This window comes from Bidens hawaiensis, unplaced genomic scaffold, assembly GCF_021521415.1.
Source record: "Bidens hawaiensis isolate Kalapana, Puna unplaced genomic scaffold, B.hawaiensis_p1.1 tig00006386_1, whole genome shotgun sequence".
In the NCBI taxonomy this organism is placed as follows: Eukaryota; Viridiplantae; Streptophyta; class Magnoliopsida; order Asterales; family Asteraceae; genus Bidens; species Bidens hawaiensis.
This window is the reverse complement of record NW_027491428.1, coordinates 378,283-450,371: the sequence shown is the minus strand read 5'-3', so window position 1 is coordinate 450,371 and position 72,089 is coordinate 378,283. Positions and strand designations below refer to the sequence as shown.

The 72,089-nt window shown below is 34.2% G+C and overlaps 4 protein-coding genes and 1 pseudogene across 5 annotated transcripts; 2 read left to right on the top strand and 3 right to left on the bottom strand.

The window, feature by feature from the left end:
* Positions 1-4,506: 4,506 nt before the first annotated feature.
* LOC143632214 (CAAX prenyl protease 1 homolog) lies at positions 4,507-9,458 on the bottom strand. Its single transcript, XM_077100784.1, has 14 exons — positions 9,428-9,458; positions 8,025-8,172; positions 7,867-7,951; positions 7,669-7,764; positions 6,654-6,719; positions 6,463-6,561; positions 6,275-6,388; positions 6,069-6,179; positions 5,920-5,982; positions 5,676-5,768; positions 5,475-5,588; positions 5,160-5,231; positions 4,981-5,046; positions 4,507-4,811 (listed from the first exon to the last, which is right to left on the bottom strand). The coding sequence occupies exons 1-14, from the start codon at positions 9,456-9,458 to the stop codon at positions 4,695-4,697; spliced, it is 1,275 nt and encodes a 424-aa protein (XP_076956899.1). The 3' UTR covers positions 4,507-4,694.
* Positions 9,459-17,769: 8,311 nt separating this feature from the next.
* On the top strand, positions 17,770-37,805 carry LOC143632229 (uncharacterized). Its single transcript, XM_077100795.1, has 18 exons — positions 17,770-18,029; positions 18,096-18,165; positions 18,258-18,323; positions 18,369-18,429; positions 30,689-30,769; positions 31,913-31,971; positions 32,454-32,562; positions 32,781-32,887; positions 33,128-33,196; positions 33,415-33,972; positions 34,777-35,330; positions 35,408-35,472; positions 35,646-35,725; positions 35,943-36,047; positions 36,124-36,263; positions 36,392-36,520; positions 37,304-37,456; positions 37,553-37,805. The coding sequence occupies exons 1-18, from the start codon at positions 17,770-17,772 to the stop codon at positions 37,659-37,661; spliced, it is 2,775 nt and encodes a 924-aa protein (XP_076956910.1). The 3' UTR covers positions 37,662-37,805.
* Positions 37,806-38,206: 401 nt separating this feature from the next.
* Positions 38,207-42,165, bottom strand: LOC143632246 (calmodulin-binding receptor-like cytoplasmic kinase 2). The gene is made up of 6 exons (XM_077100811.1): positions 41,878-42,165; positions 40,787-41,025; positions 39,161-39,329; positions 38,962-39,051; positions 38,574-38,875; positions 38,207-38,447 (listed from the first exon to the last, which is right to left on the bottom strand). The coding sequence occupies exons 1-6, from the start codon at positions 42,137-42,139 to the stop codon at positions 38,241-38,243; spliced, it is 1,269 nt and encodes a 422-aa protein (XP_076956926.1). The 5' UTR covers positions 42,140-42,165; the 3' UTR covers positions 38,207-38,240.
* A 17,132-nt stretch (positions 42,166-59,297) lies between these two features.
* Positions 59,298-62,405, bottom strand: LOC143632213 (cinnamyl alcohol dehydrogenase 2-like; annotated as a pseudogene).
* A 1,398-nt stretch (positions 62,406-63,803) lies between these two features.
* LOC143632212 (uncharacterized) lies at positions 63,804-64,908 on the top strand. Of its 2 annotated transcripts, XM_077100783.1 has the most exons (3): positions 63,804-64,158; positions 64,228-64,788; positions 64,857-64,908. In XM_077100783.1, the coding sequence occupies exons 1-2, from the start codon at positions 63,811-63,813 to the stop codon at positions 64,771-64,773; spliced, it is 894 nt and encodes a 297-aa protein (XP_076956898.1). In that variant the 5' UTR covers positions 63,804-63,810; the 3' UTR covers positions 64,774-64,788; positions 64,857-64,908. The 2 variants fall into 2 exon arrangements, with proteins under 2 accessions (XP_076956898.1, XP_076956897.1); XM_077100782.1 differs by lacking the exon at positions 64,857-64,908 and having other exon boundaries at positions 64,228-64,838.
* The last annotated feature ends 7,181 nt before the right edge of the window (positions 64,909-72,089 follow it).

Genomic DNA, 72,089 nt, shown 5'->3' with positions numbered 1-72,089 from the left:
AATCGGAGATTTAAATGTAAGAGTTTATCAAACACAAAAGAACCATCATACCACATGTCAATGTCCTCAAGTGTTGGTCTTCTTCATAGTGAGACATAAGCATCCAATGTCTACATCAACTCTGCAATATATTAGATCAAAAATGAAGTTATAAAGCACACATTTTACTTTAAAAGTTGTGGTTATTTCTCAGTTAAATCTCAAAGAAAACAAAAATGTAATAACTTGAATATTCTTTTTTATTTTATTTATATATTTAATGGCTTTATGTTTAATATATAAAATAATTTGTATCTATAATTTTGCAAACCAATTTTGTTGGACAATATAGTATGATTTAATACGTAAAGACGTGAATGTTCATAAAAAGTTTTGAGAATTTTTGTGCAAAACATATAACAAAAACTGACTAAATAATAATTTAGTTATGTATTATGACATCTTTATAATTTTGAAGTAGATTTTTCTGTATAATAATTTAACATTATATAAATTTGACACTTAATTTTAAAATTAAACTACTTTTTAAGCATGCATAAGCTAAAAACACCTAAAACATGACCAATTATCTGCCACACTTGATAGATATTTTCCGCATATCATATGGGTCGTATAACCTTATAAAATAAAAGGTATTATACGAGTCCTTATAACATGTTACAACGTGTTATATGGCTCACATGAGCCTGATATGAGGGGCCAGCATCTTTTCATACTCGGTAAATTCCACCAATAGCAAAGCTATGGTAGGGTCTAAAGAGGGTAAGAAGCAGGCAGCCTTACCTCTATCCCGGAATAGAGAGGCTGCTTCCGATGAGACCCCCGGCTCAAAGTAGTTTTGCATCAAGCCTTGGACATACGGCACATAGCACTCAAGCATCGGGACACGGGCCAATTGGTGCATGTACCCTTGTCTTTCGGCCCACCACATGATGATTGATAAACCTTCCACCACTTTTAACGTTATTTTCACAAAATTAGTAATGTCAAAATTAGTGCGATTTCACTTTTGACACAGAGCCCACACATATATGCACACCATAAGCAGGGCGTACTTTACAAGAAAGGATAAAGCAGTTAAATGATTTTTGACTAATTCCTATCAAACAGATTTGACAACCTAAAAGGAACAGTGATAGGGCAACAATCATTGGAATGAAGGCCAGATTGTCTAAGGAGGGCGGTTTAGCCCACCATGAGAAAGTTACGGTTATTAGTTTTCTTGTTTACCAAGTTTGGGTTACCTTATATATAAGTCATTACCAAGTAGGGCTGTCCAAATCGCTTGCTTGAAAAATGCTCGTTGGATTTCGGTTCGGTTTGTAAACGAGCCAAGCCCGAGCAAAGATACCCCCAATTTGGCTCAACTGGCTTGAATTAATTAATTGATTACACACACATGTAAATATAAAATTTTTTAAACCTTTCTAAATTTTCTCTTATTTTGTAAGTTTCATAGTTTAATTTGTTTGCAAGTTTTCTGGTTATTAGAAGTTTGTTTGTTTACATGCATGTTATATCCAACTTCAAACTTGTTTTTTATCAAATTTACAAAGCCGATAGCCTCGTTTACAAACCAACCCAAAATCGAACTATTTCTTTTTTTACCTTGTAATTTTCAATAAGAAACAAATTTGAAGTTGGAAATAATGTATCTGGAAATAAATTAGTAGCTTTTAAACAAACAAACGTACCGATAAAATTAAGTTGAAGAAGGAATTGTGGTGATGGTGGGCATCCATGTTAAGTTAAGTTAAGATGTATTGAAATAAAATTAAATAAATTACCTGATAAAAGAAATAAATTCCTTCTGGTGCGAGATAGATAGATAGATAGATAGATAGATAGATAGATAGATAGTTTCCCCAAAATTTTATCCGCAAATAGATGTACTGAAAGATGATCGCCGCGTTCTGTTCCTGTAAGTCTGGTGGTGAACATGGAAACTACGAAGCTTCCTGTAAGTCATCGCCGCGTTCTGTTCAAACTTGAAGAGAAGGTAGTAGGATAACAAAACAAGCATTTGGCATTTTGCCACACGTTATGTTAGTTTCAAAATTTAACGTTAGTTTCAAAATTTAATGTCTTATTTTGCGCGCCGTTGCTAGGGTCGTATATGAATTGAACGTTTTGCAAGCATTTCATGATTGTTTGGCTGGACGTTTGTTTATGTTTATTCATTTAATAAATGAGCAAACACAAACAAGAGGTTCCGTTCGTTAAGTTAAACAAACAAACATGAACAGAGACCACGTTTGTCCATTTATGTGTCAACGTTTGGTAATATATTCATTCACGTTAGTTCATTTAAAGGTTTATATATTTTGTTGGTATAACTTTTAAAGCATACTTTATACGCCTCCGTCAACATTCCCCGTTTGACCATTTCAATTTCAGTTTGTGTTAAAACTTGACAAACTTTTAATTTTTGTGTTCGTTATGTTTATGATAGCCATGTCAAGTATGCTTGGATAATATTTGTTTTTGGTGCATCCGTGTTATTATTGTGATGAAAAATGTGGACTTTATTCTAAAATGAATTTACGATCATTTGTATTCATGAGCGTTCGTTTGCGATCATATATGTTCATGAGCATGTTCATTTTCTTAATGAACAAGCACAAACGTGCATGATCTTGTTCATGTTTCGTCTGATTCGTTTGTAGCCCTAACCATCGCACTATTGGCATCGCCAGCGCATATTGTAATCTCCATCATCACAATACCTACTGTTGTTGTCAACGACATAACCACCGCCTATTGCCGCCATCATTATTATCATTGTCGTGTAGTATTGAATTCACCACATAAACAATCATTTGAACCGAACTCGAGAACTGCATCACACCATAATTACTATTGTAAACGTTTAAAACTTCATAAATACAAATATTAAACTAATTTGAAACTAAAAATAAAATAAATATAAAGCATACTTGATGTACAAGATGGTAATTCAACCACTTTAAGACGCACTTAAACGAGAGACGTAAAAATGTAATTCATGACATCTTACAATTCATCTTAGGCGATAACTTACAATTCATCTCCGGTTAACATTCAATTGCAATCAATGTGAAATCAATTGAATTGAACAGTTATGCAATTAATTGAATTTTATTATGCAATCATTATACTTGATTGATGAATTGAACTATTCTCATTATACTTGATTGATGAATTGAACTAATTTGTTATCTAATCAATCTCATCCAATGCTGCTTAATTTCAATCAAGCACGATGACAGAGAGAGATTGAGCGATGATGGTGGAGTGAGGTTACCACTGTGACGTAGAGCCAAAAATGATGATGCGTAGGTTAAAACCATGATAACAATTTGCTATTTGGTTTAGATTGATACCATTCCCCTTGCTTTATTTTCTATTATGTATATCCTATACACTACTGCATAGAGATGTGCAAAAAACCCGAACCAAAAACCAGACCCGAAAAAAACCTGGAACCGATTTTTTTATACCGGGTTTTTTATTATCCGAACCCGTAGGGTACGGATAAGGTATGTGATATGTACTGAATTAGGAAATGTAGAGTTGATTGAAATCAAATATGTAAAGTATCTTATTATAATGAAGAAAATGATCTCAATGATCTACAATGGATAACTAGCCACCGAAGTGGTCCCGGGCTATGCCCTTCTCATGCTAATGCAATGAGCCTAAAAAATTACCTAATATCTCTCACCTTTCCTAAATGACTATTAATCCTTATTTATGAAAACAGAAATTACACTTACCCCCTCTCACAATTACAAACGACTATTAAGTATTAAGTAATTAACTAGAGTAAGATCTCTATCAGAGTATGCATTTCAGTACCACCGGTACTTGAACCGGGCCCAAACTGGGTTTTCGAATACCCGAAATCGGGTTTTTCAAATACCCGATCTATACCCGAAAAATACCCCTAAAAAGTGCAACCCCTTAGAAAATATCCAATCTATACCCCGAAAAAGAAAACCCAAAAAACCCGAAAATAGGGTTTTTTCAATACCCGGAAATAGAGTATTTAAATACCCGATTTTAGAATAGGCTCTATATCCAACACGAACCCAATGCATAAGGTATGGTTTCTAGAGACAATATCCGAACTCGAACCCGACCCAGGTATTGCCAATACCCGATCATACCCGAACCCAGTTCCATACCGAGAACCGGGTATTTAAAAAACCCGATTTGTGCACCTCTACTCATGCCAGCGCCTTGCTAGCTTTTTTTTGTTCTAATGTAAGCTCGCTTACAAGAGTCCTACCTTAAAGAAAGTTGAGCATACAACCACGAATGTTCTAAAGATGAACATGGCCTGAACCTGAGTGCATAAATGGCTCAGACCTTGCCTTCGGGTGTGTTCTTGAATCTTGATCTTAGGCAAGTTGCGTGGCTCCTCGAGTTTACATACAACATTTCAACAATCATGTTGATGTCCCAATGGACCACCCTCGAATTTTAAAACAAAGCTTAATCCTCAGGCCAGACCAAGTAAAAAACACGATACAACTGAAATGTTGATTGTTGAATCACAATCTACATAGACATTTCTTACCTTTCACCACTTGCTCAAAATAATTTCCAGGTCCAAAACCGAACAATGTAAAGTTTCTAAAGGGTAAAAAAAGGTAACATTGTGGTCTAGAAAACTGATTTAGCATCTATTGAAACTACATCGTATGGTCTTGTTAATCTGCCTTCTTATCAGCTTCATCTATGGCAGCTAACCTTTCAACAAGCGGAGGGTGAGAGTAGTGATAAGCAGAGTACCACGGATCCGTGTTCATAGCCGACAAGTTCTCCTCCTGCAAATGCATAATTCCATTATACAAAATAATTAACCACTATATAATTATTTATCAAACTATATATTCAGTCAAATGATTGCATTTCCTTTTTTGAACAGATTGAGCAGAGATATAAATAAAAAGCCAACATCGTAAAAACAGAAAAGATAAAAGAGAAAATTAATACCTGTAGTTTTACTAGTCCATCTCGAAGCGGTTTAGAATAGCCAAGCTTCTTTGCAAAAGTGTCGGCCTAGATTCAAAAAAAGAAAAAAGAACACAATAACCAGAGTATCAGAAGAAACATACAAAGGGAGCATGAGGATTAAACATAATTTGGCAATTAATGTAATAATAATAAGTTACCTGAAACTCAAAAGCACGGCTTACAAGGTTGAGGCCAAAACTTACAAGATGCTGGATAGGAATTATAATGTGCTGCAATTGGAAAATATATTATAGTTATAATAGAGTAACATTAACAGAACATCAACAGACCACAATAGGTGTGGCAATTCGAACAATATCGAGACGCATCTTAAAATAATTGATATATATTATATAAGAGCATATTTCTGAACAACGACTCAGGATAAATCAAGTAGATTTATGGAATCTGAAAACAGACTTCATACCCATCTATGCTGAATTCATAACTTTTTAGTTCAAGTATCAGTGTACCTGAAATAATATGAGCCCAATGAGGACTGGTTGAGTATCAAATCCAAAACTCAAAAATAGATCTTTCGAGTTCTTTACAAGTGTATAACCTCCAAATTGCAAAAGTGTAAGAACCTGCAAAGTAAGCAAGTTGTCAACACCAATGCATTAATTAATTTATTTTTAAGCGCGTCATACCGAAAAAATATATATATAACACACCTGAACAGCAACGAAGGAGTACATCGTGTGATTCAGTTTCCAATGACCAAGTTCATGTGCAATCACAGCAACAACTTCTTCCACGTTCTTGCACTGCATATGTCATACCGTGTTAACCAAATAAACATTATAACCCTCGTAAGCAGATATAAATGAGGTGTACTGTTGGTTAGGTACTTAGATCATATAATATGTTCATAGTCCATAACCAATTCTATAGAAGGATAAAACATAGAAAAAGTACCTGCTGTATCAAAGTATCATAAAGAACAATACGCTTGTTTTTAAAGAATCCATACATGTATGCCTGCAAAACAACAAAAAATCACATCAATACAAAACCATGAGTTGCAACAAACAGAACAATAATGGCAATTACATAACAATACTCACATTGCTATGGCTCGACCTTGTAGATCCATCCACAACAAACAGCTTCTTCAAAGGAAAATTAAGGGAAGAAGCAAGAGCCTCAATTTTTGTCCTGAGCTCACCATCTGGCAGCTATTTTTGGTAGCAGGACGAATAATAATGTTAAAAAAAGAATATATTGAACTATTTAAGCAAACAAATAAAAGATTTAGAGTCAGAATCATTACCGGTGTAAACTTGTTAAAAAGGGGTGCAATTAATACTGGATAAATTGTCATCATCACAAGAGACAAAACAAACATAAACCCCCACAGATAGATAGCCAGATAAGGACCACCTTTCTGCAAACACAGTCAGTTATAAAAAATAAGTTACAAAAAAAATTGCATTTAGAAGAGAAACTAACAGTCAATACCTGTACTATTAGAATTATAGCAGCCACAATGGGTGGTCCTATCACTACAGCCAAGACCAGACCCTTTATCATGTCTCGAATGAACAGCCAAATTGTTTGCTGTAAGTTGTAACCATAAATATCAGTAATCACAAACATTATATCTAACATAAAACAAAGATATAAATATAACTAGTCATGTTTTGTATTACCTTGTTAAAACCATGTCGCTCCTCAATTACAAATGTTGAGTAGAGAGAAAATGGCAAGTCTGTTATCTGTATAAAGTAAATCAAATAAAAATGTAACACGAGCAGTAAAACACAAGAACTAGACCTGTGAACGAACCGAATCAAGTTTACTTTAACCAAACAAAATATCAAACGTTAACTAAACAAACAGGGCTTCTTGTTTGTGTTTGTTAGTTAAGAAAATGAGCGTGTTTGTGTCTGTTTACATTTGCTTGTTAACATAAACGAACGGTTCACAAACTTAGAATAAATATAACTGAACATAGATGAACAAGCATAACTAAGTTAAAAACAATTAAAAGTAAATGTGAAGAACAATGTGTTGTGCCTAAAAAGTTATCAAAACTAAACCAAGTTGTAATGAGCCTAAAACTTATTTAATAAATGTATTAACAAACATAAACAAGCTAACTTAAACAAACACAAAGTAGCAAATATAAATTCATGCGAACAAACCTTAACACATTTAAATAACCAAACCTTCATGAATGTAACTTTCATGAATGTAAATGAATGAACATGAACAAACAAGACGTGTGTTCATGCTTGTTCGTTTAACACTTTAACTAAATGAAAAAACCTTGTGTTCATGTGCATTCGTTTATTAAATAAACTTGTGTTCGAATTGTTTACAGGCCTAACTAAACGACAGTCATAAAAGAAAGTCTGAAAGATACATTAGTGAGAATAATTAAAAGAGAGAGAGAGAGAGAACATATATACACCAGTTATAACTATGCAGTAATTAAAGTTCTAACAAATAAAAAATTCTAATGCATAAATGTGGCAATCAGTAATGTTTTTGTTTGCATAATGACCTTCTAGTATAAAAGCAACTATGCAACCGTTTATATTTATATGATAATAAATCTTTTGGCATATAGTGATATACATGATGTTTCTTTGCATTTCATATATGAATCGATATAGTATCATCATGTGATATAGTCTTATGAATTGAAAAGAACTTATGTACCTGAGACCAAATCATAACACCAGCAAGAAACACAAGTGTATGATATATTTCATTTTCTGCATCAAGGCCAGTGGATTCTAAAATACCACCTGATTTCTGTGACAATTTGAGAAATACAATTCAAAGTTGTTAACAAAGCTACAAACCTGTTATAAAAAAGAAAATATTAATAAGAAGCTAAAATACTAAACTACCCACCTTCCAAAACCAAGGCAAAACACCATAGAGCAAAATAGCAGAGTCCATAGCTATTGTTACAAACTGACTAATGAAGTGAAAGTTACTGTGAAACAAGAAAAAAAACCATTAAATATAAATTCTACAAGCTTTAGTCAATAAATACTCATTTAAATTACCTTTTGTCAAGACTATAAGCTCTAGACTTTTCAAACTTCTCTTGGCTAATAACCCCTTCCAAAGTTTTGGGAAGATTTGGCAACTTGAGAGCAGCATGTTGTCTCAAATCTAGATATGTCTCAAAGATGTACATCAGTATCATGAATCCTGTGAATTAATAGCAATTGCCATCATAAGAATTTGAATCATTTATATAAAGAAGTTTGCAGTTACATACAAAAACATTGCATTGCAGATAAGATATAAAGTGACAAACAACAATCATACTTCCATATAAACTAATACATCATATCATGAACATTGCCCAAAGGCTAAAACCAGAATACAAAAAACCCTAGCAGAGATTTGTAATACTAATAATCAAGATACGAGCCACAGAAACCAGAATACTTAAGCTGCATTGAGTTAATCAACAAAGACACATCACACGCAGTTAGGGTTGAAAATGAACCAAACGTTCGGCGGGAAGGTGGTTTATGTTTGTTTGTTTAATAAATGAACAAACATGAACAGGGAATTTCATTCAACTAACTAAATGAACAAACATGAACAAGGAATTTCATTCAATTAACTATAAGAACGAACACGAGCATAGGCCACGCCCGTTCAGTTGTGTCCGTGAACGTTCAATAATGTGTCCGTTTATGTTCATTAATGTTTGTTTGTTTATGTTTGTTCATTAAAAGGTTTCTAATATTCTTTAATGGCTTTGCTAATCTTATCATATCAATTTAAGCAAAATAATCAACTATAAAACAAAAATATATGTGTATTATGTGATTACACTATATGTAAATTAATAACACATAAATATGTATGAATAAAAAAAACTATAGAAACTTGGTAGCCAGACCAAACCGTTGACACCGACCATTCTCGGTTAGCCAAATCAGATAAAAAACAGTTGGTTCACTAACAAGGATAAGGCCTAGTTAAGTTTGGTTTGGTTCGGTTCATTAAGCCACAATGGGCAGGTATACAACAAGCAACATTATTGAAACTTGGAAAGCTAATTCACTAAGATTTAGGGTTTTTAGAGTAGGCTTAAAATAAATACTAGTAAAATTCACTGGTATGAATAATAATAATAATAATAATAATAATAATAATAATAATAAGTAATTAGTAGTAGTAGTAGTACACATTTAGAATTAGATTTGAAGTAAACTTTATGGCTAATCTTCTATCAATCTCCAATGTCTACTTTACAATGAAAGTTGGATCTGTGAAACGCACGAAGCATAACAGTTCGATAAACGCAATGATTACATACATAACCCCTAGCAAGGAATAATCGAACCAATACCAGTATAAATTAACAACAGATATCGTATAAAACACTGGTACTGAAATGAATCCGCAGGTAAATGAAGAAATTGAAAGTGAAAGAGAAAATAGATACCGACTACAGCTTCCATGTAAGGAAACGCCATGACACAGAGATTGATTTTGGTGAATATGGGAAACAATCAACAAATGGAACCCTAATTTTGATATTATTATTTTATTTATATGGCAGGCTGTTTTTAAATTCATATCTTGGATAAACAAAAAGGCGTAACAACCCAAGCCGACCCATTTCATAAACATGATGATTGGTTGGTGTTTTGTTTGAGAAAAAATATATATTTTTTGTGTTTTTTTGGAGCATTTACTTATATTCATTTACTAAAATTATTTATTACATGCTAACTTTTAACCTGTGTATTACACTTGATTTGTTAATGTGTAAATTAATACAATGAATTATTTGAAACAAATAAGTTTTTTAATTTCTTAAGGTAAACCAAAGAACATGATTATGTTAAAAATGCATAACAAATAGTTCTTTGTATAAGAACATTTGACATAGTATGAATAACTTTGATTAGAGGCTGCTCGCCATTCTGTCTAAGCAAATTTTGACTCAAACCGTTTTGGCCTAAACCAAAAAGTTGCCTGTTTCAACCTAAACCCATTTTGACGATAACCAAATTCATTTTTTTTAAGTTAATCCGATTTTACCAAATTCATTGACTCATTCAGTAGAAAATACACCGGAAGCTTATTCCTTTTATGCTATACAAACATCCAAAATCCATTGCCTAACATAATATGCAAACCTTATGCCATAATATCCCATATAATGTCACAGAATCTCATTAAACATGAAAAATCATAATTGCAACATGTTAGATAAAGACTCTATCTCTATAATTGTTTTGTGGTAACAAACTCATTGCACCACCTCTAATGATTTATACACAAAAAGTGATACATTTGATTCAAACATAACGCAGATTACCCCTTCAAGATATATTATAAATTAAACATTTAAACCCACAAAACATGTATCAATTACTTAATCATTGATAACCATAATAAACTCAAATCTCAATGTTTTACTCAAAATTTCATAATCATCCAAAAATATCTTATCATCCCTTGACAGCATTCAAAATTGATTTAATAGTAATGTTATAAAGTCTATGATAATAGATGTCCGCGGATCTGTCACACCCCGACTAGCACAATGCGGAAGCGTAAAACGGGAATGTAACAGACACCTCTGATATCAACACATTGTTTATAAAGAAACATTATAAATTAATTTACAATATATTACATTTCTTTGTTCTATTATTGTTTTACAGTCTAGGTGATACAAACAAAACTAGTTCATTAACTATACATTCTTACTACTAACATCCTTGCCTCTATTTACATAGCATCAACCACACACTTCAGGTAAGTAACAGATCACCAAATTACTCCGATTTAGGTACACCTGAAAAGCAGTTTAAAACGGGTCAACTACTAGAGTTGGTGAGTTTCACGAGTTTCAAGAAATCAGTAGTGAGTATTCACAAGTCAACACTAGTAATCATGACATAAGTATGTATGTATGTAAATGATGTATGTGATGTAGTCATGCTAAGCTACAGTGAAGCCTGGACTGTTCGTGCTGCGTGCCTCCATTTCCCACTCTCAATCAACCACTGTGGCCCCTTTCCGCCCACAACATGCTCCGGTAGCTATGTCTAACACTACATAGCCTGTTTGTATAAATATGGTCATGTGTAAACGGCGCTATGTGACATGGCAACCAGGCAGATTCCGTTTGGGTTTGTCAAACCAATAGTACTATTTACAAGCCACCGGCTCGAAGTTAATCACAGTGATCGTGGGGACTTTCGTGTGTTAGCACTTAGAAAATTCACATCAGTACATGTTTCAGGTATGTATATGTAATCAAACATGCTTTTCACCCCAAAAGTTCGTAAAACTGTTTAAAAGTGGGGTCATGAAACTCACGGTTTAGTAGATATTCAGTACTGTATCAGCTCGTGGTTTGTTCGGTCCGCTATTAGTAGTTCCTATAATCAATATTATAATAATATTAATATTTTAATATTATTATAATCTCAATACTAAACTGGGCTGTATAACTAATCTGGGCGTAGCTGGAACGCCCAGAAAGTGGCAATAGGCTTAGGTTGTGATATTGTTCAATGTCTAATACTTAAAACCGAACTTGGCTCAGACTCCCGTTTTCCCAGCTGGGCCAAGTTGCTCGTTTACGCATTCAGAAAGCAGTTATGGGAAAATAAGCTTGGGTAAATGTAATGGTTAATAAAATGATTAAGTTATAAAGAATGATCACCTATTAGGGTCCCGGATTAGCCACGGGGCCCGTTTCCGTTTATACAGTTTGATTTGAGAAGAAACGCGCACAATCCACCCGGATTGTCCAGGTTTCTCATAGAAAAGTTCATTTTTACTTAATTAGTCCAAAAATATGATTTTTGATCACTCTTGGTGTTTTGATATTCCCGCAAATTCACTAGTCGCGAACTTGCCGGTTATTATAAAAACTGAATTTGTTTAATATTCAGATTAGCATAATTAATTAACCGTTAATCATTAAATTATGAAAATTTAACCACTTATCAATTAAAATATGTAAATTTTTATAAAAATATTTCTGGAATTTATTTACTGATTTATTAATTTATAAAATTTCATTTTATCAGCTATATTTCGCCTGAAAATCGTCCGTTTACCCCAAAAAATTTCCAAAAATTCACCAAAAATTCCTGAATACTCAAATCATGTCCCAAAACAACCTGTATCAATTCCAGAATGTAAAAAGCTCGTGCAATATTCTTTTCAGCCCAAATTCGGCTGTAAAAATTCACACAAACGCAAATAAACAAAACACCTTTAAACTTCTCCAAATGATACCAAAATTCATATGTGATAAAAATACATCAAATATGAGTTCCCAGAAAAATTTCATAATTTTTGAAGTATTTTAGCTATTTTTCCCAAATAAACATCCCAATTTGGTAATAAATTCGCCAAATATTCTCGGATGGTCGAAAAATTACCAAATTTGAACAGGGACTCATTGACATGGTCCCTGATGTCCCTGAAAAATTTCAAGTCTTAAAAATATGCACATCACAACCTTAACCTAAATAGCCCGTAAGCGAGTGTTTCGGCATTACCTTAGCGAGTTTGGCTCGTTTCCGACCTTTTAATCAAGTTTTCAGGTTCTTGTGCTTCTAAGAAAGCTAGTTAAGTCCTATATCACAAACCAAGCAATATTTCATCAACATAACAGCCCTTAACTTAGGGTTTCGGCTAGTGCACAAAAACGAACTTTTGAACCGTAGAAACGCCGTTTCAACCCTTTAATCCGTGTTTATGGCCAAAAAAAACTATCAAAACAGGTTCCTTACCATGTGTATGATCAAAACATGTTTATGGACCATTTTTAGGATTTTTACACGGTTATGAATGATTTTTAGTAACCAAGACATTTTTTTATGGTATTAAACAAGTTTAAACAAGTAAAAAAAGCTACTTATTTAAGCCCCTTACCTTAGGGTTTGAAGGTTTTCTGGCTGGAGCAGAGTTTGTATCCAGAGTTTTCAAGAAATAATGTTGGATATGTCTTGGATCTAGTTTAAATGTGAAAGAATTAAAAAGGGGGGGTGGCGGCTGCGGCCGAAAGAAAGATTGGGCCCAAGATGGGCTGTTTTGGCCCAATAATCTGGTTTCTCAAGCCCAAATACGAAAATCCCGGTCCAAATTTAGTTCGGGTTCAGTTTTTGGCGCGAAAAACTTATTGGGTGCGACAAACAGCGCGAAAACAAGTGTTTTTCGGCTAGTTTTGTGTAAAATTATGAAAACATACTATATGTTTGTAAAAATCAAAAATATTTTCACGGATCGCTTAAAACATTTCAAATAAGTGTTTGGTAAGTCTTTTTCGGCTTATCGGATGATACAATGCTTGGTTTGTAACTATCTTTCGCGTTTAAATCTATAGCGGGTGGTTAAACGAACATGTTTTCGTTTAACTTGTTTGCTATCAAACTAAGACCATATTTCTAATATTTTAGCTTGTATAGATCGTATATCACTTATAAATGGCCCCCCGAGATATCTGGGTCATAACCCGACCCGTTCGGTTAATCGTTCGATTGTTACGCAAAAGGCGTTTATTTGCTTAATCGGTAAATACGTACTGAGGTGTACCTTGTTTTGGCTCAAATGTCACAGGATCATTAACTGACAACATTGATACGTTTAACAAAATTGTTATGTTTATGAATGATCATGTAATCCCAAACAGTGTTGTTTGCAAACTATGAAATATAAACTATGAGTAGGCTCTTTTCCAACCAAACAATCGTGTAACCTCAAATAGTGTTTTACAAATTGTAAAACTTAAAATATTGTATTTATTCAACGAAATTTGAAGTACGCGCATAATTAAATATCTATTTAAACATAGGTCACTGACTATTATATGATAATGGTTTGTAAATTATTATTTAACTAATTTAATAATTCAATAATTCAATATTTGATTATATTTAATAGTTTATATGTTTTTTAAAAAATCATGGTGAAACTTTCTATATCTAATAGTAAAATTAGATGCAACAGGTTAAGTAAAAGTTAGCGTGACTTAAATTACATTAAAGGGGTGTTTGTTTTTTCACAAAAGATTTTCCTGACCTTTTTTGTATGCACCACGCAGACCACGTATAGACGTTTGGGTTTGCAGACTGTTTGTTTTCTGAAAGACATTTCATTAAAATGGAACCCTAATTTTGATTTTGATATATATATATATATGTATGGAGAGGATCAAGAGAGAACTCTTCTTAAAGAGAGAACTAGAAAACTAATAAAGAAATATTTTTAATTTAACTAAAAAAATATTTTGAAATTTTCGTTTTTACCATTATTCTTATATTATGTTACCATTTACTCGAAAAATATATATATATAAAAAAAACTCGTTGTAGTGCACATATGCAATACATCAACTTTTTTTTATTGCATATGTGCACTAGTGTGTATTTTGATATGTGCAATAATGTTGAATATCATATATGCAATTTTTTGTATTGTATTAGTGCAATAGTGTTATATTATATACAAAAATACCAAAAAAATAATATAGTGCATATGTGCATTAGTGTTGTATTACGTATATGCGATAGTTTGTTTCGAGTACAATTATTAGTGTTTGTATTTACATATATTCAATAGTGTGTATTGTATAATGCAATTGTGTTGTATTGTATGCAATAAAACACTATCGTATATATGCAATACACATTAGCGCACATATGCACTACATCGTCAGTTTTTTTTAGGAACAATATCATCTTATTAGAAGGAGGAAAGAAAAAAAATCACAAAATATTTTTTTAAAAAAAGTTAAAAATAGTTTTTATTAGTTATCTAGTTCTCTCTTTAAGCGGAGTTATAATAAGAAGTGATATATATATATATATATATATATATATATATAAGAAGTGAGTTCTCTTTAGATCCAACCCCTATATATATATATAGGGTGGAGTTATAATAAGAAGTGAGATATGTCTAAAAAGTGTAGGAAGGGATTTGGTCCGTCGGATGGAGTAATCTAGTGGCTGAGATTCGAGGTGTGTTTAATTTTAATTTTGTAATGTAAGTGTGTCAGGGGTACTAAAGTCTTTTCAGGGAGGCCATACATGCAAACCGTCAACTAGTTTTGTTTTAGAAACTCCTATTTTTATGCCTATGATTTGATTGAAGGTAGCAACTAGTTCTCTCTCTAATATCTTCTAAAATTTTCAATTATATTATGATGAGAATCAACATAGTCAATTGTTTCCTGATTTTGCACCGCAGACGACGACAATGGATCCCCAATCACCAATTAAGGTCGCCACCGGTTCTAGTAAAGTTCAAGGTCAGTGTGTTAGTAAGATTATTGAATGTGTTTTCGTTCGTGGTAAAATCCCCAAATTCTAGGTTTTAATTGTTTGCGATTTGTGTTGGTGTGTTGTAGTTCTCTGTTATGATGGTGTGTTCTATGTTTAGTGTGTCGTTGGTGTGTTTATTTTTGTTGTTTAGGATTTCGATGTCGATTAGTGTGTTTGTTATTACTCTGTTCAGAATGTGTTTGTAGGTGTGTTTAGTTTTTGGTGAGGATTTTGATTTCCATGTGTTAAAAATCTGTTCAGAATGTGTATTGTGTTAACGATTTGGGTTGGTGTGTTTAGGTTGGTGACTGTTTCGATTTCGGATAGTGTGTTTATGTTGTTGACGATTTTGATTTTGGGTTGTTGTGTTGGTTAGTTTGTCTGGGTGTGTTTTTTTGTGGTAAAGAAAGATGATGTATTTCCGGAAAGTGTGTTTAAGTTGTTTGATATTACGTATGGTAGTTAGTTGTTGATGCTCATTTTTGTGGTTGCTATATGGATTTAATTGTAGTTGTTTAGTTTGGATATGATGTGTTAATGATCTGTTTAGTTTAGGTTAATGAAAGGCTGATTTGTTTGTGGTTAATGCTCTGTTTATCCTAGTTTAGATATGTTATGTTTGTGTTAATAATATGTTTGTTAGTTACTTAGTTACGGATAATTGTTTGGGATAATGTAAAGGATTATGTGTTTGTGGTTGTTGTCTCAGTTCGGAGAAGCCTGAGATTGGGAAAAAACACAAGTGCGGGAGTTTCGGTGCCAAACAAAGAAGTTAACAACGGTACGAAAATAAAAGGTAACACTTTGGAAGTTATGGTAGATGTGTAGTGACTGATTAATGTTTTGTTGTAGATAAAGTAGTTGGTTCGAAAACAAAGATAAGTGGATCAGGATGTTCGGTGAAACGGCACGTACCTGTCGTCGTTCCTTTTTTATAAAGGTAAGTGGTTTTGTTTAGTTTATTGTAATACCATGTTAGAAATTTGGAGATTGATTTAGTGTTTTTAAAATACGATATTAGCAGGCTCAAGAAGTGATTCGGATGATGATTTTGCAAATCCACCTATGAAATTGTGTCAAAAAGTAAAGGAAAATTGGACAAAAATAGAGTCTTTCACAACTATACTGGGGAAAATATGAGACCAAGGGTTAAAGCAAGCTTGTTCCATGAATACATTAACAAGTTGTCAATTGAACAAAGGAAAAAGGTAATGCAAATGGGTTTTGGTAGTATTCTGGATATAAATGTAGCAAACATACCAATGGGGTTGGGTTACTGGCTAGTTCAAAACTACAACTCCAACAGTTGTGTGCTAAATTTGGGAGATAAAGAGGTGAAAATAACTCCTCAACTAGTGGAACGGTTGTTAGGAATACCTAGGGGAAAGGTCGAGATAGTTGAGACAAATAAGCCAAGGAAGTTAACGTCCAGTCGGCAGATAGGAAAACGGTTGACGGAACACCAATAAGTAAGGGAAAGGAAGTAGTCCATGTTGAAAGTCATGACACATCAGGTATTGAATTACAGTTACAAGATCAAAGGCTGAGACGACATAGGTTCCTATCAGAAGCGTTTTGCTCGCCTTTTGCTAAACGTTCGGTGAATTTGGGAGCTGCAATCTCTAAGGCAGAAAGTAGCATGGCAGCTTATATTTTCACCGCGTACGGGGATCAAGGGTAAGTGTTAACAGTTAGTTATTATTTTATGGTGTTAAGTTATAAATATATTGTTCGGTGATGAAATTTGTAATTCGATTTTTTGTGTAAATAGGGATGTTCTGTTTAGCATGGACGAAGGTCTTTGCGTTAGGCGTGTTTTTATGGAGAATTTGCGCCCGAATGTATGGGTGCATGTATCAATGATGTCTGCATGGGCAAGCGTGCTGAATTATGAAGAATCGATACGAGCGAAACACAACTCGGTGCATAGGCTATTTTGTTCAGTAGTAATGTTGGTAAGTGACACTACATGTGATATAATTATAATTAGTTGTGTTATATAGTAATTTTTAATTTATGTGACCAGCTACCGGATCATTACGAGAACGACGTGTCGACGAGAATCAAATATTTCGCTGAGGCGATGGAGAAAATGCTTCAAGATCAAAAGTTGAAAAGCATTCAAGGGGTGGAGTTGGTGTTAATACTGATAATATGCATTAAACACTTTTATCTGATGACTTTCAACTTGAAGACGTGCCAGATTTATATGATTGATAACATGGGAACAAGGGAGTCTTTTAAAAGCAGATACCGAGGGTGGCTCGCAAAGATGGTATGTTATTCTTATGTTCTTATATAGAAATATTTTTTGTAAAAAAAATTCGGTTGGAATAATTGTTTTTCAGCGAGAGACAATGGCTGGGTATTTGGCTTTAGTAGACCAGCAGGGAGCGTCAAAATTAAAACCGCGAAGATAACGCAGGTCGATGTACCGTGGAGGACGACATACAACTATGTGGATTGCGGGGTGTTTGTGATGAGACACATGGAGACGTTTAAAGGTGGGAATACTAAACAGTGGGCTGCTGATTGTGGTCTTGCTGAAGAACTTGACAAACGTGGACGGGTGTTAGGGAAACAAAAGGAACAGCTTGAAGTAAGAAGGAAATACGTGGCTAAGATTCTATTTAGCGATGTTAACGTTATGAGAGAAATGTTATTAGAAGATATGTTGGAATATCATCGTTTGTCTGCGACCGAGAAAGAGAATCTGGACAAGACAGCTCCTAAAAGAATCATGGACAGGTTAAATCTCGAATGAGTGAGGAAGGTTATGACTGTTTCTTTTAGTATTTAACGGTTTTTTGACAGTTTTTATTATGGCTTGTTTACATATTTGTTGAAGTTGATGATGGTTGTAGTATGTTTCGAATACGGTTTGGTCTGATGATATGGATGGTAGACTGTTTATGTTATGGAATATGGCTTGGTTTGTGTGTGTTGATGTTATAGGTTTTTATGTTATGGATGTAGAATGTTTATGTTATGGAATATGGTTTGGTTTGTGTTGGTTGTGCTTATGTTATGGAATATGGTTTGGTTTGTGTGTGTTGATATTATAGGTTTTTATGTTATGGATGGTAGACTGTTTATGTTATGGAATATGGTTTGGTTTGTGTTGGTTGTGTTTATGTTATGGAATATGGTTGGTTTGTGTGTGTTTATGTTATAGATGTTTAGTTGGCTGTATGAAAATATTTTGGGTATTTGTGTTGTTTAAAACACATCTAGTTTTTAACCTTTAGTGTCATGTGTTTTGTAATTATACTCAAGCAATGCATCAATGTATTATAAATTAGATGATGTAAAAAACCCATCAGTTTAATAAAATTAATGGTCAGGTGTTATGCTATTTATTTGAGTACACGCCATTAAGTGGGTAAACAAAGTCAACATCTTTGAAAATTATTGGACACCATTTAGTAAATTTTGAAAACCATTTGATCAAGTCTAAATGAAGTATATAGATTCATCATCCATCAGGTGTTGATAACTAAAAGGCAGCAAAAAACGATTCATAATCCATAAGGTGTGGTTACCAAAAAAACATCGCGTGGTAGTGAACATCAAACCTTAAAAACACAATAAATAAGTTGTCGGTGTTTGTAATAAGCAAATCAAAAACCCGTCAACAAACAAGAATAAAGTCTAAGTTTAAATAAGATTAAAGTTGAAATTTAAAAACACATTTAAAAGAAAATTAATCTAAAGTATTATAGCATCTTAACATTATATAAATTTAAAAACACATTAAATGAAACACAAACGCAATTACGTTAGATTGAGATGAAGTACATACGCACATACTTTATATTACTTACAATTACACAAAAAAAAATATAACAGATGAGAACAAATGAATTTTAAAAAACACACTGATGAAACACACACGCACATACTTTAAAACTCTACGTATGTTTAACCGAAGTGTTATTATTTAAAACACATTAACTAAAACACACACGCACATACTTTATATTACTTAAAATTACACAAAAAAAATATAACATATGAGAACAAATGAATTTTTAAAAAACACACAGATGAACAACGTGGTAATGAATGAAACAAAAACCTTCTTTACACCATTAATGGCGGCTATAACAAGATGTAGATCTAATGATTGGGATGCCTAAATAGGGTATAAAAAGAAGAATAAATATGCTGATTATATAACAACATGAAAAAATTATATAACAAGTCTACCTAATTCATCAACATCCTTGAAATTACTCATGTTTGAGTGTTGAAGATAAAGAATGATGTAGATGATAGACGTATGATTGTTGTAGATGATCGGTGATTGTATGATGAGAAAAAAAGGATCATAGACGTATGATTTTGTTAACTATTTTAAAAAAATATTATGCCTAAAATAATTTAAAAATTGTAACTGATTAACATTAATATATAGAAATTAATATAATTAAAAAGAGTTGGTTGATTACAATCTTGTCCTTGACCGGATATTTTGATCTAATGGTCCAAAACCCTTCTTACACTTCCTAGGATAAAACAACTTCTTATTTTAACCTTCCTCTATATATATATATATATATATATATATATATATATCGGCAGACTGTTTTAAATTCATATCTTGGATAAACAAAAATGATCTTTTTTCTATAAATTAAATGGGGCGTAACAACCCAAGCAGACCCGTTTCATAAGCATGATGATAGGTTTGTGTTTTGTTTGAAAAAAAATATATTTATTGTGTTTTCTTTGTGGGAATTTGTATATCTTACTTTACTAAAATCATTTATTACATACTAGCTTTTAACCCGTGTGTTACACGGGATTTGTCAATGTGTAAATTAATACAATGAATTATTTGAAACAAATAATTTCTTTAACATTTTTTAAGATAAACCAAAGTACATGATTATGTTAAAAATGCATTACAAATAGTTCTTTGTATAAAACATTTGACATAGTATGAATAACTTCTATTAGAGGCTGCTCGCCACTCTGTCTAAGCAAATTTTGACTCAAACCGTTTTGGCCAAAACCAAAAAGTTGCTCGTTTCAACCTAAACCTATTTTGACGATAACCAAATTCATTTTTTTTAAGTTGGTCCGATTTTACTGAACTCATTGACTCATTCAGTAGAAAATACACTGGAAGTTCATTCCTTTTATGTTATATGAACATCCAAAATCCCTTACCTAACATAATATGCAAACCTTATGCCATAATATCCCATATAATGTCAGAGAACCTCATTAAACATGGAAAAAGAACTGCAACATGTTAGGTAAAGACTCTCATCTCTATAATTGTTTTGTAGTAACAAACTCATTGCACCACCTCTAATGATTTATACACAAAAAGTGATACATTTGATTCAAACATAACGTAGATTACCCCTTCAAGATAGATTATAAATTAAACGTTTAAACCCACAAAACATGTATCAATTACTTAATATCTCTATGTTGTTAAAAGCTCAAAACAACATTCACAAATTAATCATTGACGGCCATAATAAACTCAAATCTCAATGTTTTACTCAAAATTTCATAATCATCCAAAAATATCTTATCATCCCTTGACAGCATTGATACATGTAACAAAATTGATTTAATAGTAAAGTCTATGATAATAGATGTCCGCGGATTATCGACTGACAACATTGATACGTATAACAAAATTGTTATGTTTATGAATGATCATGTAATCCCAAACAGTGTTGTTTGCAAACTATGAAATATAAACTATAAGTAGGCTCTTTTCCAACCAAACAATTGTGTAACCTCAAATAATGTTTTACAAATTGTAAAAATTAAAATATTGTATTTATTCAACGAAATTTGAAGTACGCACATAATTAAATATCTATTTAAACATAGGTTACTAACTATTATAATGGTTTGTAAATCATTATTTAACTAATTTAATAATTCAATATTGATTATATTCAATAGTTTATATGTTTTTTAAAAAATCATGGTGAAACTTTCTATATATAATAGTAAAATTAGATCCAACAGGATAAGTAAAAGTTAGCATGACTTAAATTACATTAAAGGGGTGTTTGTTTTTTCACAAAAGATTTTTCTGACCTCTTTTGTCTACGCCACGCAGACCACGTGTAGACATTTGGGTTTGCAGACTGTTTATTTTCTAAAAGACATTTCATTAAAAAATGTATGCGTGTCCTCTTATCCTAGGAGACAAAGACCATGGTCTTCCAACCTCTTCTCTCCTTTTTTTTCTATCAGACTTGAAAACATCCCTCACCTCCAACCCTAACCTACAGCTCCTCTCTTTCACCCCAGCCACTGCCGCTAGCCGTCTCTTCCGCCTCAACCGCCGATCGTCTCCTCCACCTCAACCGCTGGCCGTTTCCTCCACCCCAACCACCGCCACGCCGCCGCCTCTCTCCAGCCAAACCACCGCAGCCTTCTTTGATTATTCAGGTTTGTTTTTTGTTATTTGATTAGCCCTTTTTGATTGTTCAAGCTTGATTTACGAACAGATTTGAAACTATTACATTTAAATCACACACACTTTGATTTAGGGCCAACTTTTTTACAATCTTTGTTCTTTTTTTCTTTAGATTAATTATAAAATACTTGATTAATGTTCTGTATCTAATTTCGTGAGGATGACTCAAGTCATAAGTGGTGTATTAAAGTGAAACCTTTGAGGATGGATTCCTAATTTTTGACCTGTTTCGTTTTGTTTCCCTCTTTTATCCATTTTGTTTATGTTTTGGTTTGATTTGTGTATTGAAAAATTGTTTATATTTAGGTTTTAGTTGTGCATTTGAAAAATTGTTTATGTTTAGGTTTGTTTGTTGATTGTTGAAAATTTTAGCAGTCTGCAGACGTTAAAAAATAAACAGTTTTCTTTTTGCAGACTGCATAGGTTTGGTCAACTTCTTCTTATAAAGATGTTTGCAGATGTGGTTCGCAGACTGCGGACATTTTACCTCTGAAAAAACAAAAAGCACCTAAGTACATTTTTTTATATGAGTTACAACTAATGGGTCATGCCAATTAAATTTTTGACACATGGATGGCATGGATTCCGAAGAGTAGAGATAAGAAGATAGAAGAAACATTAAACCTAGGATTGAATGTGGTTATGACACATCATCCTTATTATTATTATTATTATTATTTATTAGTATAGGTAGATAGGCAGATTTCTCTAACTCTTAAAAGTCAATTGTATGTTTCCCCTTCTTAAACTATATATTGCATATTTACTAATTTTATCAAAATTAGCTTATTAAATGACTATTCAACCCTTCTTTTTATTTAACGCTTTTCCAAAAATTTTCTTATTTAAAGCTTTTCACAAATTTTCTCTTCCTAAAGGGCATTCATGTTAGGCTTTCCATCCCTATACCTTAACTAAAATTGATTTCTAAAATGTTATTTTTGGGTCAATCAAGTAAGGTATTTCAGGTTAATTAGTTAAACATGCATGCTCATCAAACCCCTCTTGATCTTGGATTCTGTTTGATGATCAGCATTATACATCTAAAAGTATAAACCATAACCAGCATATCATGTCTACTTTCCATCGGCTTATACGTCTAAAAACATTTTTATAACACTAAGTTCACCAAGCCCTGATAGCCATTTCTCTATAGTACTAAAAGCATTACAAAATCTGAAAAAAAAATAGTGAACTTTCAACAAGAAATTCAATAAAAGGAACATGTTAAAAGGTTAGTCTACGGGCTGCAAGCCTGCAATCAATTATTTATAAAATTAAAGAAAAAGAAAGAGGGAAACATTTAGCAAACTAATTTGAAACATTATATTGGAGTTATTTATAGCCTAAAATTGGAACAACTACTTCGGAGCAGTAGCAACAATTGACCTTCAGAATGTTCCACGGGAACAAATAAGAGGAGCTGAAAGAACTTGTGCTGTCTGGTTCTCATAGCAAAGGTCTTGTGGGAAGTATGTAAATTGAATTGGGCTAAATATGTAATTTGATATAAAAAGGGGAAATATGCAATCGATGTTTAAGGGTTAGGGAAATATATGTTATTGACCCGTGTACGACATAGGTGGAACTATATAAATCGTCTAAAAAACACTTAATTTAAAAATATAGCATAAGTTGTAATATGTCTTTTGGGATGACAACATGATATTTAGTTATAAATAATACTGGTATAAAAAAAAATGATTGTCAAAAAAAAAAAAATTAGGACCAAAATGTCATTCAAAGTACAATGTCTGAAACTTAATTAAAAGTTGAAAACGTTATTCATAAATTAATAAATACTTCCTTATAAACCATATTGGTTGTTTTATTTGTAACTTTGCATTTGTTGTCTGATATAAATCATTTTGACACCGTCTTTACTCTTCATTCTTGGTAAAGCTACATAAAGTTGATCATGTGTAAACACCGGGTATCTCAAGCATATGTCAACTATTGCTAGAGACCGACCTTGACTTTTGTTAATGGTCATTGCAAAATAAACTGCAACTGAAAACTGCTTTCTTTTTAGTTTAAACAGAAGTTTCTTTTCAATTTAAGACTGACCTTAACTTTTACTTCAATAAAACGCCTACCCAAATTAATTACTTGCAATCTAGTTGAAATGCTAGTATTAATCCTCCTAACATAAGTAGCTGTAAAACAAAAGTATTAGTTGAGGAAAAAATTAGAAGTAATATAGTAACTTTTAAACCATATGACTCATCAATGCAATTGCTAAGTATCGCTATACATAATTGATTATCAAAAATGTGAGTTTGGCAATTGTGAAATCCAATTACGATATTTTAATATCACATACATCCGTATTCCAAAAAATGTATTAACAAATGTATAAGACTGTTATAATTCGAAATGCATTGTAACAGGTTTGTTTCCTAAAAAAACAGTTTTGATGTATATAATAACGCATAAACATTACCGTTTGAGTGAATGTTGGTGTTTTTCTAACTTTTTTTATTTCACCTTTGATCTAAAACCATCCTTCTATGTCTTTGATTATCAAATGTGATCGCTTGTTTTGTATTTATTGTCACAACTAGTGAATTAAAAAAAATCTATTTCAAAAGTAATCCGGTATATTAAAGGAAATCAATTGGGATTACATGTAGTACGTCCAAAAAGTAAGTGTAATCACACAACTCACCTATGTTACTTGAAATTGTTGAGACGGAACCTTGTATATTATTTTGCCCTTTGTTTTCTTTTCAACTATGTAATCGGTTAGCATTGGATAATTAAAAACATACTTATCTATAAAAAAAAAAATAAAACAATGAAAACACATCATAACATGAACTGATCTACAGATGCAAATTATGTACTGAACATCCGTAGCAAATTGTTAAATTGTTTAATCGGTATTACTAAATACGTAAATAAGTGTTTGCGTGAATATAAATAAACAACTTTTTGCCGTTATCAAATTTGAGATAGAAGTTCATTAATATAGAATAACTACTAAAATGTTTCTGGTGAATACTGCTTTGTAAGTATACAATCAACTATGTTAGTTGAATTACTTTTTTACTAATTTTCGCCGTTAAAGTTTGATAATTTGACACTTAATAAAAAATCAATTGATATTTACTTTACATTCACGCTTATAGTATATTCTATGTTTTGATGTAAGGTTTAAGTTGAAGCAAATAACATAAAAAAAACAGTTAATATATAGTTTTAGTATTAACGTGTTATAAATAAAGTATTACCGTTTGAAATTCTAGTTAGTGGTTCTCTTGGTGTTGAAACTGCATGTTTAGAACAAAATGCTTTATTATTATATAACATTGAAAGAGTAAATAAAAAAAACAAAATAACTAACCGTTTGAAACACTCCTCTTATTGGAAGATGTTGATTGAACAAAATGACGCTTTTTGATTGTGAAGACATCTGTAATAGAATATAATTAGGTTATCAAACGAAAATGAGGAAAAACATAAAAACAAAACAACAACCATATATACAACATTAAAGTATATGCTGTTGATATATTGAAGGAAGTTAATACACAAGACATAACAATAAAAAAATCTAGAAAAACAGAGAGTATTAAATTTAGTCACAATTGTATGTTATTTCAATTGAATGTTCATAAGGATTTTAAAAAGATGGAGATTAGAAATATTATACGGAAAACATTAATAACATACGTTAGTCTACTGGATACGATGACAATCGGCGTACTTCAAACAACAAAAAAGCTTAGAAAATCATCACTCTAAAAGTGTGTAACCCACCAATAATGTGTACTTTTTATGAATGAACAAAAAGTGTAAACTTAAATAGTATAAACCTGCCATGATGAAGTTAGGAAACTATGATATTAGTTTCTTGTAATTGGATTATACAAGGAAATTAATAAATGTTGATGTTATAATGGAATGCTCTATGTATCTTTTAACAAAGGAGAAAATGTTGTCAATATTATTCAAACCAAATTTTGTGCCTTAATTTTTGGTAGGCAATAGTCAAGTAACTAATGAAACCACTATTTTACGGTTACTAATCATTTGAATATTTAATTCATTTATAATAAGATATGAATTAAACAAATATAAGTTGTTATTGAAAACAGTTTATAAAACATAACAGAAGATTGAATATGCCCATTAAGAAAGGGGAGAAAATTTTGTTAATATATTTCAAACCAAATTTTGTGGCTTGATTTTTGGTAGACAGTTTTTGTGTTACCTAACTAACGATACTACAATTTGTGGTTAGTAATTATTTGAATATTTAATTCATAAACAATGATATATGAATTAAACAAACGTAACTTGTTATTGGCAAAAGTTTTTATTATATAACACAAGATTGAATGTATTCATTAAGAAAGAAGAAAATTTTGTTAATACAATCCAACTAAATTTTGAGCCTTACTTTTTGGTAAACAGTACTGCAAGTAACGAAACCACAATTTGCAGAACCTAACTATTTAAAAATTAAGTTCAATAACAATAATATATGAATTAAACAAACATCAAATCAATTAAAAATCTAACAATAGAATGAAATATCGGATATAAAAAGACGACGAATTAGAACTTACAAACATGATTTTCTGAAGCAGGAATTGAAAGTGGAGAAGTGGCGACGGTAGGGTTTTTGGATTGGGAAGAAAATCACGGCTCTCTGATATTAGAAAATAGGGTTTTGTTAAATTAAAGGAATGTTTTAGTATTTTGTAAGTATAATAAAACGGGTAATTTTGTATAATAAAACGGGTAATCGGGTTAAAACAAAAACAAAACGGGTGACTCAATGGATATAAAATTAATTTTTTATTTAATTATTATATTAGTAAGAAAATTTGAGAATGCTTAGTATTTTTGAAAGTTAGAGTAATTGACCAATAGGATAGGGGCAAAGCTTATCGCTTTAATAGTATAAGAAGATGGTTTAACAAGGGGATACATGTACAAATCCCTTGTATAGTTGTATAACATTAATGCGTTCATTCATAACTTTAGCAAAAGAATAATCGATTGATGAGACGAGATGTAATTTGGATGGGTGATATGGGTATCGATACCAATAAGGCACCGCAACTTCTCACCCTGGCTGATATTGAGTTTTTATATCTCGGTTGAGACTTGGGTGTCTATCATCTAAGCTTAATGGGTATTATTTTATTATTATGTTATTGTTATTATATTTTATGCAACAATTTGACCTGACCCGACCCATTTTATGGATATTATGGATTTGGGCCTTTGGGGTGCTTAGTTAGGGGAACGGGATATTTTATTTTATTTCGGGATGCCATGGAAACCCAGTAATGAAACCAAACTAACTTATAAACTATGTATCATTTGTATAACATCGATTTGTTGTTACGTATATGTAAGATACTGACCAATGAGAAGATATTAGGGTTGATTGAAGGCACAAATGATAGAATCTGGATGGATGACATGGCTTGAACAAAAGTTCACCAATTAACACATTAAACTAGAATATTTTCTTTCACTGAGCTTTTACTAACAGAGTGTAACCCCACTTATGATTGGTCCACATGTGTTATAAGGGCTCATTAGACTATTATCACTTAGACAAGCCAACCATATGTAAGTGTGACATGTACATGTAGTACATGGTGATCTATATTACATGACTTTTATTATGAAACACTAACTCTCTAAAACCATGTAAACAAACTCTGCTTACTCTATGCTTGTACTTTTAGCTTACAAGAAGTACACAATCACTCGGAATAACTTATACTCTTATAGTAATACGACAAGGTGTACAACAAATTATGGCTTTATGCAACCGTGGATCATGTTTGGACTTGGGATACATGTCAATCCTATCCCTAAGTGATTTAGCTTCAAGGAAGCACCATAGGTTCAACAAACTAACAATATAAGTTTAAGATAACAAAATTAGGAAATTCAAAAGAAAAATACTAATCTTTACTCTATTAAGTTTAGCTTTATCTAATTAGCTCAATACAAAATGACACTCAATAACCAAATAGTTTTAAGTCTGTACATCATAAACACCTAAGTCACTTAAACCACAGCTCCATAGACACCTAATATACTTAAACCACAACTCTAATGCCAATTTAGCAATTTGTAACACCATTTTGAAAAGTTCAATCAGAGGTGCATTTTTTTTCAATAGCGTTTGGAACCACCCCAATAATCGAGTGAGCCTACTTAAGACAGAATTTCAACTGTCCATACTATATCTGACGCTCTAGGCATGATTCACACCCAAATCCTGGCTCGACGACCATTTAGGGCATGGGTTCTACTTGAGGCACACATTATTTTATATATATGTGAGTGTGTATGTTTTTTTAAACATTAACAAATGAAATTACACAAAAAAAAAACTAAAAAAATGGCCTAATAGCATGTGAAATTGGGTCAATATAAGTTCAAAAAATGGCATAGTTTAGTCCATTTATGTCTAATTGTGCCAAAAAAAAACTGAAAAAGGGTCCTAATAAAAAGAAAAATCGGAACAAAAAAACAGTTAACACAGGTCCATTTTATACACTCATTTTGTGCACTCAAAATATTGGAAACGGCCATGTGACTCACCCATAAACACCATCGAGGAGAAGACCCACCATTACATGAAACCCCTTGAGTTATGTGATGATTTGAACATGAAACTATAAAGGTTGCAAACCTAATCATGACACCAATGCCATTGGCCCAGAAGACCAATTGCAATTTGAGGAGTATAGCTAAAAAACTATATATCTAAACCAAAATTTACCATTAAATTCCTAGTTTTACTAGGCTTTACAATAAATGTAATAACTTGATTGCGGGTAATTAGGGATGGTAATGAGTCGGGTTTAGGTATTCCCAAACCCATACCCAGTTATAAAAGTCCATCCCAAACCCGTCGGGTTTTAATCGGGTAATTACCCGTCGGGTTTCGGGTTTTCCCATCGGTTTCGGGTTTCCTATCGAGTTTTGACAAAATACTCGTCGAGTATACCCGGCTCAAAACCCGTCGGGTTTCTACCGTGGTTTTGACAAAATATAACTAATTGATTACAAAGATGGTTACCATAAAGGTAAAATATCTCAAATAATTGACATAAACAAGTTTCGACAAATAATATATTTGGAATATAGTATATGTATAATATCATATAATAAGCTATATCGGGTACATCGGGTATATAATCGGGTAAATGGGTCTATGTTATCGGGTAATCGGGTCGGCTAATCGGGTATATTAGAAATCCCAAACCCGTGAAAAATTTCAAAACTATTCCCAAACCCGTCCCAAACCCTAACGGGTCGGGTATTACCCGTCCCATTTATGTCAGGTTTCGGGTTTTCTTATCGGTTCGGATTTCATTGCCATCCCTACGGGTAATAAATAGTATTAACATCAAAGTTACGAATACAGTAACCCCAATACAGAAGCTATTTTTAAAAGTTTACCCTTTACAAAAAGACTAGCCACTTAGTAGTGTTTTCTTTCTTCTTTACTAAGCAAAAACGTTTATGCACTCTTTTCTCCTCAACCACATATCCTCCTCCACTTCTCACATGAATTAAAAGGCGTCTAAAAATATGCATTATGGTACCATAAATAAAGATAGGGTGCAAAGAGTTTAAATCTATTTCCCTCTTGACATAAAGAAAATAACAATATCAATATCAATATAATAGTTATTATTATTTTTTAATCAATGTGAAGAGCTAAACAAAATCGATAACATACTTTTAAGATAACATACTTTTAAGATATCACTGACATGTTATATTAACATGGCCGCACATCGGGAGAAAAACTTACATGAGAAAATGAACGAAGCTAGTCATTTAAGGGGATCATACGACTTGTAATATTTATTGCTTTGAAATACCGAATGCGAAGTTGATTTGAGGTTATTAAGACTAAAGATGAGATCGGCACTAATACCGGAAATATTGATACCAAAATCACAAAAAATGGGTACCCGCTCCGAAGATGCTTAGTATCAATATCAAAGACAAAAATTCGGTAAAATACCGGGTACCATACCGACCTCAAACCTCAAAAAATATTGATACCGACAGTACTCGATTCTAGGGGTGCAAACAAGCCGAGCTGCTCGTGAGCTACTCGAGATCCACTCGTGAAAAAGCTTGATCGAGCCAAGCTTAAACCGGCCGGAGCCCAAAAGTAAGCTCGTTTAATAAACGAGCCCGAACCCAAGCCCAGCTTTACTTTTCGAGCTCGAGCCGGCTCGCGAGCCCTAACGAGTCTGCCATTAACATAATTTTTATAATATGTATTTATTAAGTATTAATTAATCTATTTAATATTATGAAAAAAATTACTAAATTATATAAATTATCTAATATGTAAAATTATAATAAAAAAACATATAAAAATAATTATAAATATATAAACTTAATTAAGAAATAATACACGAGCCGAACTCGAGCTTGAAAAAAATACGTATGAACTAGACTCGAGCTTTAGAAATAATGATCAAAGTAAGTCAAACTTGAGTCCAAGCTCTGTCTAAGTTAAACAAACCGAGCTCATACCTAGTCAATCTGAGGCTCGACGGTACCAAATACAATAGATATTGTGGACAATAAAATAATATTGAAGGTGGTGTTTGTATAATTGTATAGCACACCTTTTATTAATTTGTTTGTGATTATACACAAGTCCAAAAGTCATACCAACCTCCAAATATTATACGAACACACACACACACACACACACACACACACACACACACACACACACACACTCTCTCTCAATTCCAAAATAAATTAAACACAACCAAAATCTAGCCTTTGATGGGTTCAACCCACTTGTGATTAATTCCAAAACATAATCAAATGGAAGTGAACAAAACCCATTATTATTCGACTCTGGGTCGTCTTTATCCGCATCAAGTTTACCTTTATATTTACATCTGCATCATCTGTTGCTGTTGTTATGAAGCTTCCACTGAATCTTTCACTCTCTCAAGCTTCACTTATGGCAGAACTGTGCTCAGGCCTTATGATTGGAGGTATATCAGAGGTAATGTTTTGTGTTTGATCTAAATATTTGTGCTTTTTATTGTTATTAAGCTGTTTGATCAGTTTTGTAATTGGTTCAATTTTGTGTTTTTTGAATTTGTTTGATCAGATTATGATAAGGGCTAAGTAAGGTTTTGATAAATTTGTGTTTTTTATTATTGTTAAGTGGTTTGATCAGTTTTGTTATTGGTTAAGGAGCGTTTTGGGTTAAATTTTGTGTTTTTTGAGTTTGTGTAATAAGATTAAGATATGGGTTAAGTAGGGTTTTGATAAATTAATCATCTTTGCATATGATTAGGTTGAAATTGGGTCAAAGTCAACAGATGGGTATAATTTCTAATTAGGAAGATTAATTTAGTCTGTATTTCTCTTAATCTATGCATAATGTTTGAGGTGTGTGTGTGGGGTGTCTTTTTTCTTTTTTCTTTTTTTTTTTTTGGGCACTTGTAATATCAGAGTAAGATATGATTTAATTAGGGTTTTGATAAATAAATAATCTTTGGATATGATTGGGTCAAAGTCAACAGATGGGAATAATTTCCAATTAAAAAGATTAATTTAGTCTGTTTTTCACTTTGATCCATGCAATATGCATAATTAATGTTTCAGGTTTTTTATTTTATTTTTATTATTTGCATCTGTAATATCAAATTAAGCTATGGTTTAACTTGGGGTTGGATAAATTAATCATCTTTGCATATGATTAGGTTTTGAAATTGGGTCAAAGTCAACATGGGAATGTCCATTTTAAAAGATTAATTTAGTATGTTTTCCCCTTAATCTATGCAATATGCATAATTAATGTTCAGTTGCACAGTATTATAAAAAAATGTTTGCCTATGTCATGAGGTGTTTGGGATTGCTTATCAAGCTTTGAAATAAATATGTTATTTAAAATGAGAATGTTGTTTTATTTAAAATGAAAATATTGTTTTATGGTATCTAGGGCTGTAGTTTAATGTGCTAATCGGTGAATCTTTGTTTCAAGGCGGGTTCGGGTCAAAACAGGAGACCTAAATGAACATATGGTTCTTAATTAGTTTAAAATATGATAGATATTGATTAGGGTTTAAAACTTTAAATTGATTTATTGTACAATTTTTTATTATTAAATACTGATTCATTCTTGTGTTTACTACTGCAGTTGATTTACCAACATGGTTTTCTTTGGTGACTATATCTTTAGAGTCGGATGTAGACCTGGTAAGTGTTTTGAAAATGTAACATTTTGATTAATGTTTAAAAGGCCTTTTTATTCTTTAGGACGGTATCTGGTTCCATATAATTTCTTGATTATATTAAGTAAATGTGGAATACAATGATATCTGTATTCTTATTTCAACATCTAAATGATGCCAATAAACGAGCTGAGTCGCGCCCGAGCTTGTGTAATTTTGATCTCGGCTTGTTTAACTTAAAGAGCTCGAGGTCAACTTGTTTAACTTTAGAGAGCTTGAGCTCAGAGTTGTTTCAGGCACTCTTTCGTGTAATTTTTCAAGCTTGAGCTCAACTCGTTTATTATTTTATTTATATACATATATAGCTATAAATATATATTTATAATTATAAATTATATATTATAATATATAAATTATATCAGTGACTGAAACAAATGACACAAAAATATTAAATCCATTTGCGTTGTTTTCTTTTGAATTTCTTAGTATGATTTTAATGATTTGCAGGATAGAAGTAGAGTTATGATGGCAGATAAAAGTAATCTGCCAATGATATGTGCTCGTGAGGGCAGCCCTCCTTTGCCAGGCACATATAATACTTCAGATATTGGTTTCGGTACGACATTAAACTCTTGAATTCCCTTTATTGATTTGTTGGAATCTAAGGTTCCACCTGTTCATAAAATTTTCACCCCTTCTCCTTTTGCGTCTCATTTTTGTTTGACATACAACCACATATATATTATTTAAAAACGTAAAAATGCTATATTTCTTAAATGAGTACACATTTTAAATTTGCATTAATCTTTGCTGATTTTTTGTTTGATATCGCAGTTTTGGATCCCATTTCAAATGGGTCTTTGGCAATGGGAGGACTTCAGTTTTCTGAGAAATGTTATCCGATGCAGAAAAATATTACGATAACATTAACAAATGAGCAGGTAGGCTTTCTTTCTATATTTTTACAGTCGGATATTTCTGTTTGTGATGGACATTCCGTGCTTCTTGTATATGTAATGTATATATATATATATATACATTATATAACATACATATGCATTCATGAAGCCGATTACTCATCTAAATTTTACACCCACTATGCTTTCGTGGCTTTCCATGCAATCGCTTACACTCGTTATGCTTTCGTGTATCTTCTAATTGAACGTGCCATTGATGTATAGATTTCTCCTGGAGTATGGTACTTTGGTTTATTTAATGGCATTGGATCAGCGAGGACTCAATCAAAGATGGTAATCATCATTATCATTAATGCTTCTATACGATGTTCTCATGTGTATATTTGTTTACACCAAATACGCTTTAGCGGTGCTAAAATATGAAATCTTGTAGACCCAAATCAATATAATGAGTTTGCCATACCATTTGTAATGGGCCAATAAGTAATTTCAATTTTAGAAGCTTGCATGATAAGAACTATTGAAATCATGTATTGGTCTTTTCATCACAGATAAATCGAGGTTCGGGGTATTCTTTTAGTGGGAACGTGAGCGTTGAAGGTTGTTTGAGCCCGTCCATCTCGGGCCAATTTTGCAACGAAACAATTGAACATCTTTCATGCGTTGACCAAAACTCAACGCAAGGAATCATCACTTCTTGTAGAAACGTCGGTGAACGATCTTGCATTCGCCAAAACGAATCAAAACTCTACTCGTTGGATTTGTTGGGAGTTACAGAAGAGATCATAATATCAACCAATGTCATATTCAACCAAACACAAATTCCAATTGGTGCAAATAAGGATAGTAACATCATATTAATGTGTTATGCTCGACATGGTAGCGTATCATCACCATCTGCACATGATTATTCAGGTAATATCAATAATGCACCTTTGGTTATACGATCACCAAAAGTTGGTCGATGGTATATTATGGTTACAAGCCTCAACACCTCTAAAGAAGTCACGAGGAGCACGAATGTTTGCTATTCATTAGAGTGGAAATTACTCCAATGTCCAATAGATAAGGCCGGGTCGAATTGCACATGGGAAAGATACACGCTTCAGGTCGGTTAGTTTCTCTCTTAATATGAAACAATAGAGATGAATGTATAACTTGGAGAAGGATAACATAAAAAACCTTCCCCCATTTTACAACCAAATGACCACTCGTTTATTTTAATTAGCGGATGAGATTACATGTTGACTATTGAGGGTAATTAGAATAAAATAAATGACTGGCCAAAATTTGGTTTATTGTTTTTTTTTTTTTTGAGTTTTCATTTTAGGGGCAATTTCATATAAATACCCCTACAAACTTGGCAATTTCATATATGCCCTTACAAAGTAATTAAAATATCAAACATACCCTACTCGTTATAAACAATTTAATAAATGACCATTTTACCCTTACTTTACTAAAGCTTTAAAGTTTCATATATGTCCATCTTTAACTTTTAAACTTTTTTTCACCCATTTTTAGCTTATAGTTGGTTAGATTTTACCTGGTTCGATTATCTGATTTGAGTTCGGTTATCATTAGCACATACAAATTCGATTATCTGCCGTCGTACAGATCTGATTGTTCAATTATCTGCCGACGAGAGAAAAAAAGAGCAGAGACGACGGTTTCGTTCGCTTGCTTCTCGTCGATGTTGATCAAAATCTAAATAAAAAATAGGGTTTAAACAAATATGATGGAAAAGGGGTAGAATGGTCATTAAGTAAAAGTGCATTAAATATATATGAAATTAATCTGTCATTTTGTCCCTCCCCTTTATAATTTATACAAGAGTGATTAGCATTTTCATTTTATGGGTTCGGTCATTTGTTCTTTAATTTGATTCTTACAGAAAATGGTGGAATATGCAGACAATCATGAGGAAGAATCCATCGACACCGTTTGAATCATATTATTTACCTGCGAGCGATAAAGTTTCATCAAATTCTCCTAATTTCCCTCTTGAGCCTCTCCTTAGCAACTCATCACTTGGTCAAAGCCAAGGTCAACATTTTGGTTGGACTTATTTCCTAGTAGGTGTCCCCTCGGGTGCAAGTGGAGGAAGCATTCACATTCGGTTGAATTCCGATAAAAATATAAAACATGAAATATATGCATCATATGGTGGACTACCAATTGAAGATAAATGGGACTACTTTTATGCGAATTCGAGTAGCAATAGTAATGGTTCTATGTTTTTTAAGTTGTATGATTCGGATGTGAAGATGGTTAGTTTTTATATTGTCTATGTTAGAGGAGGAACATGGGGTTTTGGTGTAAAACATTTGATGACTTCTGTTAGTAATGCCTCGGAAAGTCAAAGTCAAACTACCATGTCTATTTCGATTGAAAGATGCCCGAGAAGATGCTCGTCTCATGGAACATGTCAAAATATTGTGGATATGAGTGGTTTGTCTCTATACAGGTAAGCTATTTATATTTAAAAAGTCAACTGGTAAAACAAGATTTAGATTCTGACTTTGACTTTGACTTTTATGTCAGTTACTGTTGGTGTGACCGTACACATGGTGGCTTTGACTGCAGTGTTCAAATCGTTTCACATCGAGGTAAAACTTGTTTATTGCAAACCTACTCAAATTGAATAATTAACATTTGTGGAGTATCATATTTTGCAAAAATATAAGATTAAGTCAGTTAATCATTGGCATTAGTCTTCTTTCTATTAAAGAACTCATATACAAATGAATACTTGATAAAAGTAATAATCATGTATTTGTAGAGCATATATGGCAGTCGGTTTCTCTTATTGCATCAAATGCTGCATTTGCATTTCCAGCTTATTGGGCCCTTCGACAGAAGGTAAGAATATGTTTTGACTTTTCAAAAAATTAGTTCCTTCATTTTAAAGTTTTAATATCACGCGGAGCTGTATAACATACACTCCCTGAGTGCAATGAAACTTTCAACAGTTTTCTTTTTTACTTGTATATATCATGCAGATTACAAATGTTATGATGTATGACTTTTTCAAAAATCAAGTTTTAACATATAATATTATAATGCGTGGTTCGTGCAGGCGTTTGCCGAGTGGGTGATATACACCTCTAGTGGAATCTCGAGTGGATTATATCATGCGTGTGATGTCGGCACCTGGTGTGCTTTATCTTTCCGTGTATTGCAGGTAATTTATCTTTTGCGCCTTTGTTGTAAGGACTGAACAAAAAAATGACCAAAAAGACATATTTGCCCCTTTGCAGTTCATGGATTTTTGGCTTTCATTCATGGCTGTGGTAAGCACGTTTGTATATTTAGCTGATATTGATGAAGGGTCAAAAAGGACAATTCATACGGTTGTCGCCATTCTTACGGCCCTTATGGCTGAAAACGGGCCAACTAGGTAAATCTGTTATCTTTATGAGACGTTCATTTTTTGGTTTATGCTTTATGGGTTGTAATATGCGCATCAAGAGTTGCACTCTCTTCTTTTTGCTTTGTAAATCGGTATTGATGCTTATGTTTTCACAGATCCTCCAACATTGTTCTCGTATTAGCTATCGGAGCAGCGGGTCTTCTTGTTGGATTTTTGATTGAATTTTTTAGGCGTTACAGGCGGTTTTCATTTTCAACAGAACTCTTATTAAATATGCTTCACAGGTGAGGTTCTTTATATATTTACAGTCTTAAAACAATCAAAGTTTTTGCAAATGTTGGTGTTTTCTGAAAAAGTGTGTAAAAATGGGTGTGTTTTTTTTTTCCTGATTTGTATTTCTAGTGAATCCGCGGTTGCAAACCACCGATTCCCTTACCTCAATCTCACAAAGTTTAAATGTTATTTTTTTAACTTACAATTTTGGTGTTTCTATGATGTTTGATATATAAAAGAATCTAAATACACTGTTGCACTCTTTTTTTTTGTCTACGTTTCTATATGAAAGTTATAAGAACTGAGTTAAGGTCAAAAATTACTTCATTACTTCGGATATATATATCAGTTTCCAATAAAAGTCATAATGAAACGTAGACAAGAAAGAATTGAGCATAAATGCGTTTTTAGAATTTTTTAAATATTAAAATATTACAAGGTATTGAAGAAAATAAATTATATGTTGATTAAAAGTCGAAGAAAAGGAAAAGATATAATTTTGTGAGATTGAGGAGAGAGAAACCGTGGTCTTAAATCACAGATTCACCAGAAACACAAATCAGGAAAAAGGAAAGGGAAAAAAAACAATCATTTTTAAAAAAACACTATTTTTGCAAAAAGTTTCTAACAAATCCAACAATTTGACCTTCGGGTCAAAGCTGGTAGATTTCGGTTTCAAAATTGATATAGATTTTGTTAAGAGAAACCTTCGTCATGTTTGGTACTTTTTTTTTGGTGAAATAATATGCGGTTCAAGTTTAAAATCAGCCGGTTTGACATATTTGTTTTTTCAGTTGGCAAACAGTTAAAGATTGGTTTCGTAATCTTATAAAGACGATTCTTAAACGTTTTCGGTGGTTTTTTGTTGTTGCCGGATTCGCTGCATTGGCAATGGCTGCCATAAGCTGGAATCTGGAATCTACGGAAAGTTATTGGTTTTGGCACAGGTTAGTTCATGAGTACTTTTTAATTAGGAGTCAAGACTTATTCTCCATCTTGATGTCTTCGTCTTTAACACTATAACCGTACAAATTGTTTTGCAGCATGTGGCATGTATCGATATACACTTCTTCATTCTTGTTCATCTTCTCGAAAGTAAATGGTGCTGCTAATGTAGAGCCCGGAAACACAAACTATGAGTTGACCCGATAAGACTCCTTCTCAAGGCGTCAAGACCAACCCGAAAATGGTCGAGTATGCTAGATGTTTTATTTATTCTTTTAAAATTTTTTTTTATTGGGATGTTGTTGTAAAAGATGACATAGAAATGTAAATAAAAACATCTAGAGACATTTATAAAAGCAACCCTTTTTTGCTCAACACCAAAACCATTAATGTTCATAATATTTTACAACTTTATAATGATAATCACAGTTTAAATAGGTAAGCATAACAACATAAGCGATTATTCAAAAGTTCTTGATCCGAACCATGACGCATACTTTAGTTTGAGTTACGCTCAACCATCAACAACCATCAACCGGTTCACAGATAATCGTTTTTAACATCGTTGGTGTTATGAACCAAACGCGTCACATTATATATAACATTTGTGGAAATGGTAAACACCAACTCAATGTTCCATTTCTTATGTACATTATGCATACCTGAATCAAGCCTTTTTCTATATCATTTTCCACATGTTTGTTTCTTACAAAGATGGGGCCCACAAATAGAAATATCAAAACCTTCATAATAATATTTTGAGTCTTCAAAAAGAGTGGCATCATATCAATCTAAAGACTCTTTGTAATCTTTCCTGATGTTCCACAAAACCTCAACACATCTCCTCATAGTTGGCCTGTTTTTCCTATGACCATGAACACACTGTAAAGCCAGTTCTAGAATGTTCTCGAGAACCAAACCGTTCGCATCAGACGCCTCTAGCTTCGGATCCAATACCGAAAGAGCGTCTCCTTCTTTATACTTCTTCATCGCCTGTTGTTTCCACAGACAAAATAAAAGTATTAAAGATAATTGATAACGGATACTGATACTGATAACTGAAACTTATATTAATACTTAATGGTGATACAATAATATTGTTTATAAATTATAACATACCCATTTAGCTGTTACGCGCTCTTCAAGTTCCCGCTTTGTTTCAACAGGCCTTCGGCCCGTAACTATCTCCACAAGTAATATACCAAATGAATAAACATCGCTCTTTTCAGTAAGTTGATACGTCTTGAGGTATTCAGGATCTAAGTAGCCTGCAGTCCCCTTAACCTGAGTCGACACATGAGTCTGACCTGATTCTGCATCGGCTGCTAGCCTTGCAAAACCAAAGTCAGCAACCTTGGCTCGTAGTTTGTCAGTGAGAAGTATATTTGAAGACTTGATATCCCTGTGGATTATAGGGTGGTCTACATTCAAGTTATATATAATCAGAATTCTGGTTAAACACAATAAACAGTTAGGATTTGGTTATAGAGACAGGGATTTATAATACCTGTATAAGTGTGTAGGTAAGTAATCGCGTGAGCTACATCGATAGCGATATCCAAACGAGAGGCAAGACTAAGTACATTGCCCTTAAAACCTGCATTTGTTTGTTAAGCTTTTATTAATACATGCATGTGAATCCTTGTTGCGGATGAGTTTAAAATTGCTGTCTTGATTTTGACAAACTCGAAGGGAACATAACTTACATTCCAAGTGTTCTCGAAGAGTTCCGTTAGCAACGTATTCAACGACGATGATTCTTTCATCTCCATGCTGCACATATCCATAACATTTTACCAGATTCAGATGTTCTACCTTTGATAACGCCTGGACTTCACTCAAGAACTCTCCTCCTAGATTCTTGTCATACATGCTCTGCACACAAATACACATAAAAAGAAAAAAATAAGAAAAGCGATTTGTAATGTCGGGAGAGAATGAGCCGAGCCATCTGTAAGCTAGCAACTTGAGATCACCTCACAAAAAACTTAAATTAAGTGGAATTTAATGAGCTCGAGACCAAGCTTGAGCTAACTAGAGCTCAGTCAGTTAATAAACGAGCTTGATCTCGAACTTGACTAGACTTACGAGCTTAAATGAGCCTATTTAGTTATTTTTAAATATAAGAATTTTTTTTATATAACAACATAATATATAAATAAATATTACTATATACAAATTTAAGAAGAATAACCATATAATATATATATATATATATATTTTGATTCTATGAAAAACAACTATACATATATAAGAAAATGGTTGAAAGACAACATTTATTCATCACTACTGAACTTAAATAAAAAAAGAACAAATTTTGTTTATTTATAAAGCATACACATGACACATGTGTAAGGCATGTATGGGTTATATTAAATACACATAGTTGTTAATGCTTACAAATAAAAGAAAATCATATGAACAAATTAGTTAAATGGTTTTTAATGTAGAAGCATAGCATTTAAAAAGGTATCAACCATTGACAAACAACTAAATAATTTATGCTTGTTCTTTTCAGTAATTTAGTTATCTGTAATGAACCTCACACTATAATTATATATATAGGGGTGAGTTCTAGTGAAAACTCCTTTTAAAGAGAAAACTTAAAAACATCTAAAAAACTATTTTTAACTTTTTTAAAAAAAAATTTTTGAAGTTTCTTTTTTTCCCATTATTCTTATATGTTGTTATTGGTTTAAAAAAAAAAAAAAAAACTTGTCGGTATAGTGTGCATGTGTAATAGTGTGCATTGCATATATGCAAAAATGTTTGTATTGCATAGAATACAACACTATTGCACATATTTGATACACACTATTGTATATATGCAATATAAGACTAATACACACATCGAATACACATTAGTACGTATGTGTAATACAACATTAACGCACATGTGCACCACATCGACTTTTATTTTATTATTATTTTTTTTCCATATAATACAACACTACTACACATATACAATACACAAATATTGAATATATACAATAAAACACTATTAAACTCAAAAATAAATAGTAATACACATGTATAATACAATGGTATCGCAGTGTAATACGTATGTGCATTACAGCGGGTTTTTTTTATTTTTTTTATATTTTTCGAGTGAAATATAAGAAAATATAAGAATAATGGTTAAAATAGAATTTTGGAAAATATTTTTTTATTTTTAATTAAAAATAATTCTTTAGAAGTTTTTTAGTTTTCTAATTAAATGTGAGTTTTCTCTTGATCCTCTCCCTATATATATATATATATATGTATGTAAACTTAGGGAAGCTCAGGCTCGACTCGATTATAGATCTGATGACATATTAACGTAGTCTAACCTTTTTGGCACGTTTGATGGCCACGAGGGTTCCATCTTGAAGCTGACCCTTATAAACAGTCCCGAATCCACCTTGACCAATTTTAAGAGACGGAGAGAAGTTCTTCGTTGCCGCTGTGATTTCTGCCAAGGTGAACTTAGTAGTTCCAGGCTCTCTTGTCATGTGTGTAGAATCATTCTTGGTTGTGTATATACCACGTCGTTTCTTTCCTTCAGTAGTGTCTGAAGCTCCCGAAACATCTATGAATTCAAACAATTTATTTTTTCACATAGCGGTTTCATGTAGGATTTAGAGGTGTTCATAAGATGTTTGAAACTGATCAAACTATTCAAACCTAAGCAAGACGACCCGTTTGATATCCAAATGGTTTGGTTTTAGCGATTTAGTTTGGTTTGAAATTTTGAACCAACCGTGTAAGCCGAACCAGCTGACTAACCTTTGTTCTATATGTATTTTGTTTTCCAGTAATAATCCAACATACAATTTAACTTAACTAGTGACACTCTTGGTCCGCGCTGATAATTACCAAGGACAATTCCACTCATATAGTTGTCACAGATTTACACTTGGTTTCACTCAATAAATGATTATGAGCGAAACGAGCAAGCATGGTGTGTAAACCTATAATAATAATAATAATAATAATTATGCAAGTGTGTTGGATAACAATGGCACAAAACTCTTTTTGTATTAAAGAAAGTATCGAACCACCACATCTTACAAAGACACTTAAACTACCTATTTATACTAAAACGTACTACTTGAAAACTGCAGAAAGCCAGAAACCTACTCTAGCAACTTGCACGTAAAGTTGCTATCTTATCTTTCTAGAGATGCTAACTTAATATTTCATCTAATCTAGTGCAACAACTTGACATACAAGTTGTTTACATTAACTATATCAGCGACAAAGTCGCACCGTACAATTTCTACTAGAAAAAGTACAATTTACGTACGTAACATAACTACACCAGATCGATCTCATCATTACCGTACTCTTAACATTATAAAAACATCTATTAAAACACAATATTATCATAACAAGTTAACAACAACAACAACAATAATAATAATAATAATAATAATATCACCTGAAGTTGAACTAAATGCATCCGACCCACAATACCCAGACGAGCTACGATGCTGCACCTCCTCCTCCGGCGGAACAAAACACGAAACAAAAACTCCGGCAACCGATCTCGCCGCACCTTTGACTAAGTTCCGGCCAGAAGTTGACTTTTCCGAGGAAGATTTGGAGTAACTAGAGTGTGTGCTAGGTGAGGGTGACGAGGGAGGATAACTAAGACGGTCAGGTGTGGGCATGTCGGAGCTGTTTTTCCGGCTGCCGGACATTGTGTGGAAGAGAGAGAATTGGCGGGTATGTGTTGTTATGTGTATGATAATGCATTGACTATACTCTATGTATAACTAAAGACTTGGATTGATTGATTATTATTATTATTATTATTATTATTATTATTATTATGAGATGGTGGCTGACGCTAACGTGCGCGTGAGATGAACGTTGAGGAAATTGGACAGCTAAACATGCGCCAGTTGCCATTTATTGCAAACCAACTACTAAGGCTGAGGGGTGTGGGGGGCTCCAACGGGGGCGCGAGTGGGGGCTCCAGCCAATAATATTGTGACGTGTGGCAGAGAGAGAAACTGGATAAGGTGGGTGTTGGAGCCCCCGCTGGAGCCCCTGGCCCTGGTGTGGAGGGGCTCCAGCAGGGGCTCCAGCGGATTTTTTTTTTTATTTTTTTATAAATATATTCAAAAAACATATTATTAAATCGTCGTAACTATAACCTGAATCTAGGTTTGGGTACCAATTTCCAGCCATGTTTTTAAAAAAAGGTTTGGAAGATGGGTTGATTTTGGGTTTTTTTTGAAGTTGTGGTAATTGTTTTATGTGATTTTGGGTGTGGTATGTGATTTTGGGTGTGGTAATTGGTTTAGGTTTATATATAGGAAAAACAGATTTTTTTTTAATAAAATTAAAGAGCCCAACGGCTCATTTCTCATCCCAACGGCTCTTTCACGCATTCCCATGTCCCTTTACGCCTCTTCCTTCATACGAACAGGCTTGCGCCTGCTTTGAAAGCCGTGCTCGCGCCCCTCTCGCGCCTCGGTGGTGTGGTGCTCGCGCCTGGGGGCGCGAGCGGAGGGGCTCTCGCGCCCCCGCTGAAGCCCCACACCCCTCAGCCTAACAGTTTTATTTCTTTGAAATTATCCTCCTTATTTTATTTTATTCTGGTTTAAAACTAATATTATTTTGTAATTTATGGTGTGCATGGTTTGGCTTAGATTGGTATTGGGCTAAAACAAACCAGAACCGTAGATTTGGTTTTTGAATTTTTTTAAAACCACTCTGTTTGGGTTTGGTTTTCTATTTGAATTTTGTGCAATTTTGGTTCGTTAGCACAAATCTTATTTTAATTAATAACTAATTGATTATTATACATTTGTACTAAACTATTTGAGTTGCATACATTAAATTCATATAAACTATTAAAACAAAAAAAGAAAAAGAAAAAGAAGAAAATGTATAAATTTTATTCAGTTCGGTTTTTATTACATACACAACCAAAACCAACCCTAAAGTTTGGTTTTTACAAAAAACATAATTACATCCAAACCGTCAGTTTTCATTTCAATTGGATTTTTTCAGTTTCATGCATACAACTGTATTATTCACTAATACAAATTTTCGTTTGAGCCACTTTTTGTGTATGTATAATGAATTACGAATATCACACTTTGTATATTACAAATTAAAAATTGTATCGTATATTACTACTAACCAACGATTATTCCGATAATCGTCATACTTGACTTTTGTATACTTATTCTTAGAAAATAAACAAATGATATAAGAACATTGCATGAATAAATTATTTAATAGTATTTCTATTTGCCTTTGCACAAGAGAGATATTTGTTTAGAAAAGAAAAGAGACGTGTTGAACATTCCATAGCTCAAAAGTTTTAACTAAAATAGAAAAGTACTTAAATATAAAAATCAACTAAAATGACTAATCATTAATTAGTTAAATACAATTGCATGTGCCATATACTTTCGGCCCCACAATACACAAGATTCTCATGTTTTTTTTTGTCAATTTTAGCTGATAATAAATTAATTGAGCAAATGCCGTTTGCTTGTGTTAGAGCATTCTTGGCCCATTCCCAATCTTTATCTCTATAATTACACTATGTTTCTCTTTTTTGTTTAATTAAATAATACTTTTTATGCATTTATTATTATAGTTTTCTCTTTTCTTTACTCACAACAAATTCAACAAATATTAAAAAACTAGATTTTATCCCCCGTATTACGGGGGTTGTTTTACATTATTCGTTTTTAATTTATATATATATATATATTTGGATTTTAATTTTATTTATTGTAAGAAAGTTAATAATTAATATACTTGAGGTTTGATGATAAAATGGTTTCACAAATAAACGATATGTTATAATCCGGTATAAAAGCTATCTGGGTTTGGTGATACACAGTACCCGTTTATTTTCTTTATTATAAAATTGTTTCTTAATTATAAATAATATCTTTTTTTTAAATAAAATAGGATATTAACTTTTAGTATATCCATATTTTATAGGATTTTCATATCAAATATTTGATTTATAGGTTAAGTTATAATAGAAAGTATTATTTTTGTAGGAAGTATAAGAAGAATTCTAGTCCATTGATTTTAAAATTGGATGGTTGAGATTAATTTGGATGGAAGAATCAAGTGAGAAATAATGGGGAAGGGCAAAAAAGGAATTACACATATTTATTGATTTTCTCTCTCTTCGCATGCAAAACACATAACAATTCCCCTATTTTTTAAAACGCCAATAACTTTTTTATATGACATTTAAAAAAAAAACAAAATTCATCATAATAACGAGCGCAGTTTTATCTTTAATATGAGTTTCATATTGCTATAAAAATATAAAAAAAAAATTAATGACTTTTATATATGTTGTGTTATAGATATAGTCATTGTGTTTGTTTCATTGTGTTATACAAATTGTGTTTTACCTAATAGTGTTTTTGTTTCTCCATAGCGTTTTTTCATGAGTCAGAATTATGTTTTTCAACTCAATTGTGTCTTCCAAAGGTATTTCACTATCCACATCCACTACTCCAGTATTACGTTTTTAATTATGACTTTTCATTGTGTTTTTAAAATATTTATTTTTCCTGTTGTGTTTTAATTTTGTGTTTTTTATTGTGTTATAATATAATTATTTCATTATACTTTTGTTGGTGTCCTTTCATTTGGAATCACTACAACTCTTTTCTTCCATCCAATCTAGATCATGAAGCTTTATCCTCAGCTCACGTAAACAAAATGCTCGCTACCCTTTTCCACCATCTCTGCGACGGTGGTTCCGCGCGTTAGGCCTGGGTGTCAGTGTGTCTCCGCCGTCAACCGTCTCCACGACGGTGATTCCGCCATTAGTCAGATCGGCGTTGTGTTTATCGGCGACGATTAAGGGGGGTGTCGGAACCGGTGTAGCGGTGGAGGTGGAATAGTAATGGCTGGTTTGCTATATTTGGGGGTTTAAAGGTGGATATGGACGGTGGATGTTAGAGAGGCAGTGAAAGGAGTGATGAAGGGTTTCAATTGTGATGACTAAAATGCCCCTGCTCTTATTTTTAAACTTTGCCACATGTCATTATATCATTCCTATAAAAACCAAACTTCCTATTTAAACTTAACCCTTGATTTATTATAAATTATTTCTTAATTACAAATATCTTTTTTTAAATAAAATAGGATATTAATTTTTAGTATATCCATATTTTATAGGATTTTCATATCAAATAGTTGATTAGATTAATTTTTAATATAATGAGATGTTATAACCTGTTTAAGAGCTATCTGAGTATGGTGAGACCTTTACCCGTGAATTCGGGTCAAATGCGTGAGAAACCTTCATTTACAAATAAAGCAATCTGATGGCTTGAGATAATGGCTGTTTTATACTTTCTGTTTTTTAATATTTATTTTTTGGATTTTAATTTTCTTTATTGTAAGAAAGTTAATAATATACTTAGGGTTTAATGATGAAAGAGTTTCATAAATAAATGATATGTTATAACCCGTTTAAAAGGTATCTGGATTTGGTGACCCATGACCCGCTTATGTTTTTTACTATAAAATTGTTTATTAATTATAAATAATATATTTTTCTTTTTAAATTGGATATTAAATTTTAGTATATCCCTATTTTATAGGATTTTCATATCAAATAATTGGTAAGATTAATTTTTAATTTAATGAGATGTTATAACCCGTTTAAAAGCTATCTGGTTTTGGTAAGACACATACCCATGAATTTGTGTTAAATCAATGAGAGGCCTCCATTTAAAAATCAAGCAATCTGGTGGCTTCCATAAAAGGGGGGAGCGGCCACATCGCGACATGTAGGATTTCAGGGTTTTCATTTATATATATTATAGATAGGGCAAACAAAGTTTCCCTCATTTACAAAAAATCACTACATTTTTGTTCTCCACCCTATAATTTACACTCACAGTCACTCAAAACCTCACCATATAATTTGAAAACTCTCCTCACATAATTTTGGAGGATGAATGCTCTTACAGTGTTAATTAAGAGGTTGTTGGCTGTGACATTTGAGCCAAAACGAGGTACACCTCAGTACGTATTACCGATTAAGCAAATAAACGCCTTTTGCATAACAAACAAACGATTAACCGAACGGGTCGGGTTATGACCCAGATATCTCGGGGGGCCATCTATAAGTGATATACGATCTATACAAGCTAAAATATTAGAAATATGGTCTTAGTTTGATAGAAAACAAGTTAAACGAAAATATGCTCGTTTAACTACCCGTTATAGATTTAAACACGAATGATAGTTACAAACCAAGCATTGTATCATCCGTTAAGCCGAAAAAGACTTACCAAACACTTACTTGAAATGTTTTAAGCGATCCGTGAAAATATTTTTGATTTTTACAAACATATAGTATGTTTTTATAATTTTACACAAAACTAGCCGAAAAACACTCATTTTCGCGCTGTTTAACGCACCCGATAAGTTTTTCGCGCCAAAAACCGAACCCGAACTAATTTTGGACCGGGATTTTCGTATTTGGGCTTGAGAAACCAGATCATTGGGCCAAAACAGCCCATCATGGGCCCATAAGGGCTTCCGATCGGACCACCCCACCCCACCTCCCATTTTTTTTATAAAACTTATTCCACAAGCTTGTTTATTCATTTTGGTTTATAAAAGTTGAGGTCCAAGCAGCTGCAAGCTGATTTTCCAGAAATCCTTCAAACCCTAAGGTAAGGAGCTTAAATAAGTAGTTTTTGTACTTGTTTAACCTTGATTAATACCATAAAAACATGTCTTGATTACTAAAAATCATTCCTTACCATGTAAAAATCCCAAAAATGGAGCATAAATATTTTTTGATCATACACATGGTAAGGAACTTGTTTTGATAGTTTTTTTGGCCATAAACACGGATTAAAGGGTTGAAACGGCATTTTTACGGTTCAAAAGTTTTTGTGCACTAGCCGAAACCCTAAGTTAAGGGCTGTTATGTTGATGAGAAATTGCTTGGTTTGTGATATAGGACTTGTATCTAGCTTTCATAGAAGCACAAGAACCTGAAAACTTGATTAGAAAGTCGGAAACGAGCCAAACCCGCTAAGGTAATGCCGAAACACTCGCTTACGGGTTGTTTAGGTTAAGGTTGTTATTTACATATTATTAGGCCTTGAAATTTTTCAGGGACATCAGGGACCATGTCAATAAGTCCCTGTTTAAATTTGGTAATTTTTCGACCATCCGAGAATATTTGGCGAATTTATTACCGAATTGGGACGTTTATTTGGAAAAAATAGCTAAAATACTTCAAAAATTATGAAATTTTTCTGGAAACTCAGATTTGATGTATTTTGATCACATATGAATTTTGGGATCATTTGAAGAAGTCTAATGTGTTTTGTTTATATGCGTTCGTGTGAATTTTTATAGCTGAATTTGGGCCGAAAAGAATATCGCACGAGCTTTTTACATTCTGGAATTGATACAGGTTGATTTGGGACATGATTTGAGCATTCAGGAATTTTTGTGGAAATTTTGGAAATTTTTTGGGGTAAACGGACGATTTTCAGGCGAAATATAGCTGATAAAATGAATTTTTCATAAATTAATAAATCAGTAATTAATTCCATAAATATTTTTATAAAAATCTACATAGTTTATTTGATAAGTGGCTAAATTTTCATAATTTAATAATTAACGGTTAATTAATTATGCTAATTTGAATAATAAACAAATTCAGTTTTTATAAAAACAACAAATTCGTGACTAGCGAACCTGCGGGAATATCAAAACATCAAGAGTGATCAAAAATCATATTTTTGGACTAATTAAGTAAAAAAAGAACTTTTTTAAGAAAAACCTGGACAATCCGGATGGATTGTGCGCGTTTCTTCTTAAATCAAACTGAATAAACGGAAACGGGCACTGTAGCTAATTCGGGACCCCAGTATGTGATCCTTCTTTATAACTTAATCATTTTATTAACCAATACATTTACCCAAGCTTATTTTCTCATAAATGCTTTCCAAACGCGTAAACGAACAACTTGGCCCAGCTGGGAAAACGAGAATCTGAGCCAAGTTCAGTTTTAAGTATTAGACATTGAACAACATCACAACCTAAACCTATTGCCACTTTCTGGGCATTCCAGCTACACCCAGATTAGTTATACAGCCCAGTTTAGTGTTGAGATTATAATAATATTAAAATATTAATATTATTATAATATTGATTATAGGAACTACTGATAGCGGACCGAACAAACCACGAGCTGATACAGTACTGATTATCTACTAAACCGTGAGTTTCATGACCTCACTCTTTAAACAGTTTTACGAACTTTTGGGGTGAAAAGCATATTTGATTACATATACATACCTGAAACATGTATTGATGTGAATTATCTAAGTGCTAACACACGAAAGTCCCCACGATCACAGTGATTAACTTCGAGCCAGTGGCTTGTGAATAGTACTATTGGTTTGACAAACCCAAACGGAATCGGCCTGGTTTCCGTATCACATAACGCCGTTTGCACATGACCATATTTATACAAACAGGCTATGTAGTGTTAGACATAGCTACCGGGGCATGTTGTGGGCGGAAAGGGGCCACAGTGGTTGATTGAGCGTGGGAAATGGATGCACACAACACATACAGTCAAGGCTTCACTGTAGCTTAGCATAATTACATCATTTATATACATACATTCTTATTTCATGATTACAAGTGTTGACTTGTGAATACTCATTACTGATTTCTTGAAACTCGTGAAACTCATCAACTCTAGTAGTTGACCTGTTTTAAACTGCTTTTCAGGTGTACCTAAATCGGAATGATTTGGTGATCTGTTACTTGCCTGAGGTGTGTGGTTGATGCCATGTGAATAAAAGTAAAGGCGTTAGTAGTAAGAATGTATAGTTAACGAACTAGTTTTGTTTGTATCACCTAGACTGTAAAACAATGATAGAGCAAAGAAATGTAATATATTGTAAATTAGTTTGTAATGTTTCTTTATAAACAATGTGTTGATACCAGAGGTGTCTGTTACATTCCCGTTTTACGCTTCCACATTGTGCTAGTCAGGGTCTGACATTGGCCACATTCACAAGTCAATTTTATGGATATGAATGATATTATTAAAAATATTTTATAAATATAAGATGGGGACAATATTTGATGATATATGTATTGAGTATTTCATATTTCAAGTCAGTCTTTGAGTAATGCTTAATCACTAGATAAGATTATACACCGGTTAAATAATCAAACAAAACGCATAGTATTGATCATATGCTCCTCGTAGATATGATATCTTAATTATGTTAGCTACCTAGGTTAATTGGGTTTTAGCATGATCGGAACGACACAGTCATCAACGCCATTAATTGGGATTGCGGCCATCACCGCCGCAATCCCACTCTGGTCATCCGCTCAAGTCCATGAAAGCCTAAATCCAACTTTAAAGCTACTTGGATCAACAGGAACATCAACCCGATTCTGATTTGTTGTTATCACAACACGCCCAAACAATTAAATTTCATGGATTGTCTCTTCCGACTCTGAACATATACCACCTAGGTCGTAAGGTGCATTGTACCGTTTCGTGTTTGCTCTCGATTTTACCTGCTCAAATAGTTTAGATCCAACTACAAATCCATATAAAGTTACCATTAAGCTCATCAAATTTTTTCCCATTATGATCAATATGAGGAGGGTCAGATAGTAACAGGGTGTCCTGATCCTCCACGTTATGACATTTTTGAAATAAATCCAACTTTAAAGCTACTTGGATCAAAAGGAACATCAACCCGATTATGATTTGTTGTTATCACAACACGCCCAAACAATTAAATTTCATGGATTGTCTCTTCCGACTCTGAACATATACCACCTAGGTCGTAAGGTGCATTGTACTGTTTCGTGTTTGCTCTCGATTTTACCTGCTCAAATAGTTTAGATCCAACTACAAATCCATATAAAGTTGCCATTAAGCTCATCAAATTTTTTCCCATTATGATCAATATGAGGAGGGTCAGATAGTAACAGGGTGTCCTGATCCTCCACGTTATGACATTTTTGAAATAAAACCTTTTCCCACATTTTTGCTCCATATGCATATTCATCAGTTTGGTCCTCCAAAAACATGTTTTGGATTGTGAATCAGGCCGCCTCGAGCCTCAAAATCAGTATGGACAATGGATGGTTGGCATCCCGTCTCAGGAAGGTGTAGGTCCCTATAACGGATCTCACAACAGGTTCTTGGATCAATCTAGGTTGTAGGTTAGCGGAAATCACCTACAACTAACCAAGATCTCGGATCTTGTTTGTGTTTGAGTTATTTTCTAAAAGAGGAAAGTTGAGAGTGGTTGGATGGATTAGGTCAGAAAGAGAAAGAGTTTTTCAAAAGAGTTATGTTATGCATGGCCATGCTTCATCTTTTATAGGTGGAAGCATGGCATGCATTCTTCCATTTATTTCGGCCTAATGGGCTTAGATTACAAGGCCACAAACCCAAACATACATAAAAGACTAAACAAAAGCATAACATACAAACGATAATTGGCTAATAAATACAAAAGACTTATAACAATAAAATATGCTCTACAATCTCCCTCTAGTATTTAGTGTTTGCTGCTACTTTCGTTTTTAATCTGTCTCGTACACAAGGCAATCATCTTCTAGTTGATCCTCAACAAGACGACGAACGAACTTGTTGAACTTCTCAGTCCTTAATTTATCTTCAATATTGCTCAAGGACTTGAGATCTTTCTCCGAAGAAGCTACTCGAAACTCCAGTCTTTCAACATCAGTGGATCATTTAGCGAGGGACAATGATTGATTGTTCGTCAATATTTGTTGATTTTCCACTCGCGGTTGGATGGTTGCAAATAAGACCTCGTGTCTTGTAATTTTTTTATCGGCGACCCTTTCTTTCTCCAATCTCTCCACCCATTCTCTATCCACTGCCCTTTCCTTCCCAAGTTTCTCCATATTCTCTTTTTGCTTCTTACCAAATTCAATCATAACCTTCTCCCGCTCCGCCCTTTTCTTATTGGATTCCTCCAATGCCACAATCCTTTCTAGAATAGGATCCGCGAACATCGGAGATTTTCTATACTTGCTATGGGACAGAGGGGTTGGGGTTAGAATATTTGGTCGGGTAGTGGAGAGTGAAGTGTATGATTGAGTAGGTTGGGTGGTTGATTGTATAGGCGTGGTAATGGTTTGGGCTTGGTGGGAATGTATTTGGGTTAATGGTAGGGTTGAGGTTGGGAAGTTGTAGGGATGTGTATGGTAAGTGGTAGGGAAATAGGTGAGGAAGTGAATGCGGATGTCCAAAAGGTTGTGAATTTTAGCGGTGAGGTGAGAAAGGAGGGTGATCTAAGGGGAGAGGATTTAGGTGATGTGTGTTGGGAAGAGGTTATTGGTTGGTTGGGAAGTCTACGGGTGAGGTTTGGTGCTTTGGAGAGATTTCGGGGCTAGGTGTGGGTGAGTCTTGAAGCTTCATCTTGGAAGGTTTGGATTTTGGTTTGGGTCGGGGTTCATGAACTTGCTTGCCTTTTAGGTTTGCTAATTCTCGTTTCAGGGTAGTGGGAGAAGCAACATGTGGGTCTTGGTGGATTGTCTTGGGTGGTGGAGTGGATGTCTCTGTCTGTGTGCCCGTTGTCAACTTTATTATCAAGGAGGAGGGCTTCTTGGAGTCCCCTGCCTTTCTTATTCTCTTAAGAGGCCTTTCAACCTATGTTTCTTCCTCTTCTTGGGAAGGCTCACTAGTAGGAGGCTTGCTAGAAGTCTTCAGTTTCTTCTTCTTGGCCTTTACTCCCTTGGTAACTCACTTTCTAACTTCAACCTCCGATTCTGTCTCCTCGTCATTAGACTCATCGTCATTCTGCTCTTCATCCCCTTCTTCTTCATCAATGGGTTTGTTATCAAACAAACCAAACCTGTGCTATGGAACCCTTCCCGAGTACTGATAAGTTCGTGAAGAACCTTTGCTCAACATGGAGCTGAAAACATATTCCTTCACCATATTTGCATGGTGAGGCTCGGAGGGTGGCATCGGTTCACCGTTATCATCATACTCCACCTCATACACTAGCCTAGCACCTCAGGCGTCCTGTTATCTAACAACAATTGTACAGGGTACATTATTCAAGGATTATCCGTACTAGCACTGATGTGCATACACAAAAAGATGAACCTTGAGTAGTTAAACTACACTTTGTTTATTAGGCATGCCATAAATCAAACCCAGTACGTTCTCAAACTATCATAACCTCCTCTCAAATCTGACAAGTAGTGGGTAGTGATGTGAAAAAGATACTTCCAGTAGGTGGAAAATATTTCTTATCAAAAGTTTTCCACTCTGTATCTTACCCCATCTTCTCCACTATTTCCAACAATTCCTCTTTCTTAAACTTTTTGAAGAAGTGATCTGGAGCATCCTTGATGTTTAACACCCGTCTAATGTCAGCTTCATCATTAACAAGCTTCTTATTTGCCACTTTAGTTGTAATAGCCAACTTTCCGTTCTTGTCCTTATATCCTTTGGCATTTCCCCAGAATCCTCTGCCAGCACGTATGTATCCCTGGATCAGCAGTAATAGCATAGGAGAGTGCACTTTCTTTAATCCCTTGATCATTGAAATAAAAATCTTGTGCTTCTCGTCAGTGAGAAGTTCCAAGGGAGCAACATATTATGTTGCTGTAAGATAATCATTAATAAAAGAACATCAACACTAATGAAACAGGATTAAAAATCAAACAAAAAATAAAAATGAAAAGATTTAAAAAAATTGAATTTTTTGAAAAGTTTTCTAAGTGTGGAGAATGCGATTGCGATTTGGACAGGAATGCGGTTTTGATGTGTTACTATTTAATTAGGTTAAAATAATAATAAGTTGAGTGTGACTTGAAAAATAAAAGATTAAATAAGGGATGGTGATGAGCCTTAAGGTCCATAGGCTTAGGGGTATTTAAACACCCTTAAACCTCCCTAAAACCCTAAAACTCTCATTTCCATCATCCTTGCCTCCACACACACTCAAAAACACACACAAACACTTTCCTTCAAATCCGGATGCAAATCCAAGCTAAAGGAGGGCATATTTCGTGTTCAAGCATCATCAAACAACAAGAAACACCTCTAGATCACGTTTTGATTCAGATCCAAACCAAACCGGATCCAAGAAAGGTACGTTTTTAGTTAAAAGGTTAAGTATTTGAGGTCGGATCGCTATGAAATTTGGTAGGATAGTAAATCGAACCTTAGAGTGTAGGAAAAACATAAACTTGATCTTAAACAAGCTGTTGGAAATGATTCGGGACGAACGAGTGACGTTTGGACCGTGCATGGAACGAGCATATAATGTTGTTAAAGGCTGTAACTCGTTAAAAAGGGTAAAAGGGGCCTAGGAGGAATGAACGAAAACGATTATAGTTGAAAGGCATGAAAACCGTATTTAAATCGAATTGATTGAAATTCGGGTCGATTCGTTTTGAAATACTCGATTCGAGTTGTTCTGAAATTTGATTCGATTCATTTGGAATTAGATTAGATTCATTTGAAATCCGATTCAATTTGTTTGGGATTCGATTCATTATGGAATTTGATTTGATTTGTTTTGGAATTCGATTCATTTTGGAAGTCGATTCGACTCGTTTTGGAATTTGATTCGATTCGATTACTTTTGGATTTGATTCGATTCGTTTGTGATTCAATTCTATTCGTTTGGGATTCAATTCGATTCGTTTGGGATTCAATTCGATTCGTTTAGAGATCGATTCGTTTCATTTAAAAGTCAACTTTCTGATGAATTTTTAATAAAGACTTATTAACGAAAATAAAATTTTTCCAAGCTTACCTGGCAGCATAACCCCAGCCAGGGGCTCTGCCCCTTGGACTGTAACATTTTGATTTTTTTCATTTTCATATCCGTATTTGATGTGTTGTAAAACACACGTATTTTCCGCACGTTTTATCTACGTTTTACATTATATTTTATATGTTTTAACTCATTTTAGATAGGTTTTACGTAAGTTTAATAACCTTGTAGGTTTTAGGTGAAAGAAAGAAGAAAACCGGGACTTTTCGAGCATTCTACGAGCCTTTTACGCATACAAGTTCAAGACAAAGCTCAAGGCCCGACCCGTATGCATCATGGAGGCCCAAGACCATATTATATTATAACATAAAAAAATTAAAAAAACCCTAGCAGCTGTGGAGGGTTCCGATCGGCAGTTCAGCAAGGAAAAGAAAAGAGAAAAAGTTTTGTGTGCTAGGGTTTGGAGCTTGTGGTGGTTAGGGAAGGAAGAAGACACAAGAATCAAGGCCCAGGATCGTTTACCATCTGTTTTTACAGCCAAGGAGCAGCATAACATCCAATATCCTTACATCTTTTTCATTGTTCATATACCTTGAATTACTTGTTTAATTACTTAGTAGTTTTGCAATTATTTGGGATATTGACTTGTTATTGATTAGTATTGATTATTGAATGCTTGAATTGATGTTTGAGATGAGTTTATTGATGCTTTTATTTATTGTTCATGGCTGTCCAAAGATGATTATTGGCTAAACTTGTTAGTTCTACCTAGGAATGATGATTCTTGTCAGTGTTTGATGAGCTTGTTGGATTGTTTGATTAATAGACTTGAATTGCTATTGTAAAGTTTGATTTAGACATGAAATAGGTTGTGTCTAAGGGCTGGAAATTTTGGTGATTCATTGCATAAACCTCGTGTGTTGATTGATTAGTTTTGTATTGATTGATCAGTGCATTGTTTGATTCTAGACTTTGTGTTTAGGGTTTGTTTGCGGTAGGAACAACCGTAGGGTTTTGTTGCGGGATTAATTTGATTAAGTACAGCGGTTAGACACCTTCTTTGAGACCGAGAGGTGATAAGAATTTAGGGTTGTCTCATTGCCTTTGCATGCTAGAATAAGGATTGCGCGAGAACGAGTTTGTTTCTTGTCAGGTTTAGGTGTTTGAGCGACTAGTTGATCTATTTTGGTTTAAGTTGAATTGTTCCTCTATCCTTGGTTATGTAGTATTCATTGCCATTAGGGTCGAGTGTTGGTGAGACCGAGAGGTGATCCTTCATTAGAACACCTTAGCAATTGTTTCCCGGTTTGGTCGTTTTAGGCGATTTTGAGTAGTTAGGGTTTGTTGTGTGAGACCGAGAGGTAATCCAGTGAGCCCGAGCGATCCTTAGTCGTGTCATCTTTAGGAACCGGTGTCTTGATATCATTCAATCCGTTAGCTTGTTAGGCCTACAATTTGATTCAGACCTAGGTAGACGTTTTTCTCCATCCGAAGTCAACTCAGTTAGTTTTTCGTTAAGTTTTCTATTTTTGGTAAGTTTTGTCAGTCAGTCTAGTTAGTTCAGTTAAGTAATTAAAAATCAAAAATCAATTAAATATTATTCTAAGGTAGGTCTTGTCTAGGGTTAGTAATCGTTAGCGTCTTACGTATCCACGTGTTCGATACTCGGACTTCCTAGGTCTATACTACTTGCGATCGGTACACTTGCCGGTTGTGTGTGGTTTTAGGATTTTCATTTTATGTTTAAAGCTTAGTTGTGAGGGTCATTTTTATAGGGTTATTAGACACATACCAGTATTCGTTTACCTGACTCGGTATGTTAATTAGGATTTTTTTGTATTGATAAAAACTTGTATTTATTGGTATTTAAATTGGTTTAACTTATTTTATAATTTGATAACTTTCAATCATGCCAAATAGTCCTTAACAACTCACAAAATTGATTAAAATTGTTAAAAAAAGCATTTTTGGAACTTCAGGGACCAAAAGTGACAAAACTAAAGAGGTTGAACCTCCCTCCACACCGCTTCACGCGAGGAGGAAGGCTCACCTGGCCGCGTGGCGCGGCCAGGGCTTCAGATCAGCTAGTTTGTTATTTTTTTGGTCAAATTTCGTGTTTAATGCTAAATCGCTTAATTAAGGACCAAATCTCGTGTTTTAAGCTCCAAGAAAAACCTGCTAGACTTGATACATGTCCATATACGTTTCCCCTTCCTCAAGAAAGAATTTTGGTTTTATTTTAGTTGATTAGGTCATTAAACGAGATTCTATTGCTTAAACGAGTCTTTTGACTAAAATTAGCCTTATTTTACTATTCTTATATAAACAAGGTCATAATAACCTGCAACTCTCTTCCCTAAACCCTAATTTCCCTTTATTCTTTATTATATAAAAAATGGTGACTTTTCTCACTCAACCTTTTGTTGACAAATCTATATTATTTTGTACGCATTTGGTCAACAAAGTTAACCAATCTATTTCTATCACTCCTGGTCGGAACTAGCTTGTGCAGAAGACTTTTAGTTTTATCTCTATATTTTGAGTGTACTGACCAAAACCCGACTCTTGACTCGCTGTTCGGATTCTGGTTAGTACCACCTCACTTATTTACTAAAAACCTCATAACCGGAGTTTTATACATCCGTTTGGATTGATTCAAGAGGCTATGTTCTCGGTTTTAACTCTATATTATTTTGTATAAGTTATAGGTCTTGTTGGATTAGAAAAACTATCCCGTTAACTTTGCTTGTTTATTCCATCTCTCGATTATTCGCCTAATCGTCAAGGTGAGAAGTCATTCCCCACATTTTACAGCTTTTAAACGTTTTGGGGACACTTGTGTATTTATTACTATTTACATATTATATATTATTTGCACTAGAAAACTATGAGTGTTGTGTGTTATCAATTGAATAACTAATTGCTGTGTGTTTAGTTGTTTTATTTTATCGCATTCGGAGAGGTCCATCAGAAGTCTAGCAAGTCAGCATGATCATACGCCGTCATAGTAGCCATAGCCCATGTTCGAGAGGCATGGTCAACCGACACCCTTATTTGTATTTGTCATAGTAGCCATAGCCTGTGTTTGAGAGGCATGGTCAACATGCACCCTTATTTGTATTTGTCATAGTAGCCATAGCCCGTGTTCGAGAGGCATGATCAACTGACACCCTTTATTTGCTCATGGATTGATTGATTTATACTCACAATATCAGTTTTGCTTTTTTATTTATATACCATTATTGATGGAGAGTGTGTGTATGAGATCATCAATTGGTGTTATATGCATCTCTATTCATACACATATACAAGACATCAAAGGGCAACATCTATTAGTCTTTTCACAATATGCAATTACACCTATCATATAATTAAATATTTAATAGAGACATTTTATTGTCATTTTAATTAAATTAAGGGAATAATCTAAAAGACAATACTTCATGTAGGTTATTTTCCAATAATAATGCCATTTCAGAACTTCACACCTTGGATTAGACGTGCACAAATCGGGTTTTTTAAAACCCGAAACCGGGTAGGAACCATTTTTTTGGACCCGGGTACAAAATGGAACCGGTTCTTGTCAGGAACCGGGTAGGAACCGGACCCGACCCGACCCGGTAGCAAAAAATCAGGACTCAGTGGAACCGGGTAGGGTAGGAACATGGTCCGGTTAATACCCGAAAACCGGTTCCATCGGGTTTTCCATATTTAAATGAAATATGACCGTTGGGACCGGTTTTGAATGTACAAACACACACACATACTATATATAGGTAGGCTAGGTTTAGAACTTGTTAAGAAACTTCCCTAACTTGTTAAACAACTTCTCTAACTTGTTAAACACTTCCATTATTTGTTAAACCATTTCCCTAACTCTTATTTAAACCAATGGCAACCAACGATGATGTTATTATGGTCATTGACACCCCGAGATGCCCCGAGGTTTGGGTTCACTATGACCTGTGTGTTATGTCCGACACACAGGAGATGGCGCGCTGCAAATACTGTGGCAAGATTTTGAAAGTGGAATCGAATTCCACTCTCCGTAAGCATACCAATAAGTATTGTAAGGAAAAAAAAACATTTGGACGCCAAAAAAGCGGAAGCGGGAGAGTCGTCTGGCTCTGCAAGTCAAGCTCCCGCCGCCGGTAACAAAGCTTGATGGGCGTAGAGAGTTTGCTCTTGTTTTCGATGTGCTTTTTTAAAGTAGAGTTTGAATCATGCTTTAAGAAAGTGCCACACAATTTGCAACGAGCCTTTAGGTCTCCATTAATCAACTCAACCAAATCCCAATTCTGCCATACGTCTTCGTTGCGGTTAGGGACAACCCGTACAACTTCGGGGTCATCTTCAACACGAACCAGGTCAATGAAAACGGAATCGGCAGTCGCGCCTTTTGCCCTTGTTTTGGCTTGCCATAATAACTTATTATCAAGCGGTGGTGGAAGTGAAAAAAATTGGAGTGTAAACCGATAAGTTTTCTTGATGATTTTGAGTTGAGTGGTAAAACAAGTGATTAAATAACCCCTTATAGTTTTTTAGCTCAAAAACCGGTTCCAACGACTATATTAACGGCAATATTACCGTCAACGGCTATATTACCGAAAAAACCCGGTGGAACCGGTTATTCCGGGTAGGAACCGGAACCGGGTAGGAACCAATTTCTGGGAGAATATATAGAACCGGGTAGGGTTTTCCGGGTATAATAATACCCAAAACGGGTACGAACCGGTTTTTTTTTTGCACCTCTACCTTGGATACCACAATTGATAAGGTTAAAGGCTTAAAGAAAGTTGCCAATGTGATTATCTCTTCACAGTTCCTCCGGAGTCCACTTGTAGATAGATTGGGATCCTCTAGTCATCCTCTATTACTCTAAGATGTATTGTAAGCAGTAAAATATAGAATGCAATAAAATTAGAAAACATAATAGATTTAAAGCCAAATGACACCCACACCATGCATTATCATTATTTAATGTCTATGATGATCAACAATATAGTAAACTCGCAATCAAAATCCAAACCACAATACGATATGCAACCGTCAAATATAGGTGTCGAAAACTATGAACCTAGGTGGACTTTAGCGAGTTCGCAATGTCAATAACAAAGCGATAACGCACATCAGATTTCTGAAGACACTCCATGGCAGTGTTGATATAGTCTATGGGAATGACCTCAACTGCTGCAGTTATCTTGTGTTTTGCTGCAAATTCAACCATCTCTTGTCTCTTTCATACCTCCAATCAAACTTCCTGCCACCAGCTTCCTCCCTAGTACAATCATAAAATAATAACTTTGACTTTGTATATTTCTAAAGTTAAAACTAGAGTTTGACCAACAAAGTCAACTTGTACATGTTCTAGTTATAACAAAACAATCAATGCATTGGGGAAGAACAGATTCATACCACCTATCAAAGGGAAAGCAGGTAATTCAAGTGGCTTGGTGGGAACACCAACCAAAACCAATTTGCCATTAGTCTTCAGAAGGCTGATTAAAGGTGTTAGAGGATGATCAGCAGAAACGGTGTCGATAATACCATCCATAGTACCCACAGCAGCCTGTACAAACAGTTAAACAAATAAATTATTTATTGCATTAAACTCTTTGTTTAAGGTGCTTGATTTCAAGGTAATAACACAAATACTGGCAAGGGATGATATGATTAAAATGACAATGTGTCCAACGCGCGTGTGATGGGACTTAACAACAAAATTTAAACAAATATCACTAGTTTTGGCTATTTCGGACTTGGTTAATCAACTGAAACTATACATGGAAAGACTTAATTTTTCAATCAAGCTTGAGAGACTAAATAGTCCAAACGGCTAACTCACACACCACTTTTCATTTGGTAATGATTCCGTGTAATCATTTGTCATGGTCATGTTATTATATTTTACAAGGGTTGTTTTATTCACACACCTAAGGGTAAATGGTCATAAGTGTTACCTGCATCTGGGTTTGATCGCTGCTGACCAAGAACGAATCAGCACCAAGTTTACTTGTAGCTTCTTCTTTTTTGTTAGGATTAGTGCTGATCACAGTAACCTTAACACCAACAGCCTTAAGAAACATAACAGCTACATGACCTAACCCGCCAAGACCAACCACACCAACATGCATTCCGGGCTTATCAAGCCCATAATATCGCATCGGGCTGTAAACAGTAATCCCGGCACATAACAAAGGGGCACCAGCATCGAGTGGAAGGTCTTCGGGCCACACGACAATGAAGTGTTCATTGGCAACCATGTGGTCTGAGTAGCCACCATAGGTTACAACAGCACTGCTATTGTAGGTCATGACTGATTTTGCGCAGTATTGCTCTTGATCATCATCGCATTGGTCACATGAACGACACGAGCCAACCATACAACCAACCCCAACTTGTCTCCGACTTTAACTTTCTTGACCTTGCTGCCCACCTCAGTCACCACACCCACTATCTCATGGCTAAAATGAAGCAATTTAGTTAGCATTGATGACATCAATGTTTTGAAAAACGGACCGGTTATCAAACTGGACGCGCTAATGAACATGTTACATAAAGTTTAGATACCATATATTGTTATTTGGTTAAAATAAAAGGTACATAATGTTTTCTTAAACAATAATATAATGAATGATACTTGAATTTTTCCTGGGGTGAGAACTTAATTAGTGTAACACACATGTTTCTAGCTTTTAGTTGACATTTAACAAATACTTCTTATATCTATACGAGAAGTTCAAAGTTTAATTTTTTTTAACAAGAGATTAAATACCAACATGTTTGCTACATTAGTTGACAAACAATAATTTTTACATCACAATTTAAAAATATATTAATCTACAAAAGAAAAATGTATACGTATGTTTTCAAAAAAAAAAAAAAAAAAAGAAAGAAATGAAAAAAAATCAAAACTGGTCCAACCATTGAAAGTGATGACCGGTTCAACCGCTACTAACCATCAGTCAGTTAATCCGGTCACGGTTCAACCTGTACGAACCAAACATTCGGTTAAGCCGGTCACAGTACATTGAACCCATGGTTTGTGGTCCAGTTTTAACAACAGTGTTTACACCATTAGGAAATAACAGTTTGTGGAGGTTAATTATAGTTACCCAGGGATCATGGGGTACTTGGCATTGAGCCAGTCATTCTTGATAGAGTGAAGATCAGAGTGACAGACTCCACAGTACAACACTTTAAACCTCACATCTTCATCTCCTGTTTCCCTACAATCATTGTTCATCAAATACACAATGTAAGTCACAAAACCATTTTTATTTAATTTGTTTAGATATGTTATATGTAAATTATATCTACGGAAAATAAACACACGCAGTGCAACGAACATTTGAATATACATGTCAATGGTGTAATTTCCATTGGTTACACAAGAACTCAACATAATTTTTATTTTATTTTCCAAACGTACGCTTTACACTATGAAAACAGTCGACCTGCAATTTTCATTTTGACAAGACTGTAGCAGTTTTTACAACGCAAGTGAGTTATCGTTCCCTATATAGACACACACACATATATACTTTTTTTAGGCAGATCTTATATGTGTGATTAATTGCATATGAACTCAACCATATATATATTATACACAAACGTTGTTCAAAACAAAACAAAAAAGAAAAAGAAAAAAAAAACCTAGATGATCAATCTAACCAAAAAAGCTCGTAAACTTTCACCAATTTAAGATTAAAATTTATAGAATTTATATTCAGACTAAGATCGATGGTGCAAATCAACATAAGAAAGAAAAAACCCAAAAACCCTAGCTGATAATCTGCATGATTTTCGCTTTACTTCGCATAGTTTGTATCATTGTATGATACAAACAATTTGTACAACATCCCGACCATATATATAAATATATACATTGTTTAAGCAGATCTTATAATCTGTGTGATTCATGACTGCATACGAACTCAACCAAAAAAAAAAAAGCTCGTAAACTTTCGCCGATTTAAGATTAAAACTTCAAGAATACATATCAGACTGAAGATCGATGACCAAATCAACAAAATAAAGAAAAAAAGCGAAACCCTATTTGAAATGAATCAGCATGAATATTATACCTGCGGGAGAAGTTGATGGGTGAGAGTAGGCCGGAAGAATCTCTAGCGGCGTATCCGAAGGCCTTCACTGGATGCTCAGACTCCGGTGAACTCACCATCGTTGGTCTCGGTGTGTGTGTTTGTGTTTGTGTTGTGAGAGAGAATGAGAATGAGAATGAGAATGAGAATGAGAATGTGGGCGTTTGACTTCAAGATACTAGGGTTTAAATGCTGTGACCAACTTGACAGACTAAGTACAACTGTACAACCTTCGAAGTTGTACGTTTTGTCGGACCTCTATATTTAATTTTTTGTTACAATGCCTTTTCTTGGACGACAATTTTGCTTTAACGTAGGCTTGGAAATGTAAGGGAACGAGATTCTTTGCTCTTCACATCTTTCACTTTTAGGGGGTGTTTGGTACAGAGATTTAGAGGGGTGAGAAATGGAAAAAGAAAAAAGTCTCTTGTTTGGTAGGTTAGTAAGAAAATAAAGTGGAGAAATTTTTCCCACTTCTTAGAGAAATTCATTTCCCCCCATTACACAGAGAATTGCAATTCTCTTTCTCTGCCATTTCCCACCCGTCTCCCCCTCCCACTCAGGTCGCCGCTCAGCCTCCTCCCCCTCCCCTCGTCGCCGCCGCTCAGCCTCCTCCCCCTCCCCCTCCCCCTCCCCTCGTCACCGCCTCGTCCCCCTCCCCTCGTCGCCGCCGCTCAGCCCGTCTCCCCCTCCCCCTCGTCGCCGCTCAGCCTCCTCCCCCTCCCCTCGTCGCCGCCGCTCAGCCTCCTCCCCCTCCCCTGGTGGCCGATTAGTTCGATTGGGGTTCGATTAGTTCTATTTGAAGCTGAAACTGACCAACTGCTCAGGTAATACGAAGCTGTATGTCTCTGTATGTCTGTAGATGCAAATGTTTGTGTTGTTTCTGTATGTCTCTGTATGTCTGTATGTATGTAGATGCAAATGTCTGTAGATGCAAATGTTTGTGTTCCTGCTATATAGATGCAAATGTTTTTATTTTTGGACCTTGAAAAGCTTTCATGTTCATTTCATGTTTATTTTAGATTTGGTGTTGTTCTATACTAGAACTCATTTCTTAGTTGTTCATTATGGTGATACTAGTCAATAGATTTCATCGGTCCGGGGAAACTATAAGTCGGTATTTCAAGTTAGTCTTAAATGTTATATGTCGATTACACAAAGAACTCTACAAGTCACCCGTGCCAGTGCCAGATAATGAAACTGATGAAAGATGGAAATGGTTTAAGGTTAGTCAAACACATTATTTTATTAAAAGATATTTTTTGCTAACATAAATTATTAAGTAATTTTTTCTTTTATTAAGGATGTTTCTTATTAATATTTATTTATGCACTTTATTTGTTTCTTATTCTCTGTTTATTTATGCACTTTATTTGTTTAGAATTGAATTTGGACAACAGTTGCTGATGAGATAATGCTTCAGCTGCAGCTGCAGTTTATTTGTTTCTTATTCTCTGTTTATTATTCTTCCTTTTGTAAGTAGACATGGCAGATTCAAATATACTGAGAGGAGTTACTAGGAGCAAGCATACCTGGACACATGATGAAGATACAAAGCTAATTGATGCGCTAATGGAGATACATGCATCCGGAAAGTATGCTGGTGCTGACAATGGATTCAAACCAGGTTATTTAAATGGTGTTCAACAATTGCTAGATGTAAGTCTTCCTAACTCTGGCATCAAAGCAGAACCACATATAAAGTCTAGGATGAAGACATGGAAGACACACTTTAGCATTGTATATGATATGGTGCATACAAGTGGGTTTGGTTGGGATGAACAAAAATCTTGTGTTATTGCCGATGATAGTGTTTGGAATGAATACGTGAAGGTATATTCTAAAAAATATATTTTTTAGATTTTAAAATTTTGGTCTAATTTATTTGTAATTGTCTTGTAGTCTCACAAAGGTGCTGTGAATTTTCGTGACAAGTCATTTCCTTTCTATGACAAATTGTGTACCATATTCGGTAAGGATAGAGCTACTGGTAGTAAAGCTGTTGACCTTGGAGAAGAAGATGTTGTTCAAGAGACGCAAAATGCCTCACCTGCTGATATTGAAGACTTTGATTTTGTTGATGAAGCCGTTCCAAGTGTTGTTCGATCTGAAGGACCAAATGGTAGTGTAACAAGCAAGCGTAAAAGAGGTAGAAGCACGGATGCAGATGAGATATACCGAGAGTCTTGCAAAGAAATGAAGGAAGTTTTGCTTCGATTTGGGGAGATGGTCAGTGAACAACTTAACAAAGAAGTTACAGAGGCTCATGAAATCTATGCAAAGGTTAGTGATGAGTTGAAAGCTTTACCAGGTATCACTACGAAAAAACGGTTCAAAGCAGCTCATTTGATTGGTAAAGATGTGGATCTAGGACGTTCTTTTCTTGCCTCGACAATAGAAGAGAAAATTGAGATGGTCGAGTTGTATACCGATGGTTCAATGGGATAGTTGTGTATGGTTGAAGTAATTTTTTTGTTTCACCGTGGTTGAAGAACTTGAAGTACCTTTTTTTGGTTTCACCATGGTTGAAGTACTTTTAACTTGCAAGTATGATTGATGTTTTTTTGCTTAAAAACTATGTTTATGCATGTTTGAATTTATGGGATACTTGTGTATGGTTAAATTTATGCATGTTTTTATATGTTTTTTTATTTTTTAATAAATATTTGTTATGAAAAAAATACCTGTGCAAATAATAAAGTTGATATGATTCTCTGTTCATTTCCTGTGTACCAAACAAGAGAAATGATTCTCAGCTATATTTCTCTACTGAAATCTCTGTACTACCAAACAGAACAGTCAATTCTCATTCTCCAGACTAATTCCATTTCTCTACAATTCCATTCTCTGTATCATTCTCTGTACAATTCCATTCTCTGTACCAAACGCCCCCTTATATCCTAAAATATTATATTTTTTTTAGAACATTGACTTTCTTTTTGTGTTTAAGTTATCACGTTTTTCAATTTGGAGAGCCTTGTTGCCGAACTCTAGTCATATTATTTGTTTTAACCGGCCTCACGCTAATTTCAGAGTTTGGTTTGAATGTTCCCTCATAAAACCATATCTCCGGCTTTCACTTAACAGGAAATATTATATGCAATATTTAGTTTATTTAATATATTTATTTAATTTAATTATTTTCTAATAACCTTTTTAAATGAACAGTTGTGTTAATAACATCTTCTGGATGTTTTGCATGCAATCACTTCCGGGGTTACAACAATTGCATTCTGCTCATATATATTGTTTTGTGGGGTATTATCTTTGGAACTGATTTATCTTCCACGTTTTCTTTATATGACTATTTCAATTTGAGCAATTTGTGTTTGTAAATGATCTAGTAAATGCATCTAGTAATTCATTTGCTATTCATTGCAAATGTATACATGTATACGCTCTTTTGGACTTCAGGATTCACATTGATCACTCCAGGGATCGAAATTTGATAGTGATGATGCATTTCATGATAATTATCGTGTACCAGACTTTCCTTATTTTTTCATCCCCCTAAGTCTGGGAATATTGCCTCATAAGTATGAGAGTGAACATATTTTGTTGTAAATAAGTTTCATGTCAATGTTTATAAATATTTGAAAATGGCTAGGAGTAAAAGCTAATATAATACTAAGTCTTTTATATGGTTTCACACTTGTATGTTGTAGTGGTGGTACTGGTACATATATCGTGGAATCTAATATTTTTAGGTGAGACCATTTTGGTTAGTTTTGGAGAGGAGTTGTATTTAGGGAGAGTACTCTTGGTTAGCAGTTCGCTTTCAATTGATTAATGTAGCTATACACCCTTATGGCCTTATGCATAGAGTGGTTACCCATTAACTATAACCGTTCATAATTCGAGTATACATTTTCGTGTGTGAGCATGATCTACTTGATGTTAACACTTATTATAATAGACATATGATAGTCTATTTTAGGGATTTGAATTTTCTTGTATTATCCATTCTTAGAAAATTCTCATGTATGATTTAGGATAATAGCCATACAAATGCTACGTTACACTTAGCATGTAATGATATTAACATGTAATACTATAGACCAAAAAATATTTAAAATGGTCCACGTGCATATTAGTATATATAATATATATAAACGAAAACCCTAAAAAATCCTAATTGTCGTGATGTGGTCGCTCCTCCCTTTTATGAAAGCCACCAGCTTGCTTTAAATGAAGGTCTGTCATTGATTAAGCCTAAATTCATGGGTATGGGTCTTACCAAAACCAGATAACTTTTAAATGGGTTATAACATCTCATTAAATTAAAAATTAATCTTACCAATTATTTGATAAGAAAATCTTATAAAATAGGGATATACTAAAATTTAATATCTAATTTAAAAAGAAAAAGATATTATTTATAATTAATAAATAATTTTATAGTAAAAAACTTAAGCGGGTCATGGGTCACAAAATCCAGATAGCTTTTAAACGGGTTATAACGTATCATTTATTTATAAAACCATTTCATCATCAAACCCTAATTATATTATTAACTTTCTTACAATAAAGAAAATTAAAATCCAAAAAATAAATATTAAAAAACAAAAAGTGTAAAACAACCATTCTCTCAAGCCATCAGATTGCTATTTGAAAATTAAGACTTCTCACGCATTTGACCCTAATTCACGGATAAAGGTTTCACCAAACCCAGATAGCTCTTAAACGGGTTATAAGATCTCATTATATTAAAAATTAATCTTATCAAATATTTGATATGAAAATCCTATAAAATAGAGATATACTAAAAATTAATATCTTATTTTATTTAAAAAAAGATATTATTTATAATTAAGAAACAATTTTATAATAAAGAAAATAAACGGGTAATAGGTATCACCAAACCCAGATATCTTTTTGTAGGTCCCGAAACCAGATCTAACAACGAACGGCTTTGTTTTTGATAAGTGCTTCAGCCCATACCAGCTTTTTAAAAAATCATCCCAAGCCCACTTTTCTTTAAAAATCTAGGGCAAAAAAAAAAAAGAAAGAAAACATAATACATGAACATGAAGGCAGAAGCTGAGCCGTCATCAACATCACCGGCCGTTGACCGACGCCGGAGAACCGGATTCCGGCCACCACCGCTCCAACCGCCGCCGTATCTATGATTCCGGCCACCATTACGGCTGCCGCCGTTTTCAATCTCTTTACACGCCACCCCATTTCACTCTCTCAACCACCACAGCCGGAAACCATCAGAAGCCATGGCAGCCACCGTAAATCCCACTATCGTCACCACCGCGTCACCCCACCGGAAAACGGTATTCTCATCCGTCACCGGCCATTCTCTGCCGGAAAACCGTACTCCGGCAGTCACTCTTTAAACATCACCGGTTTGATTTTTCTTTCTCTTGTTTTTAAGATTCCGGTCACCAATTAGGGTTTTGGCGCCGCCTTTCCGTTGAACCATCTCCGGCTAACTACAATCATCACCATAACCTCCTCCTTCTTCATCTCGCCGCCACACTCAACCCAACTCAGAATAATCATCAGAAACACTAAATCTTCATCATAGAACAAGATACAAGCAGAGATTTGATAAAATAAAAACAAATCTGACACTTTGCAGCCACAAAATATGAGAACAACTATTTTTCTTCATGTTCTTCATCCAAGCTCAACAAAACTTAACAAAACAAAAATCTTAAACCGAACCTTTAAACAACCGGCTACGACTCCAGATTTACACAAAAGACGAACTTCGAGCAACTTTATTTTCCCAAATCTTCAAACTTTTATTTCCAAACACCAAACTTTATTTCCAAATTTTCAACGGAATTAATGTCTCGGTTCGGGTAATAGCGGAAATAGAACCCGAATATCAAGAACAAAGTTGAATCATAAGATTCGACCCGCTCTGATACCAATTGTAGGTCCCGAAACCGGATCCAACAACGAACGAATTTGTTTTTTATAAGTGCTCGAGACGGGTGCGGTGAAATCAAACGACCGAACGAAAACAAATAAAGATAATATAAACGAACGATCTCGTTGTCGGTTAAAAGAATCATAACATTAAACGAACCGACCCCAACCAAGGTGAGCTCCCCTTGGGTGGGTGAAAACACCATACAAAACACACACCTAAACAAGAACAACAAGTGCCTATTTATAGCTAAACAAAAAAACATTCTAGAAGCATTATCCCCGTTGAAGCTAAACGCGTGTTGAAGTTCTCGTCTCGTGTCCAGATTTCACGCCGACATTAATTATTATCTTGACCGTGAATAAATAATGGGTTTCGTAATTTAATATCGCAAGTCACAAATATTGGCCTTACAACACCCCCTTGACTTGTGATCTCAAAACTTTGTCTCACCGTGTCTCGCATCTTCACAAATCACCCGATAAATCGATGCCTCTTCATTCCAATTCACCCCCTCAAGGTATGATCACCTATATTTAATCTTGAAGTAGTTCTCGCTTCTTTGGATCTTAAGTTGTATATAGGCATGAGATGAGCTCGAATATCCACAAATCGATCTCGAGTTACCGGATTTAATGATCAAATGAACAAAACTTATTAATTCATTCGAAGTTCACCTTTCGGATCCAACTTCTTGAACGCCTTAGAAATAACAAGCTTTGAACACGGTTAAAAAAGATGAAACCCGAACAAATTTTGACTTTCTTCAGTTTGGTCAACCCGAACATAAGTAAATGACTTACTCGGCCCAAAAATATTTCCGCTGATACACAACAGCCCAAAAAGAAGGCATCATCAGCCCAAGTAGAAAAGTAGTAGGCTGGCCTGCTTCTTAATCAGTTTGGGCAGCCCACAATACAACTAACAACCCAACTAAGAAGCTGGCCCATGCTCCAGCCCATACCAGCTTTTTAAAAATCAGCCCAAGCCCAAGCCCACTTTTCTTTAAAAATCTAGGGCAAAAAAAAAAAGAAAGAAAACATAATACATGAACGTGAAGGCAGAAGCTGAGCCGTCATCAACATCATCGGCTGTTGACCGACGACGGAGAACCGGATTCCGGCCACCATCGCTCTAACCGCCGCCGTATCCATGATTCCGACCACCATTACGGCTGCCGCCGTTTTCAACCTCTTTACACGCCACCCCATTTCACTCTCTCAACCACCACAGCCGGAAAACCATCAGAACCCGTGGCAGCCACCGTAAATCCCACTATCGTCACCACCGTGTCACCCCACCGGAAAACGGTATTCTCATCCGTCACCGGCCATTCTCTGCCGAAAAACCGTACTCCGGCAGTTACTCTTTAAACATCACCGGTTTGATTTTTCTTTCTCTTGTTTTTAAGATTCCGGTCACCAATTAGGGTTTTGGCGCCGCCTTTCCGTTGAACCATCTTCGGCTAACTACAATCATCACCATAACCTCCTCCTTCTTCATCTCGTCGCCACACTTAACCCAACTCAGAATAATCATCAGAAACACTAAATCTTCATCATAGAACAAGATACAAGTAGAGATTTGATAAAATAAAAACAAATCTGACACTTTGCAGCCACAAAATATGAGAACACCTATTTTTCTTCATGTTCTTCATCCAAGCTCAACAAAACTTAACAAAACAAAAATCTTAAACCGAACCTTTAAACAACCGGCTACGACTCCAGATCTACACAAAAGACGAACTTCGAGCAACTTTATTTTCCCAAATCTTCAAACTTTTATTTCCAAACACCAAACTTTATTTCCAAATTTTCAACGGAATTAACGTCTCGGTTCGGGTAATAGCGGAAATAGAACCCGAATATCAAGAACAAAGTTGAATCATAAGATTCGACCCGCTCTGATACCAATTGTAGGTCCCGAAACCGGATCCGACAATGAACGACTTTGTTTTTGATAAGTGCTCGAGACGGGTGCGGTGAAATCAAACGACCGAACGAAAACAAATAAAGATAGTATAAACGAACGATCTCGTTGTCGGTTAAAAGAATCATAACATTAAACGAACCGACCCTACCCAAGGTGAGCTCCCCTTGGGTGGGTGAAAACACCATACAAAACACACACCTAAACAAGAACAAAAAGTGCCTATTTATAGCTAAACAAAAAAACATTCTGGAAGCATTATCCCCGTTTAAGCTAAACGCGTGTCGAAGTTCTCGTCTCGTGTCCAGATTTCACGCCGACATTAATTATTATCTTGACCGTGAATAAATAATAGGTTTCGTAATTTGATATCGCAAGTCACAAATATTGGCCTTACACTTTTAAACCGGATTATAACATATCATTTATTTGTGAAACCATTTCTTCATCAAACTTCAAGTATATTAATTATTAAATTTTTTACAATAAATAAAATTAAAATCCAAATATACATATATATAAATATTAAAAACGAATAATGTAAAACAACCCCCGTAATATGGGGGATAAAATTTAGTGTACATATATGAGGGATTCTTTATAGAAGTTTGTTTTTAAGGGCCTAAAGATTCATTTGTCAAAAAATGAGAGAGAATAGAGGGGAGAAAAACATTTCATTCCATCTATCTTCAACAATAAAATGCACACACACACATATATACTTGTTCTATAATATTTTTCTATAAATGTTGATACATTATGTCTGGCGATTATTGTAAGGCCAATATTTGTGACTTGCGATATCAAATTACGAAACCCACTATTTATTCACGGTCAAGAAAATAATTAATGTGGTCGAGAAATCTGGATACGAGACGAGAGCTTCGCACGAGTTTAGCTTCAACGGGAGAAAAGATCTTCTAGAAGAAATGGTATTAGCTATAAATATGTCATGTGTATTTTCATTTGTGTGTGTGTTTTCTAGTGTGTAAACAACTACCCAAGGAGAGCTCACCTTGGGTGGGATCGGTTTGTTTTAATATTATGAATCTTTTGTTACCGTAGCAAAATTTTGTAGCTAAAAATTCGTAGCAAAAAATCCGTAGCAAATAATTCTATAACAAAATCCATAGCTAATGTAGCTAAAATAATGACGTCTCTTTTGGTATCTATAATCGTTTCAAAATTCTAATTTCGTAGCAAAAATCCATAGCAAATAAGTTAGCTACGATACTTGTACCTACGAACCAAATCCGTAATAATTCCGTAGCAAACACCTTATTTGCTACAGAATTGCTACGGATTTGGCCATAACAAATACCTCTTTATGTAGTAGTGATCAGAGCGTGTTGAATCTTATGATTCAACTTTGCTCTTGATATTCGGGTTCTATTTCCGTGATTATCCGAACCGAGACGTTAATCCCGTTGAAGTTTTGGAAATAAAGTTTGAAGATCTCGAAAATAAAGTAGGAAATAAACGTGCTTGAATTTTGTCTTTGTAGATCTGGAAGTTTCACGGTTTTCAAGAAAGTGATAGCCGGAATATGATTTTACGGCGAAGACGAAATATGATTTTCTGGCCGGTGGTTGTTGGTAAACATGGCAAGCAAGAGAATCCAGCTTTGAGGCGTTAGTTGCAGATCTAAGAAGCCTCAAGCGTATGGTACATCAATGTTGTCGGCGGCCGGCAGGCGTTGGTAGATGTCGATGGTGATGTCATTAGAGCTTGTTTTTCCGGTGAGCGGTTTTCTGGCGGAGTGGCTTGAGGTGTTTATGACGAGAGGGAACTGTCGGTGGTTTGACATGATTTGGATTAATGATGGAGTCTCGCGGGTTTTCCGGTGAAATCACCGGTATGTTTTTTCTTTTTTGGCGGTTGTACGATATTAACTTTTAATCTGCCAGGTTTATTTTTTTTGGATATTATATGTTGGGCCACAAGC

Bases quoted from the DNA above. Each gene is read 5' to 3' on its own strand.
- LOC143632214 (XM_077100784.1), bottom strand. From the start codon at position 9,458: ATGGCGTTTCCTTACATGGAAGCTGTAGTCG. The intron at 5,769-5,919 runs GTACTTTTTCTA...TGACATATGCAG, and splicing joins ATGATACTTTGATACAGCAG to TGCAAGAACGTGGAAGAAGT. The intron at 5,232-5,474 runs GTACACTGATAC...TTCCAATTGCAG, and splicing joins TTGGGCTCATATTATTTCAG to CACATTATAATTCCTATCCA.
- LOC143632246 (XM_077100811.1), bottom strand. From the start codon at position 42,139: ATGTCCGGCAGCCGGAAAAACAGCTCCGACATGCCCACACCTGACCGT. The intron at 39,052-39,160 runs GTAAGTTATGTT...AAACAAATGCAG, and splicing joins TCTTCGAGAACACTTGGAAT to GTTTTAAGGGCAATGTACTT. The intron at 38,448-38,573 runs GTATGTTATAAT...TGGAAACAACAG, and splicing joins AGCGCGTAACAGCTAAATGG to GCGATGAAGAAGTATAAAGA.
- LOC143632229 (XM_077100795.1), top strand. From the start codon at position 17,770: ATGGAGACGTTTAAAGGTGGGAATACTAAACAGTGGGCTGCTGATTGT. The intron at 30,770-31,912 runs GTAATGTTTTGT...TTACTACTGCAG, and splicing joins TGATTGGAGGTATATCAGAG to TTGATTTACCAACATGGTTT. The intron at 36,264-36,391 runs GTAAATCTGTTA...ATGTTTTCACAG, and splicing joins GCTGAAAACGGGCCAACTAG to ATCCTCCAACATTGTTCTCG.
- LOC143632212 (XM_077100783.1), top strand. From the start codon at position 63,811: ATGGCAGATTCAAATATACTGAGAGGAGTTACTAGGAGCAAGCATACC. The intron at 64,159-64,227 runs GTATATTCTAAA...ATTGTCTTGTAG, and splicing joins TTTGGAATGAATACGTGAAG to TCTCACAAAGGTGCTGTGAA.